Here is a 72,089-nt window from a genome sequence, read left to right as displayed (position 1 = left end):
AATCACAACTGAGGGACATCTCCTTTTCCCACCAAATTAAGAATATGAATCCAAACATCCCTTATAGCTTTTAGTAGGAGACTTTTTAACGTTTTTAATCCTAAATCATACAATTTAGGTCTTTTGACATTATAAGTAAATATCTCCACTAGATATTCTAGGATTTCATCATTTTTATGGTTCATCTGAGAGACTTCATTTCGAAGGTCATTGTGTATGCAATAATCTTTATATTTTTTCAAAAACACTTTTCCCATATCACCCCATGTACTTATAGAATTTGTTCATAAATTCTGGAAACAAATTAAATTTTTGTGTGTGTAATGAGTAGCCATAAGATCTACAAAGTATTTCAAATTCAAAAAGAAAGTTTTTTGGGTCTTTTGATCTCATACCTTTGAAGTTACAAAGTACAGATGGAGGGATGTTCTTCATATGAACGTTGATATTAGTTTCTTGAATGGAAAATGCAAAAGGATCTTCCTCATTGTCATAATCTCCATACATTTCTTTAGCCTCTTCTTTTCACCTCCTCTTCTAGCTGCAAAAATATCAATTCATGATGTCGAAGATGATGTGGCTCTCACCGCACCAGGTGATTTATTGGGTGTGGTAGGTGATTTAAGTCCTTTTGAATTTTTATTTATTTATTTTTTAATAAACATACCTCTAGGATGTACTAAAACGTAGTTAATCTTATGAAAATAAATGGATGCAACTACGAATGAGATGCAATTGAAATCTAATTCCTATGTATACTTTCATGAAAACAACACCAAAATGTTGGGAAATTTAATTGACCCTTAAATTACTTTCATTAATTGTCAAACCCAAGGTTCATGAACTTGCAAGGTATATGTGAATTATATGTGGTAGTATATCTACTTTCAATTCAAAGAAACTAATCTAATTTCACATGGGTATTTAAACCTATTTATGACTAACTTTTGATAAGCATACACACATGTTCTATCTTAAAAGGCCAATGAATTCAAACTAAAAACTTCGAAATTTAAATGAAATTTTAAATAAAACTATACTATGAAAACTTCAAGATCTATTTTAATTGGACAATAAATTGAAATCTATTATACTGAACAAAAACTAAAATATATTCTATTAAACAATGAAAGGAAATCTAACTAGATGACTTGAAAAAGAAAAATTATTCTATGAACTATAAAACAATTTTACTCTAATTTTAATATATGGGACTTGAAATAAATCTAATCTGAAATACTGAAAGGAAGTTTAAATATCAAATTGAAAGCATAAGTATTCTACAAAAGTTAGAATTGGAAATTATTCTAGAAAGTAGTAAAAAACAATGGTTTGTTAACAAAATTTCAAGTGAAAGACTCTCCAAAGATTACTAATGTATTTATTCTATCAAAAACCAACCATAGTTATCAAAAGGATGGCTAGAAAATACATAAAAATTAAAGAAATTATTCAAAAACGTTTCAAGGAAAGTGTTTCTCGATTTTCAAGTTTATATTTAGCACTTAACCTATAACAGACAACAAGAAAGTAAGCAAACTATATTGAGAATAGAGAATTCAAACATATAAAGGGATTGAAAATTAAATCGAAGAAAATACTGAAGGAATGAAAATAAAATGACAACTATACTATTTCAAAACTCGACAGGGGTCCCTCCTAGTGAGTGTGAGGAATTATAAACTCATATCACTTGATTCAAATCACCAATTTTATTCAGAGTTTGCATATCAGTGATTACATTTGCTGGAAACAAAAACAAAGTATTTTCTTCTTGAAACAATAGAAACAATTACAATTTAAGATTTAGCATTGAGATATGATCCCCCCTCTCATTAAACTGAATACAATTTATAGAGTTTTGAGGCAACAAGAAATTCAAAATGTCATTGCATGACATTGGGACATGAGATCTAAGTAAATCAATTTGAAAATACCAAATATATTTTGAAGGATTTTAGGATCAAGAATAAATCTAGATATGATTACACTTATATCCTTGCCATGAATTTACGAAATAACTGTTTGTTCCAATATTTTTTGTGGTTTGGCATTGTGAGTGAAATTACCAAATTGTTTCCTCGCGCAATCTCAAAAATATGGCTCCATAGAACCCCAAAAATCTCTCAAATGGTTGAATTTGTGGAAACTACTCCTTCAGAACTTAACTGGGCCCGTGCTGGAAAAAGCTCATGTTTTGGTTTTCTAAAATCCATTTTCATTTTCTTAGAAAATGTGTTTGAAGTTGAATGGTCAATAATTTTTCATTTTTCTTTTGATTTCTTGTTGGCGGTTCAGGCGTGTGAGATGGATATCCTTTGACCAACATAAATCCATCATAGAGCTTCTCAGAACCAAATCCATGTGCCAAATTTCCTTCTACAGTAGTGCTACTACCTTAACTATGGAGATAGCTGCTAAAATTGACTTGAGCCGTAGAATCCTAAACTGCGCAAACCGTCATTAGTAAAACCATGTAAAATTCTTCTTAATTCATTAAAAATAAAGGAAATAATAATAATGAACTATGTAAACATTCATAAGGGATTTTGTGCGTTTATGAAGATATATGGTCAATAAGAATGACAATTGTTCACTGGAATGATAAGAAAATTGATGGTTTCATCAATAAAATCATGACAAGTTGGAGGCCCAACAATATTCTTCGATAGTCCGGTATGGTTAATAATATCCATTAGCATATTGACAGAAAGCCATGATATAATATCAACATTTGAAACAAGATATAAGAGTATATGTTCAAATATTCACAAAAGAATTTAGAAAACAATCTTTAACAATTGACATTCCTTTAGATTCACTTGATACCCTGATGAAGTGCAATATCCCTCTGTTTTTGTGTTATGTAATGTCTTACTATATGTAGACTGAATTATTAGGGTGGATGGAAAGAAAACCATGTTGGTTAAAATACAATGTGAACAGTAATGTATTATGATGTAATAAATAAATTGTTTATTAATAAATAGAGATATTGGGACTGCTTGGGAAAGAGACACAAGAGTTAAGATATTGTTGTGAAAAATTTTGCAAATCTCTTTTATAGATGACATTGAGATAAAATCCTCCATAATAATACTTCCTAAAAATCCCTAGGATGAAATAAATAATATTTAATTAGATATGATAGAGATATCCATTATGAACAAAGCGTTGTGGGATAGAAAAGCGCGTTTTAAAGAAAAAGAATAGAAAGGAAGCCTTCCCATGTATGGGTTGGCAGAGCCACTAAAGCGAAACATCGCTAAGGAAAAATATGCAATGGAAGAAATATATAAAAAATACATTATCAAGGGATGGAGTTGTTGAATCCCTAGAAAGCCCATCTTTTTTAGGGGGGAACTTGAGGATTTGGTTGAAGGACATGACGAAAGTCACTCCTTGCAGTACAATCCCAGTTTATAAATACAGTTAGAATTATTGATACATATTAAAATTATGGCTATAGGAAAATTTTGAATGTGTTGTTTATGTGGGTAGTCCTATGTTATTTTCCTCTCTAGGCATGCAAGTTTTATTTATGGTACTCGTTAGTTGTAGGTTTATATATGTATATTGTATTGATTATCAAAATTACTGCACCTATATGGGTGAGGTGGCCAAGTACTTGTGAGTATGCACATGAATCACAAAATAACAATTACAATATGAATAGATGGATATTTAACTGTTCATGAATGTGTTATATGAAGACACTTGATCTAGGAAAATAACATATGTGTAATAATGTATGAAGTAAATTCTACTGGTGCTTGGAACAAATATAGTGCTTTTGTGTTATATTACAACATGTTACCTCAAATATCTATTGAGTACATGGTTACTTGTGTGTGCATGGGTAATATTATTTTATAGTTAAGAGTACATAAAATTTCCCTTTGAGCTCATAAGGTACATTGGGTAAATGAAGGAATCGTTAATTATATGTTAGGACAAGAAATCAATAGGAAATACAAATTGATCAAAAATTTGTGAACCATGGTAAATGAAATAGGTATGCTGGTTGATGCTTAGAGTATTTAGTGGTGTACTATCCATAATCGACTAATATATTCAAAGTCTAGGGTCCCTCCCCAAGCTTACCAAAGGAGAATATTAGCTACAGTGGAATCAAAATTTCAAGGAATGATACAGACGTAATTTTGATTTCAGAGTCGGAGTAACAAAGAAATATTAAGTTCTGTCATTTTTGGAATCATTAAACAAAGTATTACAATTTTTGAAACCTATTTTTAGTAGCTCCTCTAGGATGCACGTGAGGAAAAGAAAATAATATATCTACCAATAATGCTACACAAGAATCAACAGAATTAATACTGCACCAGAACATGGATTTAGAGAAAGGAAATTACCACAAGCATGATTAACCCGTAGAATAGAACTCGCTGGGAAGGGAAAATTCAATAGTTGTTATAGAGACATCTCCCCTAAGGTCTTTACAAGTTGACTAGAACATATCATTCCCACTTAATTATTCAACTTGAATTAATGCATTTGTAAAATCAATTGTAGAAGAGTGTATATACATAAAAGAGAGCAAAGGAAAAATAAACATGTTACAAACCACATCCTATGTGAAGCTATAATGAATAAGAGGAAAGAAAATAAAACCATTCTCCAACCAAATCTGGAATATATACATACAAAAACCATACTTAATCATCATATACAAATATTAGACAAAATTAGAACATAGGATAACTAGCAAACATAACGAAATGCCTGAAATAGAGACTAAATTTATATAACTCATGGAAAAGGAAGTATATACTCACTATGAGGAAAATTTGAAATACATTTTGTCTGAAGAAAATAAATAACAGAAGAATTTCCTAGAGGGAAATATTTAGCCGAGCTCATTAGATAGTTGGAGGTCTATACCCTCTCTTACATATATGTCTACATTCAACTTCTGACAACAAAAATGTGATAACAATAGTGTATTCGATCTCCTAAGTCTGTGGCTAGAGAGGAAAATCTAGCAATGACCATTAAGAAGAGAAATATAAATTGAGAAAGAAGAGAAAAAAGTATCCCTTTTATTCTTCAATGACACCTCTGAGAAGAAGAATTTATGCAGCGTAACTGACCTGGGTTTGAATATAAGAAGTTAGCAGGTGGGAGACTGAACTTGTTGGGCAGCGGATCCCCCGCATAACGGTTTTGGGGCTTAAAGCCCACATTTTTGGGATATTGGTATGGTAAAAACTCTGCGAAGTGCGTATAGTGTGAAATTTAAAAGGTGAAGTCTAAGGGTAGTCTGCCCTAAAATTTCGTAAATTAATCTAGAATGTGTCAGCCTACCCATGGTCTATGGACCATGGGAATGTATAAATAGAGCAAGACTCTAAGTGTAGAAGGTAGCTTTCATATGTCAAGTTGAGAGGTGTATGTGTTTATGAAAGTAAGATTGGATCGAAGTCTATAAGTCCAAGTCGTGGGTCGTAGTAGTAGAAGAGGCTTTGCAGCTACGTGTGTAGAGGCCTAGGAGAGTCTGTAGCTATGTGTGCAGACCCCTGAAGCTAACTGCGCAGGGTAGGAAGTGGATTGTAACTAGAAAAAAAAATTAATAAAGATAAGTTGGGTTTTGGAATATCACATCTCAGTTCCTATAGTATGTTTTATGCATTCGTTATGATTTATGATTGCGCATGCTTCTGTTTATGTTAATTGATACTTGAAAATATTGAACCTATTCAAGATCTATAATAATACTAAGCACAGAACATGGTGAAGAGAATTCTCACTCGTCCCTTAGATCACGCGAAGGTGGTTGCTTTGAACAAATGACTGAGCGGCAGTAGCGCGGCGCAAGGGATCAATCAGCGAACCTTCCAAACCTCATCAACAGATCCCTAGGGTGTGGAAACCTTGTCCCAGCACCCTCCCCTACTACCTCGGGTGAGACCTCAGTCTGTGCTCCGTGAACTATTGCTGGAAGGACCAATAGTTCGAGTTTTGTTTGGCTAAACATTTTTGAACCTGGGTCAGGCCCTATCAAGCCAAAAAATGGTTCCATTACTGGGACCGAGATCTGCCTAAGGGATGTCTGATGTCAGAATGCTAGAACCCTATGAAGAAGGAAATTGAATATTGGTCAGATCAGAAGCTTCACGAGTTCGTGGTATAGGAGAATAAAACCCCGTATATATCTAAAAAGAGGTGGCTAGATTGCTACGTATATATGAAAATCCACGAGACCTTCTTTGACTCTTTCTCCTCATAACTGTATGAGTGGATCGCAAGGCTAGCAGACATCTAGGGAAGGTGCAAGCTTGATCAACCCATAGTGTTCACTCCAAAGTTGGTGCATAGGCCAGAAGCATTTGAAGGTAACATATCACAGCCTGTAGACCACTGGCTGGATGGGATCATAGGAGCGTTTATCACTAAATTTGCGGTAGACACGACTGTCAGCTATAACGAAGTAGAGAGATGTTTTCTCAAGGGACTGCAAGGTAAATACACTGTCTTTGAATACCTAGATTAAGATGTCATTATGTGAAAAACAGGTGATGCGAATACATTAATGAATGGAACGATGTGGAGTGGAAAGGCCTGCAAAGGTATCGAAGGGTTAGGGAATAGTCCTTTAATTTCACCTCCACGAGCGGGCGAGGAAGAGCGTGCTTGAGCTTCTCCAAGGAGTGCGGTCAGTTTGATAAAGCAACGCATAACACAGTTACCATCCCCACGTACACTGCCACCCACATTACTTCATTTTCCTCCATCCTCACCCACACCACATCCGCCTAACGAACAGTTTTGCATGGCGAATGAGATCAAGTTACCTGTATTCAGAGGAGTAGGAAACGAAGATCTAGATTAGTTTTGGTTTGTAGTAAAAGCGGTATGGGAAGCACATGGGGTTATCGATGATACAATTAAGAAGGCAACTTTGGTAAGCGCACTGTAGGATCACACGCTAACATGGTATATGAAGCACTCAAATGACCATTCGAATGCTGGAATAGTGGAAATCCAGATTGCATTAAACAAAGAATTTAGTTGGCTAAAGTTGGAGACGCAGTTGATCATCGAATTCAGCGATATCGTGATGCTTCCAGGTGAGACCCCCTGGGATTTGGATCACAGGCTGAAAATTACAATCCGCGAGGCTAATATGACTCTGACAGTTGCGCAGCACCATGCGTGGTTTGTGGCATCTTTGACGCCATACCTAAAGATGGCACTGTCGCAACAGAAGCTCTTAACCCACGCGGAGGCATTGGAAACAATGATGAGGTTGCATGAAACACTGATACAGCATTCAAGGTTGGATGTACAACAAATCCACGTGCAACTACAAACCCTATTCTTGAAGATACAAAGTTTGAAACAGGATAGGTTGCCTCGACCAAAGGCACGCGAAGAAGTGTGTTGTATAAAATGCAAAGGCCAGGGTCATGACAAGGATCATTGTTGTGTATTCACGAACTATTTGGTGGGAGGGAGACCGACACCATTGAGACCAGAGGCACAAGCAGGGCCAAGAGCGGCATCCGCACTTTGGTGAGCGATTTGTTAGGTGGGTGGAAATCACATGACGAACAACTGTAACCTATTGCAGAAGTATGCCTGGAATCGACAGCAACTGTATTGTAACTTTATTAGATCAGTAGGTCACAATGAGTGAATATTTCGAAGCTATGAGCTAATGATGGATAGGACCCTAGCCTATCAAATGTAGATTGAAACGTGAGGTTTCGATCTAGCCGTAGCAATGGGACGGGATGGATTCCAAGGACACGGACAAGGGCGTGGAGGAATGGGACCTAGATGAGGGTGCGAACAACTGCTTTGTTATAATTTCAGAGGATTGGGGCAGTACATTTGCAATTGTACCAACCTGATAAGAATATCTTGTCTGTACTGTGAGCAGTTTGATCATGAAATGGTAGATTATCCGACGTTGATAGCACAAATGTGCGAGAAATGGGTGCTACAGCCAACTCCAACTCAAAATATCCAAATGATGAGGTTTGAACCACGTGAAGAAGACCCCAACGTGAATATGGTGCTTAGAAGTGGCACAACTACAGGGGAAGATAAGGGGAAGCAACCTGAGGAAGATACATGGGTATGCAAGGAACCTGGGTTTGACTTGGAGCACACAAGAGAAACATTTATGGAAGCTAACAAGAGCTTCGTGGAGGTATCTACGTTACGTAGTAAGGATCAACCAGAAACAAGAATGGATCGTTCTATGCTTAGTACGTTTTTAAAGACATGCATGAAGTTGTTGAGCGACAATAAGGTGGTTAAGGGACTACAAGCGCTGATCGCTAGGTCCGCAGGATCGGGTGAACAGTGCATAGTTTGAAAATTGGGAAGGCATGCACTATGCACCGAATGGGAAATGAGATTGACGATGCAAATCGGTGAATATGAGATGGATTAGGTCATTTTATACTTGTTTCAGACATCAATGTGTTACAAAAATAGACGTGGCAATGCATGGGCAGTCCCATCTTACAATGATCTCCTATTCAGTTACGGATGGCGAACCAACAAAAGATCTTGCCCATGGGGAGATTGCAAGGGGTAATGGTGGATATCGAAGGTGCGAGCACGCAGATGGACTTCGAGGTAATAGAGATTGTAGATGACAGTAACCCATACCCCGCGTTGCTAGGAATAGATTGGGCTACGGATCTGAATGGAGTCGTCAACCTAAAAACCCGGAAGATGATATTTGAGAAAAGGTCCTTACTTGTGATAGTTCTATTAGATCCCCCTGAAGGAGAACGCTACATCGAACCTGTGTGAGACGATGGAGGTGATGAGAAGCTAGATTGTATCTACAAAATAACTGCACAAAACCAATATTGGCTAAATCTGACTGCAATTGGAAGGGTCTCGTGGAAATGCATAGAATCCTGCATTGTGGATTCAGACAAAGAAGATGAACGATGGCACAAGTAACCGCCCATTACCAAATTATGATGGATTGACAATGGTGGAAGAATTCTTAGACAATTTTGAGAGTGTAGTACCAGAGCATCAGAGGTTCGATGCATTAAAATGGTTACTGCGCGCAACACCTGCGCATTGCTGGGGAACACATGAAGGAAATGTTGAAAACTGGCACGACTGTAGAAGGATGATGTGGCTAAGATTTGGGAAGCCGGAACTGCAAATAACCGAGAGGTATGATGGACGCGATGACCCACACATGCACCTCAAAAAATGGACCAAGGCCTATGGTGAAGAGCCCTAGCCTGAATGGGTACACTTATTCCATCATACCCTGGATGTCATCCCAAGAAACTGGTATATTGAGACGGAGCTCTGACATGGTATGGGAGAATGGGATATCTTGCGTGAGGGATTTTGGTTAACGTTATTATTTCAAGACCAATGGGCAGATATTGTTGATGATGCGCTGCAAGTTGTGAAATCCACAATTTTCCAAATACCACAAGAACGATAGGAAATCATTCAACTCGCCTGGTCACATCAGTTAAGCCGGGCCCTAGAATGTTACAATGTACAAGTAGAGGATGAGGACGAGGACCCTTGAAATATTAATATTCCAAAAGCTAAACAAAGTCGTGAAGTTCGAGGACCACTAATCGAGGACCCCGACATCACTGCGCCACTGAAAATGAAACAGGTAAACATTGGTACAGATGAGGAGCCGAAGTATGCAACGCTGGGGGACTATTGGGATGATGCCATGGTGGATAAGTTCATCGAGTTACTTCATGAATATCAAGACTTATTCCTGACAAAAATCACGGAGTTAAAAGGGATCCTCGATCACCTAGGAATGATGTAGATAACTTTGAAACCAGACGCGAAACCAGTTAAGCAGCGTCCTTACCATTTGAATCCGAAGTATAAGGAAAAGGTCCGAGAAGAATTGGACAAAATGCTTGCATCAGGAATTATTGAACCAATGAAAGAGTCTGACTGGGTAAGACCTGTGATAGTGCATGAGAAAAAATAGAAGGGTAGAATTCAAATCTTTGTGGACCTTCGAAAACTGAATGATGATTGTGTTCACGATCCATTCCTGACACCATTTACAGATGAAGTCCTGGATAATGTTGGCGGATAGGAAGTGTACTCATTCACAGATGGGTTCTTAGGGTATCACCAGATCAAGATCGCGCTAGAAGATAGAAGCAAGACAACCTTTACGACCAAATGGGGATGTTTTTAGTACAATGTTATGCCCTGTGCGTTGAACAATGCGCTAGCGATATTTTCCCGTGTAGTAGTGGCTGCATTGAAGGAATTCATCCACAAGTTTTTGTAGGTTTATTTTAATGATTGGACTATATTTGGGCTAGTAAAGAAACATGTAGCAAGCTTACGGTTGATGCTAGATACTTGTCGAAGACACCAGACTACACTGAATCTAAAGAAGTGCAACTTCCTCATCCCTTTTGGAAATTTTCTCGGCCATGTTTTCTACAAAGAAGGCCTGATAGTGGACCCTGCGAAGATTGTTGTCATAATCAATCTGCAAGCACCGCGAAGTGTCAAACAACTCCACACCATGTTGGGGCACACTGGCTACTATTGAAAGTTTATTAAGTGCTATTCACGAATCATTGCACCAATGGAACAGTTGTTAAAAAAGGATGCTACATATTGTTGGAATGAGGAATGTAAGAAAAGTGTGGAGGTTCTGAAGGAAAAAATGGCATATGCTCCCATTCTGGTCTTTTGAAAATGGGACATTGAATTTCATGTACATGTTGATGCATCATGTATTGCACTGGGCATTGTACTTACGCAGGAAGGTGCAAAAGGCATCTATCACCCAATCGCATTCGTAAGCCGACGACTATCTATAGCTGAAAAGAACTATTTTACTACCGAGCGCTAAAGATTGGCGATGGTATACACACTTCAAAAAATACCACCACTATCTGCTGGGTGGGCACTTTAAGATGTATACTAATCATTTTGCATTGAAATAATTAGTGAACAAGCCTCCGTTGGGAGGGCGCATATGCCGATGGTTTCTCCTATTTCAAGAGTATGACTTCGAGGTCATCGTAAAATCGAGATGCTTAAATGTTAGACCACATCACCTGTCATGAATTGAGACTGACGAGGAGACAAAAAATTTGGAGGAAAGACTACCTGATGCACAATTCTATGCATTGTAGGTTGTGGACCACTTCAAAGGTATCATCCATTTCTTAACCTTAGGGACTGCGCCACACGGATATTCAACCTAGCAGAAGAAAGAATTGGTGATATGAGTGGAGGATTTTTCTGTCATCGTCGGGCACCTCTATAAAATGGGAAATGACAAGATATTATGAAGATATGTACTAGAATTTGAACGAGGATAGATCCTCACAGAAGCACATGGGGGGGGGGGGGGGGGGGGGGGGTTGCAAGAGGACACTATGCGTGATGGGTGATCGCACAAAATATTCTTCATGCTGGACTATGGTGGCCAACCCTACATCAAGACTCAAAAGCATATTGTCGCGCCTATGATGTATGTCAACAGACTGGGAAACCATCGCGAAGGGATGAGATGCCATGCAATCCACAGATGACGCTGCAGCCATTCGAAAAATGGTCGATCGACTTTGTGGGGCCTATCACACCTCAAGGGAAGATGGGTGCATGCTACATCATCATTTCCATAGAGTATTTGACTAGATGGACAGAAGAAGAGTGGGTTAAGGACTACACGGCTACTACAGCTACAAAATTTTTATTCAACAAAATCTTCACATAGCTTGGATGTTGGAAACTTTTAATGAGTGATCGCAAAACACACTTCCTAAATGAAACTATCAACGCACTTACTGAGGAATTCTAGTTGTACCATCATCAAAGCACACTGTACCATCCATAAGCGAACAGGACCATAGAATCATTCAACAATATTCTGGAAACTACATTGACCAAAGTATGTAACGCATAGTAAACCGATTGGGATTTACATATACCTGTCGTTCTATGGGCATACAAAATGACATGCAAGAAACTGACAGGGCAGACACTGTTCAAATTAGTCTATCGCACAGAGGTTGTCATGCGAATGGAATACATTGTACCTAGTTTGTGGATAGTAGTGACCACTGGCATGGTAGACCATGCAGCCTTGGAAGAGAGGCTCGCGCAACTGGAGGAAATAAAGGAAGAATGGTTTCTGACAAGATTCCATCAACAGGTACAAAAATAGCGCAAGAAAGCTTGGCACAATCGCCATATCAAGTTGCGCACATTCAAAGTACATGATTTAGTATTGTTGTATGACAGTAAGTTCAATAAATTCCTTGGAAAACTTCGAATGCATTGGTTGGGACCATATGTAGTCAAAGGCATCACAGATGGAGGCGCAGTCCAGCTCGACAAGCTTAATGGAGAGCCCTACCCAGGAAGAGTAAATGGCAGTCGCCTAAATCTCTACACAAGTGAGCTGGCTGACAGACTAACCAACCGAAGAATAGTCTGAGCACTCCAAGTAGTTGAAAGAAGGCATGGTTCCAAGTACGACATGGTTAGTGTAGGGATCACAGTCGCTTATAAAGGGCTGAGCGGATACGTAGAAAGGTGGGACAGTGACCATTGTGGTCACTTTTCATGACAAGATGGTCAATATGAGAGAACGAGGAGCGGATGGTGGGCATTTAAGGCAGGAAGTTATAAGTAGACTTGGAACGATCTCCCGTCAGTATCGCATTAATGCACCAGAAAAGAAGGGAACGGTCGAATTTGAATACCAGCCAGCCTATAAATCATAACTGGTTGTCTACTGAACAACCCCTCACACTAAGAGACCCGAGTTATTGAGCTATCTAATAGATATGGACTCGTCCAAATTCGATGCTTTACGAATACTCCCAGTGATTGCAACATTGCCAAAAGAGATGTTGAAACCTTAGGACAATATAATACTGATAGTTGAGGTCGTGGTGCTGAGCCCAATGCTAATGGTGGGTGATATAAAGCAAGTTCCTAGACTGATAACAAGACTGGTTCAGATGTCACCACAAAACCTATTATCTCATAAGCGATATATGAAAGATAAGGGTGAGATGGTGAATCTTGGGATAAAAGACTGAATTCCTTTGAAAGATGCATCCCTGACGAAACTTGAAGATTGGGACCTCACAGACAGTAACATCTCTCTTGCAAAAATGCAACACAAGCCTCACCAGACATCGAATATACGGGACCAGAGATTGTAGGCTTGTTTCTCTTGCACAAAGAATTCATGGCTTTGGCAGCCCAGCTAGAGCTAAAATCCTATGAGAAGCCGCTATGTGTTAACCGAGTAGAGCAGAATGAGTATCATCAGTTATGCGAATTAGTAGGGGCAATGGAGCAGGAGCTTGAAGAAATATTGCAGGAGGTAAGGATGCTGCAACGAAGAGTTGGGCGTCACTCACAGGGATGGTGGATTACGAAGCCTTGGCAACGCGTCTCACCACATCGACGAGCGACTTGGGACGAGTCACAGTGATTGTGTTGGGGGCTTGTTGGGTAGCAGATCCCCCCTGTAATGGTTTTGGGGCTTCAAGCCCACATTTTTGGGATATTGGTATTGTAAAAACTCCTTGAAGTGCACAGAGCACGAAATTTAAAAGGTCTAGTCTAGGGGTAGTCTGCCCTAAAATATTGTAAACTAATCTAGAATCTATCATCCTACCCATGGTCCACGGACCATGGGAATGTATAAATAGAGAAATTCTCTAAGTGTATAAGGTAGCTTTTGTATATAGAGTTGAGAGGTGTACCAGTTTCCGAAAGTAAGATTGGATTGAAGTGTCTATGTCTGAGTCGTGGTTCGTAGTAGTAGAAGAGGCTCTGCAACTGCGTGCATAGAAGCCTAGGAGAGTTTGTAGATGTGTGCGTGGACCCCTGCAGCTGAGTACGCAGGGTAGAAAGTGGATTATAACTGGAAAAAAAGAATTAATAAAGATAATTTTGGTTTCGGAATATCGCATCTATGTTCCTATATTCAGGTTTATGCATCTATTATGATTTATGATTACACGTGCTTCTATTTATGTTAATTGATAACTGAAAATACCGAACCTATTCAGGATCTATAATAATACTAAGAAAAGAATGTGGTAAGGAGCATTCTTGCTCGTCCTTTAGACTGTGCGAAGGTAGTTACCTTGATAAGAAGGCTGAGTGGTAGTAGCGTGCCACAAGGGATCGATCAACGAACCTTCCTGACCTCCTCAAGACATCCCTAGGGTGTGGAAACTTGGTTCCAGCACCCTCCCCTACTACCACGGGTGAGATGTCAGTGTGCACTCCACAGACTGTTGCTGAAAGGGCTAGTAGTTTGGTTTTTGTTTGGTCTAACATTTCTAAACCTGGGTCAGGCCCCATCAAGCCAACAGAGCTCTAACCATGACTTGGTCCTTAAAATAAACCCTAATCCTACAAGTACCAAAATTACCTGCAATAGTGTACTTAGTCAGTTAGAACGCTAGTTGACAATGGGAAGCATAATGGAATATATAACAAATATAATCCATGAGAAATTGGGCTGCAAGTCTTTTAAGGATGGTGTTTCATTGGAAAACCCAGTTTTCCTAGGAAGTGCATGAGATATCACAAATTGGGGCAATCTACCTACCATGCCTTGATTTACCAATAAAATACGTACAAGAATGTATCAATAACAAAAAATAGGTAAGCCTACTAGTACCCATGTAGAGAAACCAAAACTAGGCAACTCATAAATAAATGACCCATTATGCACATCGACCCATGATTTTAAATTTCGCAACATGAAGGGACAAAAACTTAAATTTTTATACCGAAAACCATAATAAACTAACATTGAATTATTTTTAAGTAGAGTGATGAGGAATAATGTCTTTACCTATAAGGAGAAATGAGAAAAAGTTCTTGATAGTTCCCGACCAAAATTCAAACTAATAGTATCAACATAGGCAGGGTAAAACATTAGTGAACAATACAACTCAATTAAAGAAAATGTATTCTTATTAGTGGCAAGTGGAAGTGAGAAAGAACAGTGGTTGAGGCCATAATGACCTAGAATGAAAACCCATCTGCTAACATCCTGATCCTTCTCATGGTGGAGTACTGGAGCTCGAGATCGTAGGAACAATATTAGAAGTTACAAAATGTCGCAAGTTGTAGCCTCCATGCTAGGTTAACGGAGGAGGATCCACTTATGTCGTTGGATGCAATACAACTCCAATCCGACCGTAAATGGGTGGCTGGTGTAGTAGGCCATGTGAAGGTCACATGGGTTTTCTATATGTGGCCTATTACCATTCACCCATATGAAACAAAGCCTACCATATGGACCCTCCTCATTAAATATTAAGGTGAATGGAACAAATCTCAAGTGTTGATGTATGGTAGAGAGTTAGAGAAAAAAGATTACTTATACATATTGAAGACTATAGATAAAGAGGTTAATAGCACCAATGTGAACTATGACCCACAATTATATTCGACATCATCCAAACACCAAGGTAAGAGAAACATTGTATGTGTCAACATGTATAAACAAGTAAAGGATCTTATAATAATTACATATACCCATGACTCTAGCATGAATCCAAAGATTTGACATTATGGAGGTTAATATTTCCATCCAACATCTTCATGGGAAGAGACAATGGCTAATAAAATAGAACTACCAAATAATCCAATGCCTAGTTAGTTGAATAGTAAGTAACATGACAGAAGATAATAGAACCACAATATATGTATCAAGAAACATTAATAACAATAGATATGATAGTATCTAATATAGTCATATGATGGGTATCAACTAAGATACAAAAGGTAAGATTTGATTACCAATTATAAGGGGATGTAGAAACCGTTTTCTTTATACAAGTTAAAAACATACAATTTTTTTTTTATGTAGATGGAGGTATGTTACATGAAGTATATTGGGCTTTTAAATGATTGTGTCTGACATTCTTTGTTGTTATTTGAACAAACTACTCTTGACTCAGCTATTGTGAAGGCCATTCACCTTGAAAGCAGGGGACATTATGAACAAGGAAACTATGCAAATAAGGCATCGACATCAAGTGAAAAGGAAGTAAAGCCCTCTTATACTCATTGTGAGAAACGAAGGCATGATGAGAATAATTTCTAGAAAAAGCATCCAAAATTAAAGCCAAAGAGGAATGGTATAAAAGAGAAGCAAAATACACTAGCCACCATGCAACAGGACCATGAATCTGATTCAGGAAATGAGGACATGGTCACAACTACCATATTTGTAGGTGTTGCACCAATTTGCCTGGGACATGAATCAGGTGGTGAGATGATTATTGTGGTTGGGTTTACAAGTGATGGACCTATTGACTTTCGTTCTGATTTAGGCAATGAGACAAATATTGCGTCAGATGTTGTGCCAAAGATGAGAAGAGCATTGAACACTACATGGCTCCAAGAACTTGAGGATCTCAACCAAAGAATTTAACCAAAGAATGTTGAACTAAGGAGACTTCTAGAAGAAATAGACGAGGGGAAACAAAATTTGCAACATCAATTACAATTTAAGAAAAAGGCCTGAGATAAAAAGTGAGTTTTTAATTTTATGTTCTATTTATGGTTATGATTTAACCACTTTTGAGAAACACACTATAAGAATAGCTTCAAAGTTCATGAATAAAACGGGGAATCAAGGAAGAGGACTTGACATTAATGGGAAGGGAATTGTGAATACCATCAAAGTGGAGGAATTTCCTTGTTATGAAAGACTTAGTTATGTCAAAAATGAGGTTAGAGAATGCTCCAAGACAACCAGTGACAGATGTTGAGATCACATCACAACATTCAAATGACGGTGAGAATTCCAAAGGAAGAGCTAAGTCAAGATCTCCTCATTAAAGTTACACCAAATACAGTCATTAAAAGAAAGTTATGAAAGTCTACAGGAGAAAGAATTTTTGCAGCCAATGAAAAATGACAAACATCAGAGGCCCACATGTGGGGATCTCCATCCAAATTTGTGACTTCAGAGGGAACATAAACAACGTCCCAATGAATCAATTCAACTAGAAATCTAGATATAGGAAGAAAACTCATTAACCTAGTTAGGTAAGCGATGGGTAGCATTTTTATATAGTTGAGCATGGCCAAATTTTCTAAATCACACATTGCAAAATGTTTGTAAAAGTTATAAAGTGTTTGCCATCACTAATGAATGCAACATGGTGATACTTTTGGTCCTTTTAGTTGATACCCTAGAATTCATTCCTATCATGATTATCATGTACACTTGACCATGAGTGTCTTATAAACTCTTGGAAATTATGTGGTTTTCGTGGGTCGTGATTGGTCTTATAAAAGGACATGTATTTTGCAAGTTGTACTACACGTTTTCGTAGAATAGAGGTGTCGGTTATTGCATATGGCTCTGAAGTACAAAGGTGAATGAGAAGGAACTATGGCTTCTTAGTGAACTTGTTGTGTAGATGAGGGAGTATATCATATTACAAGCCATGTTTGTTATTTTGGAGGACAAAAATATCCTTAGTGGGGAAGAATTATCCAAGAGGATCCTAAAACGCTATTTTTTTAAGTCCAAAAAAACTGAGTGAAACATATCTCAAATTGAATAGATCATCATTATGAATAAAATGGCATAAACGACACCTCAATCCGACACTGTATATGAAAGTTATGGCTTGTTGAACTTTTAAACAAATAACTAAGATAATTTGTAGTGATGACGCACAAGCTACCACATGGAAATTGACATCAGCAGTACTGACGTTGTTGTCATTCGTACATGCATCGAAGTAGAAAAATATGAGGAATATTTTGGACCGATCGGAACTTGACACGTGGCAAGCCTGAATTGGCCAGATAAAGCCCAATCCAAGGGTGACATTTGGCCCAATCATAGGACACCATGTGGCACCTCATCATTAGATGGTTCGGCTTAGACCATGACACATTTAGCATGAAAATTGGGAATGATTTATTTGGTAGTTTTGCTAAATTTGGGGGCATAATTAGCAGACAGGTGGCATCAGTAGATAAGCTTCGAGAAATGGCTAGGTTGATCACCATATTGATGGACCAATGGAACCCCAAAGTTAATTTGGTAGAACAAATAACCGTTTAGTGGAATGGAAAAATGATAAGGAGTTATATTATATTCAATATATATATATATATATATATATATATATATATATATATATATATATAGAGAGAGAGAGAGAGAGAGAGAGAGAGAGAGAGAGAGAGAGAGCCTGTAGGGGGTTGAAAAAAGGACCTCTAGATGGCCAGCACACCCACAAGATTTCCATTGCGAATGCATCAACAATGCCACATTTATATTAATTCTCCCTCACATTTATTAAAACACACCATTTGTACACTACCAAGGGTTACAACACTGCATTGAAACTCTACGTGCATATAAACAAATATGGAAGAATATTACCTTGCACATTCATGGAATATTCTCAAAATATTCTTGAAGGGAAATATTTTAAGGAATATTTTAAGATTCCCTAGAGCCCAGAAGTCATAGTGAACAAAATTGGTTAACTTTGTAGTCAAATTTTAAGAATTTTTTACAGGAATATAATTGTACAGTTTCTTTCTTCATCTGAGCAGTGCATTTTTAGGTCATCCCTAGAATTGGAGATATAAGGTGTAATTTTTGCTATGTATGCATTTTGATTTTTTTGAGATTAACCTAAAATGCCTCCCTGCTTTCAGCAAGGCTAGGAGACACAGTGCACCTTGGACTAACTCCGTGATCAAGTTTTGGTGTTCTCTCTCTTCATGGTTTCCTTTACCTTTTATCTTGTTTAAATTGTATGTGAATATGGCTTTTCATACTCTTTCACACACAATTTCTCTAAAATCACAAAAGTAAAATATTTTAGAAGATGAGAGGTGCTTTAGTGTCCCGAATCATTCAGTTATACAAAAGTATGGTAAGCATTTTCTCAATTTTTCACTTTCTATATAGACTATAGTTCTTTATATGTTTATGTCTAAGATTGACCTTCCCTGAGCACATAAATATTACCTCTATTTCAACAAAACATTTGTCACTTTTCACAGAGGGTCATGAACGGGTCATTACCAAAAGGAGAATAAACATTTATACACTTAGTTTTCTACATTAACATAATTATTAAATCGTATACACCTCTTCTTGGTATTCCACACTTAACATTCCTGGCCATTTATAATAATATTCTTTATCCCCATACACCCATGACTATAAAAATAGAGACGCTTTAAGTTAATTGTGTGAAACTAAAGTGGAAGATAAGAGGACTCATTCCAAGAAGCACATCTCACTAAAAGTCCACTTCAAAAAGTATGGATGTCATCAAGACTATATAACACTCAAAGATATTTCTTGATACAGGAGCATTGCTCAACTTTCTTTTCTTTTTTATGAAAATCTTCTATGTAAATATTTGTACAATTTTTCTTATGTGTTCCTTGAGGAAAAAGTATAAAAAATGTGTTTTTTCTATTAGTAGACATGTGATTTTTGTGGGACAAATGTTTTGTCTATTACCAAGGGGCTTCTAAAAATAGTCCCAGTTGTTGATTTACAAGAAGTTGTTGTTAGTAGCCTACCTAGGTTTTCTAATGGATATCTTATCTTATGAGATTGCATATATATGTATGATCGAAGGGCCTCGTAGGTGCGATGGATGGAGAAAAAAACATGAACTACTTTCATTGTGTTATGAACAGTTTATCTCATGCTCTACCATTCTCTAATCTCCAAATCTCAAGCTAATTCATGCAACTCATTATTGGCTAAAAAGCTTTGTGTCAAATCCCTCTTTAGTGAAGAGAAAAGGATGAAAACATAGTTCTTACTAGTAGGCAAGCCATGGAAATTTATATGATAGAATACCATTGTGTTTTGTTAGAAAATGTGAGTTGAAGATCTATTGAAGAGAGTTCTAAAATTTTATTTTTAAGAATAAATCATTGTGCAGGAGTCAAGTTTCATTGATATATAGTTCTCTATTTTATTCATCATAAGTTGAAGTGATAGAGTAGTATTTAGAGGTCAATCCTCCAACTCTTCTTCCATTCTCTCAGTTTAACAAAGAAATCCTATGCCTAATCTTGTGCGTAATCATTTCATATAGTTAGTAGTCAGGGTTATTGGCGTAAAACTTTGTGAGTTGCTGAGTGAGAAACCGCGAACTTAATTTGGGTCTTACCTATATTATGGAGCAACATTGCATTAGTTTTGAAAATAGCAACAAGAAATGATAAAAATAAAATCCAGAAATTCCAATTTTAATTTGTCCTTGAATTAAAATTGTAAATTAAAATCGAATTTAGTCTTAACAACTACTTGAAAATAATTAATTAAGTTATTTTGTCTTAATTAGTTGGAGAAATTAAGGTTAGAAATCTTTCTGAAGTCATGCAAGAGTTATCCCTTAAATTAAGTAGATTATCCCTTAAATTAAGGAGATTATCCCTTAATTAAAGAGATAAGATTGAGTTATATTTGAGTTGTAATTAGTTAACTCAGTTTACTGAGTCGAGTTAAATTAGTTCCAAACTGTTTGAGGAACTAAAAGAGAGTTAGCAGTCAGTTGGTGCATGGATGCACTCAACAAGTGGACTCCATATAATTGAATATTCCCTCATCAGTAACTCATGCATGTCTCTTCTGAGAAAGACCCAGTTGAGTTAAATGTCAAGGACAATGTACTATTAGTTGCATGTGTTTTCCTATAAAGGAAACTCAAGCATGTAGTGAAGGAAAGGTTCCTTGGAGGATTGTGTAGTTCTGATAGTGTGTTACAGCAGTGTTACACTTGGTGAGGTGAGAGTCATCCACTAGGAACAACGCAAGGAAATAGGAGCTTCGAGGGCAGAGGAGAAGGCTTGTGAGAAGCTAGGATTACCTGTGAGCATCTGTGAGGATTGTACTAAGAGATGGCTAGCTGTGAGAGCTAAGGCTTTGTACAATGTCTATGTATTTCCACCTTGTATGATAATATAGATAGTGGGGTTTTTAGCTGAGGCTTTCCCCAAAGTATTTTCATGTGTATTGTGCATTGGTTCTTCTTCTTCTGGTTATATGAGTTTAGCTCAATCTTACTCAATATTTACGCTTCTGAAAACTTTGATAGTCGAAGTAGGCTATAATATTTTGCTTTGGCTATATTGCACTATCAAGTTAACCTATAGTCAGATTTTCTACATAGGTCTCAGAGCGAGATTTGTAGAGAATTTGCAGAATTTCTACATGGTGTTAGAGCCAAGTTTATCGGAGCTGTGAATAGTATACGGAGAAGAGAATTCTAATTTTTATCTTCCGGGTTGTAGGTGCAAATCGAATTCATATCATACATCAATTAAGATGGGACATTATGCGACTAAATTCCCATCGAAGAAATCCAAGAAGGGATCCTTGGAGGGATCGAAAGGTGAGGCATTGGCCTCTCAGTTCGAAATGGAATTTACCCTCATCGCATGCATAGTGTCATCGATGATGGGTTGTGTTTGGTATTTTGACAATGGAGCCTCATTCCACATGACCGGTGATAAAAGTTTATTCAGTACCTTCGAGGAGAAAGACCTCAAGATGCACATAGAGATGGGTGACGATGGAAGGTATAGTTTTTTAGCAATGGGCATGGTTGCTTTTCAGAGGGAGAATGGAGCTCCTATCACCTTAACAAATGTGAAGTATGTGCATAGATTGAAGAAGAACTTGGTATCAGTCGCAATGTTGGAGGACAAAGGCTACGATGTTGTCTTCAGTAAAGGAAAGGTGTTCCTTAGACACATGACCACGAGACAGGTGAAACAGATTAGTTCACGAGTTAAGAACTTCTAAGCTCTTGAGGTTCAAGATGCATGCAAAGCTTTAAGGAGTAAGGAAAATGTTAGAGACTTGGTGGTTGAGAGGGAGAGTAAATTACCTCTCAACATGCAACCCTAGAATAAGTCTCAGACAATCGTGGAGGACCCACAATTGGGGATGCAGAGAGAGGATCGAGTGAAGAGATCCACTCATGCAAATACCTCCATTAGGGGTGAATTTTGATCCAAGTGGGCAAAGGGATCACATGGAGCCATACCTCCAGGTTTGAGGTGGGGTGATGTGAAGTGATAGTCCCATGAAGGCTGAAATCAGGGAGGGTCCATTGAGAGGTTTTATCTCATGGATCACACCTTGCTACAGGAGCCCAAAGTACATAATAGCGGGAGGAATCAGTGGGATTGATATAGTCAGAGATCAAAGTCACAAAGGCTAGAGTAGTCACATACTGAAGATGGCAGAGAAGGATTGACAATAGTGCAGAAAGGTAGAGTCAGCAGAAATGCAAAGTTTTCAGTTTATAGAGGAAATAGGAGTCAGAGACTTTGATGATAGATGCATCATACCGATTCAGGTTGGATGTTTGTTTGTTTTTGGAGTTGCTGGAGCAACAACACTAGAGAGAAGTGTTGCATGCATAAAATTCCAAAGTTTCACGATCGAGATCGAGTTGGATTCCTTTCTTGTTGAGAGGCAGTGTAGAAAATAGTAACAAGAAATGATAAAATAGAATGCAGAAATTCCAATTGTAATTTGTCCTTGAATTACAATTGTGAATTAAAATTGAATTTAATATTAACAGCTACTTGAAAATAATTAATTAAGTTATTTTGACTCAATTAGTTGGAGAAATTCAAGTTAGAAGTCTTTCTGAAGTCACACAAGAGTTATCCCTTAAATTAAGGAGATTATCCATTGATTAAGGAGATAAGATTGAGTTATATTTGAGTTGTAATTAGTTAACTCAGTTTACTGAGTTAAGTCCAATTAAACTAGTTCCAAACTATTTGAGGAAGTAATAGAGAGTTGACAGCCACTTGGTGCATGCATGCACTCAACAAGTGGACTCCAAATAACTAAAGATTCCATCATCAGTAACTCATGCATGTCTATTCTGAGAAAGACCCAGTAGAGCTAAGTGTTAAGGACAATGTACTATCAGTTGCATGTTTTTTCCTATAAAGGAAACTCATGCATGAAGTCAAGGAAAGGTTCCTTGGAGGATTACGCAATTTTGATAGTGTGTTAGAGTAGTGTTCCACTTAGTGAGGTGAGAATCATCCACTAGGAACAACTCAAGGAAATAGGATCTTGGAGGGTAGAGGAGAAGGATTGCGAGAAGCTAGGATTTCCTGTGAGCATCTTTGAGGATCATACTGAGAGTTGGCTAGCTGTGAGAGGTAAGGCTTCGTATAATATCTATGTATTTCCACCTTGTATGATAATACAGATAGTGGGGTTTCTAGCTGAAGCTTTTCCCGAAGTATTTGCATGTGTATTGTGCATTGATTCTTCTTCTTCTGCTTATATGTGCTCAACTTGATCTTAGTCAATCTTTAAGCTTCCACAAACTTTGATAGTAGAAGTAGGTTATAATGTTTTTCTTTAGTTATATTGCATTATCAGGTTAACCTACAGTCAAATTTTCTACATAAGTTTGAGCGCGAGATTTGTAGAGAATTTGCAGAATTTCTACAATTAGAAAATAATTAAAGGGTTCGAAAAAAGTCTTGGCTTGTCTTGGAAACCATGTGGACTTTCAAAATTGTGCATAGGGTGCTCCCTTCGAGGTGTTGTCAAAATTTTCTAAACAAAATAAAAAGGAGCTTGAAGGGGTTTTCCCTCATGGAATTTGTAGGGCCAAGAGCACTTGAAGGTATTTTGATTTTTTTTTTTTGTTTGCTAGGGAAACAACGCAAATTACTCATATGATCATTGATTTAATTGTGGTGTTAGAGCATTCCTTTGAGCTCTAAAAAATATTGTAATAGCAAGAAAAATTTAGAAGTTGACAAGAATCTTGTTGTTTGTATGCCACCAAGAAGAGGAGGCTGAGGAAGGACTGAAATGGACAATGGCTAGATATTGGAGTTCAGGTGTATCCAAGCAAGAATGTTTTCCATGGAAATCATCAACATAATTTAAGGCAACCCTTCACCTCATGTATACATGTGGTTGTAATTCATAAAAGGAAAAAAAAGTGTTTGCAACTTTTTATAATTCAATGCATGTAACATGATTTTTTATTTAAATTCTAAATAGATAAAAGAAATTCAAACAAAAAAACATGATCCAAATGGCTAAACTTGCTAATGAATTAGAGATTCTCTATTACATCTATGATATCCTCTATTACATCCACGATAGATAAGGTTTCCATCATTCTTCTCAAACTCCCTTATAATACCACAAGCCTAGATCCATCTAACTCTAGATCTATCATGTGCCAAGAGGGATCGAATCAGTTGAGGTGCAAACCTTCTTTTTGGATTTTAGAATTGGAGGAAAGCTTTTCACCTCGAGAGATTCTATCCCTCTCGGTGAATGATAGATTTACAGTTAGATGGATCTAGGCTAGTTCCAGCTCAGGGCAATAATGTCATATTTTTATATTATCATATTTTGTATATATTTGAGATAAAATTTATCCTTTGAAATTTACATTATGTTTTCTTTGCCTTAAATGACCATATAAATATATTCTATAATTTTGTCTATGTTTCTTTCCTTGAATCGTTTGTACATGTTTCGATTTTTTTAGTGGCTTGTCTATCTTTGTGCTTGGATGCTTTGAGTGGTTTCTATTTTTATGTGTTTGGATTTGGATGATAATGTTTGTGAATGTTAAAATTTTTGTGTTGTATTTCTATATGTGTATGTAATTGTATATTAGTAATTAGTTGGTAATGAAGAAGGAAGACAATCTCGTCGATAGCTTGCAGGAGGATTGATATTGCACTATCACCTCTTTTGACAACTAATTAATTCTTAATAGTGTCCCTCCACGTATTACTAAATATATCTTGAAGAGTAGTTTTAATTTTAAATTTTCTCAGTTACCTTAATTTATTGGGATGATAGATATTGTCAATAAATTTAATTATGAAAAATGAGGAAATAAAATTTTTGAATGCAATGTGACTATGTAATAATGTTGAATGTAAAAAATATGAATAATAAGAATGTATCCAATTACAAATAGTCTTCATTGTGATCAATCTCAACTATTTTCTTTTACTATTCTTATTTTCACCTCTATTAGTTTTGTCATATTTTCATATTGATTATAGGAAAAGTGTAGTTGAAATTAAAAACCTTTCAAATCCTTAAGTAGAGCTATTGTATTAAATATCTTTCCTCTTCTTTCATTCCCTCCAATATTAATAGGCTGAATTATTATAACACAAAAATAAATGCACATTGTAAATAATTTTTTTGTGCTTACTCTAAAATCAATCAGATTTTTAATCCAATCACTTTAAAATTAATGTACCATGATACATCTAGTGACATCAAATTAGAAATCAACATCTACACTTAAATCAATGCATCTAATGCAAACAATCAAATAGAATTAGAAAACGTGTACACTAAAATCAATGCAACTAGTGCATGCAATCAAATAGTATTAGAAATCACATTTACAGTGAAATCAATGTGTCTAGTGCAAGCAATCAAGTATCATTAGAAATCAAAATCTACATTGAAATAAACTCTTCTAGTGGAAGCAATCAAATAGGATTATAAATCACCATCTACAATGAAATCAATGCATCTAGTGCAAAAAATCAAATAGGATTATAAATAATCATCTACACTAAAATTAATGCATCTAGTGCAAGCAATCAAATAGAATTAGAAAACATCTATACTGAAATCAATGCATCTAGTGCAAGAAACCAAATAGGATTAGAAATCAACATTTACATGGAAACCAATGCATCTAGTGCAATCAATAAAATATTATTAAAAATAAACATCTACACTAAAACCAATGCATCTAGTGTAAGCAATAAAATAGTATTATAAATCACCATGTATGTTAAAATCAATACATATAGTGCAATAAATATTCTTCCCTCCCCGCCCCGCCCCATCTATATATATCTCTCCCCCCATCTCTCCTTCTTTGCCTTTATATCTGACCCTCAAACATACACACAATCTCCACATCACTCCCTTCTCTCTCTCTCTCTCTCTCTCTCTCTCTCTCTCTCTCTCTCTGTATTTCTTCTTCATTCCCTATATCCCCTTCATATTCCATCTCTTTTTCCCTCACCTTGTCACCTTCCAACTCCATATCTTTGTCCCTCCCTCTCTCCTCCTCTCTATTGTCCTTCCTCTCTATCCCTTTCTCTCCCCCCATCTCTCTCTCTCTCTCTCTCTCTCTATCTCTCTCTCTCTCTCTCTCATTGCACTAACCCTATCACTTTATCCCTCCCTCTCAACTTCTCTCTCTCCTTCTCTCTCTACCTCTTTTTGTCTCCCTCTTTCTCTGAGCCTTCTCTCCCTCTCTCACTCGTCCCCTTTTCTCTCTCTTCATTCCTCCTCTCCCCTATAATTTAGTTTATCTCCTTCAGTGCAAGCAATCAAATAGGATTATAAATCACCATGTACACTGAACTCAATGCATCTAGTGAAACAAATATTCTTCCCTCTCTCCCACCTCCATCGATACCTATATATCCCTCCATATCTCCTTCTTTGTCTCTCTATCTCACCCCCCCAAACACACATTCTTTCTCTCTCCATATTGATATATCTCTCAAACTCTCTCTTCTTTCCTCTCTTCACCTTCTATCCATATGTATATCTCCCTCTATCTCTTTTTTCTTTCTATATCACCCCTAAAACATACACACTATTTCTCCATATCTATCTATCTCTCCCTCACTCTCTCTCTCTCTTCTCTTCTCTCCCTCTCTCCCCCCTTCTCTCTCTCTTCCTTCCCACTCTCCTTTCTCCCTCTTCGTTATCACTCCCTCTTATACTCTCCACCTTTCTCTCTTTCTATCTTTCATCTTACCTTCCTCTCTCCTTCTCTCTCTCACGTGCTTGCTCTCTTCCTTCGTCTCTCTCCCTTTCTCTCCCATCTCCCTCTATCTCTCCCCCTCAACTCTTGTTCTCTCTCTCTCTCTCTCTCTCTCTCTCTCTCTCTCTCTCTCTCTTTGCCCTCCAACTCTATCACTATCTCCCTCCCTTTCTCCTTCTTTCATCTTCTCTTCCCCCCCTTCTCTTCATCTCTTCTTCTTTGTCTCTCTATCTCATCCCCAAGCATAAACATTCTCTCTCCATCTCTTCCTTGTCACTCCCTCTCTCTCTCCATTTTTCTCTCTCTATGTCTTTCTTCTTCCCTCCCTTTCTCTCCGTTCAACTCCATCTCTCTATCTCTCTACCTTTATCACTCTATTTCTTTGTTCTTCCTCCCATATATATCTAGAGTTTATCTATATATATATATATTATTTTTTATACATGGTATGATAACAAAAATTAGAATAAAACTATATCAAATGAATATTTTCAAATACTACATCTTTAACATGGAAATATTTATGTGTATAGAGAATTTTATATATTCATAGGGTATAGTTTTCTTTTTAAAAATTCATTTTACAAATAATTAATTAAAATAAATATTAAAAGATTTTATAGTAAGATTTTGGATTCTTTGTGTTGGATTAATCTTTTTACTAAGATATAAGAAATGGTAGTGGCTTTAGTAAAGAGTAAAGATATTTAAAATTTAAACTAATTTGGAATTTTATCATGGTATTTTTTTTTGTTGAAGGTAATTTTTTTATCTAAATGCGTAATATGATTGTATTGTAGTTTTTTTTATCTATACGGTTATTTTCATTTTTATTTCAGGCTAACATTAATTTATTCTATTTTCATGATTATTATTCATTGGAAAGACAAACATTAACATTATTTAGATTTCCAATTTTTTATTTTTATGTTGATAGATATTAGCTAAAATTTAACTTTGAACATAGACATATTTACAAATGGGATCATACTTTGAACGCATGCATACTCATACATCCCGACATACTTTAAGTACCAAAAAATAATAAAAATAAGTATACAAACACCATCCAAATTAGTAAAGTAACAACTGAATCAGAAATCTTCTATTACATCTATATTATCCTCTAATACATCTACAATAAATAAGGTTCCCATCATTCTTCACAAGCCTCGCTTATAATACCATAAAAAGTAATTACATATGCAATCTTCTGAACCTCCCTTATAATACCATAAAAAATAATTACATATGGAATTATATGCTTATGTTTTTATTGAAGTACTGGAAAATAATAGAAATAGGTGTACAGTCAGATATTAACAAAATTATAGGTAGGTTAGATGTAATATTTTTGTCCAAAACTGTCACTGACATAGTTGGAACAGCTGAAAATATTTGTAAACCAAATTATTTTATAATAAAAGCAAGTTGTTTTTTCTTTCTTAGAAACAACTACTTAATGATAAAGCAAGTTTTTTTTTCTCTTAACAACAAAATAATTCAATCATTCTTCTCCTCATGCATTACAATACCATAAACCACATTTATATCGCATCTCTCGAGAGCCGGAAAATGTGCAAACTGACGGTATTTATTGGATATTACGAACTAGATTGGCTTATCGAATGACACGACATCTCTCTGTTTTACGTACCCAGAACGTGATTCATGTCCGACAGCACCCAGCAACGTAGAACCATGACATCATTTCCTCCATTCTATAATGTCCCCATTGTCGCAGTAAACTCCAATGTTAAAATTATTTGAGATTTGAACTCGAATATTGAAAACGTTGAATCTTCTGTTAACAAACAATTTCTTCTGACCACAAGGGCGCAATGATTCTTTCAGAATCCAAATTTAAATTCCACAATTTTACTGTATATTTTTTTATATTTTAATAAATGTATAGGTTTAGTTATACTAATTTTTTTATAAAATTTATAAATTTATTTTAATTCTGAATTTATCATATATATATATATATTGAGAAACTGCTTACATTTTTGGAAATTTGACTGGTCTCCATGTTTAGTAAATTACTAATCCCTTTCTTTAATATATATGATTGAAATAATTTATTTATAACTCATATTTTTCTTCTTAAAATATAAATAGACACCCTTTTCATTTGGAAATGCAATGTCTCTATCTTTTTATATATTAAATTACTCTGGTTATTAATATTATATATATAATTAATTTATTTTTGTTATTAATATTATATAACAAAAAATCACCATATATCTAGATGGTGGGAAGGAGCACAAAAGGAACACTACACTGTCATCAAAGAGGAATACTCTCGAGAAAACTCTGAATCACAAGAATTTGGGCAAAAAAGAAACAACTCTCAAGACAAACAGGGGAAAGCTCTGCCCAACAAAAAAAGAGTTCCTCTCGAGAAAAATCTGAATCACAAGAATTTGGGCAAAAAAGAAACAACTCTCAAGACATCCAACAGAGTGAACTGGAGAATCAACAGTTATGAGGACTCGAATACCGCACAAAATAAATTTCATTTAATAGCAAAACAGATCTCCTAGAGCAAACTTCTTCTCCGACTATCTTCAAAAGGACGAACACATTAGATCGCGAAGCTAAGACACCAATGTCCCAAGAACTAGAAGAGATGAAGGAGATGCAAGATAAAGAAAGTTGGAAGACCGTAGAGAAAAAAAAAGAATGGTACAGCACCAATCTCGCCAAAAAAGATGAGGAACCACACAATTAGAAACTAAGAAATTTATAAGTCCGATAGACCAATTTGGTCTCAATGGACGTTAACCACCACCATCATCATCATCATCACATATTTTTAGTTTCTCTTAAAAATGAAATGATATTATATATTCCTAATGAATTAAATTACACTTTTGTTTCACAGTGAAAATAAAAAAAAAAATTAAATTCTAATTTAAATTACTTTATTTTTCTCTATAAAATTAGTATGAAATTATCTTATTTAATATAGACATTGAAATATTTTATCACACTAAATATTTATGTTGCTAATATATGTTTGTTTCAAATATTTCGTTTGAAGTTAACATAGAAATCATATAATATCAATAATATGATATATGCATGTTATGTGACATCTCCATGTTAATTAATATTATCTTTAAAATTCTTATACTAAAAAGTAAATTAATTTTTTTTATTCTCAATCACCTTTTCTCTTAATATAAAAATGTAAAACCAAAATGAAAATTGAAGAATTTTATTTATGATTAATATTCTTTTTTTGTTACTACTTTTCTTTTATTTTGTTAATATAAGTATTACTTTATTATTTTTAAAAATAACATTACTTCATAACATCCACTTCATATTAAGTTATAAAGTCCCTTTACTTTAATAGTAACAATAATAATAATAAAAATTTAAAATAAAATTTATGTGCATTATTTTTTTAAATTTTTAGAGTGGTTTATTGTTTTTTTAGGTGGTTTACTGACACTAAGTGGCCACTACATCCACAGAAAATTTAGGTAGATCAATATGAAATCAAACTAACAAAACCTAACAAAAATTCAACTAATTAAACCATCTCTAAAACTAATTTACACTTCCTCTATTAAAATGTCCCACTTCATTTCTACTAATTTTGTACCGGACATATTTCGATATGATCACTTTCCATCGATATGGCTATTATCCTTTTGCGTTGGGTTGATTTCATTAGATTTTGGTGCGGATCAACTTCAAATATGCTCGTCCGCTAGTGAACATTTCCCAAAAATGCATGTGTCGTACAATTTGTAGTAATGCGTTCATATTGCAGGTACATGAGCTGCAGGATTCAAAACGACTTTAGAAATACTCTGGATATTACATTTATTAGGGATTTCGGGAAAACCATGGAGGATTACGCCGAAACGTTGGAAGTATGTAAGATATATACTGGGTTCCTCGATGCAAACGAAAAAGCAAACCGACGCAGTTGGCCGCTAATGGATCTAAGAACAGCGGTCACCGCAAGATGATCCCTAAATTTTCAAGTGGAATCAATAACTTCTGTAAAGAAATTGGTGTCGTCCTATTAAATGCAGCAGACAGAGAGAGCAGCTGTCAGAACAGGACAGCAAGATGAGGATATCTTTCGTTGAAGAAAACTGTCGACAAGATAGAGCGCCGAAAGAATCACTCTCCTAGCGTTGCACTGGGGGCAGGTTTTAAAATTGATGTAATCAAAATGAAAATGAAAAATTAATGTAAAATTAAATAAATAATTATTTTTTAAATTGAATATGAATATTAAATTAAATCACAAGCTTTTTTTTATTGTTTTGTGTATTAACATTTTGAAGCGACCATAATTTTATTAACAGATTTATTAAAACTGCATTTTAATAGATGGTATTGAAAAATATATGGTTTTGCTTATGGTAAATACTCTTGCTATTTCTAATTTAAAACAATCTTCTATTTAATTTACTAACCATACTTATTGATTTTTTCTAATTTCACGTTTAAAGTTTATTTTCGCCTATTTTGAGCTTTTACTACATATTCGCATGCTCTAGTATTTATTAATGGTTCCATTTATTTGGCATGATGAATAATACATATATAACAATAACATATTTATTAAGAAGATTTTCAGCCTAAATCATATGTTTTCTACATGTGATTTAGGTAGAAATTTTTTTTAATAAATATTATGGAACACAAAAGTTTCATTTCAATAATCACATATTTATCTACCTATTTTATATAAAAATACACATAAAAATCCCTTATGTATCTATTCAATGTATGTATCTATTCAATGTAAAGATAGACATGTATGTCTTTTAAATGTGTATTTAAATATGAAAATACAACCCAAACTAACTTAATATAGATATAAATTCAATTCTATTAGTAATTCTAATTGAACAAATATTAGTTATTTTCAATTAAGTTTTACTGATAATAAATAGTGTTATTTTTGTGATTTTTGGAAAAGCATTTTCATAGATGATCGTGCTTATAAGTATTATGGAAAATATTTAGTATTTTGTTATATATAAAAAATAAATATTATTTACTTTCAAATTAAGTTTTAGTAATAATAAATAAAGTTATTCTTGAAGTACATTTTCACATATAACAATATTATGGAAAAGATTCTATATAAATTATAGATATAACAATGTTATGAAAAGATTCTATATAAATTATAAATATTAAATTATTTTGTTAAAATTTTAAATTGTTATTTTTATAATTTTTTTTGTTAAAATTATAATAACATTTATAAAAAAATACTCTACTTTAATTGTTTTAAGAAACAGATTTCACTTTTTAAACAATTCAATAAACTATGCTATTACGAAGTAAATTAGATTCATTATATTTGAAGATAATGATTAATCCTCTATATGTGATACTCCAGATATAACTCATGTAAATTGTAATATTTCTAATTCAAATTAAAAGAGATTCATTACGGTAATACTACTAATTCAAAGTAAAATTGATTCAAAATATATTCAGAAAATAAAAAGTAAACATTTATATTTAATTTTTTATATGTATGATTTTTATGTAAATTTTAATACTACTAAATTAATTATTGCTTATATATATTAGTTTAAATATGGTTGCAATTCTGATTTATTTTCATATTAAAAGTATACTATTGGGAGATCAATGAGAATGATGCTTTGCAAAACATAAATAACATTAAAGATATTGTTACTTCTAAGTTCAAAGAAAAATTGTGGTGTGAGAAAGATTTAGCATCTAAAAGAAAATTAAGTTATTATAAGAAGGTTATCAACCCCACCCTTGAAGATCAAAAGTATCTCTCTATTCTAACTAGCTCAAAGAAGAAATTTAATATAGCAAAGATTAGAACGAATTCTCATGAGCTCCATAGTGAAACTGGCCGCTGGGCAGTTCCTAAAATGCCATGGATGGAAAGGATCTGCGATATTTGTGAGAATAGGAGCATCGAGGATGAAAACCACTTCCTCTTAGAGTGCCCTGCATAATCCACATTAGATCTCAATTTCACAACCTTTGTTACAATACTGACCTTCCTAGCCTTTTACAATGCCAAAATTATAGTGAACTCGGGAGGCTTCTCTCCAAGCTTTTTGAGCATAGGAATAAAATCTTAAATCAAAATAAATAAGTTGTCTTTTTAGGTCCGATTAAACATTATTTGGTCTCAGCGGACGTTAACCATCATCATCATCATCATCATCATCATCATAATTTATCTCTTAATTCAAGTTTTTGTGGTTTATAATGTTTTAGAAAAATAGTTATCTTTGACCAATCAAATTCATAATCTGAGTCCTAAGTGTTTCGAACCAATTAATGTAGTTCATCATCAAGACAAAATCATGAAGAGAATGTCATCCAACATGGTTTATAAATAGGGAAAATTATTAAAAACTAAATTATAAGGTGAAACATCAAAGACGTAACCTTTAGAAGAAAAATAAAAAGATAACAAACAAAATAAATAATATAATAAGGTAAAAAATTCAAAAAAATATTATATAATAATATTAAATGTTAAGATCATGCAAGTAATAATTTTAAGGGGTCTGGGCTTGAAAAAAGGGTTTTTCCGGTCGCGTCTGAGACCTAGCCGCCACACTGCCTGGCTTGGCCCTTGGCCTGCTGCCGCTGGTCCCCTCCGGGCCTTCCCTCTATGAGTCGCTCCCCTTCACGATGCCCTGCGCGCTATGCCTCTGTTGGAGCTCCCCTGCTTGTATGCGATGGCTTGCGGGGTTTGATTTGTTGCTGCTGCTCCAATGGATCCACCCCCTCCACCTCCCTCTTCCGATGCAGAAGCCTTTCTTAAGCTCCTGGAATCCCTGCCAAAGAAGAAATCCTCTGAGGCCACGAAATTCGTTAAACGTTTGGATGACATTCCAGAGATTTCTCTGCCCCAGGAGGGTCCGATCAAGGTCGCCCTTTCGCTGGCTAAGAGAGCCTTGATAGGCCAGTTTACGGGCCTCTGGCCCTCCCCCAAATCCATGGAGAATTGGATAGCTAGAAATTGGGCTCCTTTGGTTAAGAATGGAGTCACCTGGTATTTTCTGGGGAAGGGTTTCTTCATGTTTGAATTCACTGATAAACAGGACAAGGATCTGATATTCCGCAATAGGCCTTACTTCATGGGTCCTCAAGGGTTGTATCTTAACAAGTGGACGTCTGATTTTGACCCCTCTGTGGACGTTCCCACAGCCGTTCCTGTGTGGGTTAGGCTGCCCAATCTGCCTGTGCATTCCTGGAATTGGGAATCTCTAAAGCACATTGGCAACACCTTGGGTAAATTCATCGATTGTGCAAATAACAAAGACCAATTCTACTGCGCAAGAATCTGCGTCGAAGTAGACCTCGAAGTCGGCTTACCCGAGGAAATAAAGATAAGGGTTGGAAGCTGGTCCCATGTTCAAAAGCTGGACTATGAGCAGCTCCCGTTCAAGTGCAGGAAGTGTCAGGTCTATGGCCACTTCGCTTGAAATTTCCCAAAGAACACTGAAATGGAGAAAGGTAAGGATGAAGGCTGGACTCAGGTTAAAAAATCCAAAAATACCCACAGAGCCAACCGTCCAGGAAATATGAAAGGCAATGCTTCACAGGCTGGCCCTAGCAATCAAACCCCTGTCATGGAAGAACAAGGAAACAAATATACTCCATTAAGCATAGCTACGGAAGGTTCCCTAGAACCAGATCTCCAGAAAGAAGGACCGACCTCCAAAGAACCCCCCATGGGACCGATCCAGGAGGAAAGTAATGAAGACAGATCAAAAGAGACCCCCGTTGTAGAGACAGAGGAGGTGCAAAGTTTGGAGGAATCAGAAGAAGAAGGCGAAATAGAAACCTTGCAAACCTCGACCAGAAGATCACTGAAGGGCCGGAAATCAGCGCAGGAAAAAAGAGAACAAGAGACCTGCAAAGACAAGCTTCAGGGTAGTCAACCAACCCTTGAGAATCTCCTGGAGAATACCCCGAAGAAGAACAGAAACTAGCCCCCGAGCTCTAAAGGAGCTTACTCTTCAAAATGGAAGTGATGAAGATCGTCTCCTGGAACTGCAAGGGTTTTGGGGGCAGAAAAAAAGAGGAAGCTATAAGAAGTCTGATAAGAACTGAACAGCCTGACCTACTCCTCATCGAGGAGACCAAAATGGAGGATTATGCCTTCCTCCAGATCGGCAAGAAGCTGTAGAAACAAAGCGAAGGTCTAGCAACCTCAGCTCGTGGTGCTTCCGGTGGACTGTGCTCCATCTGCAATGTAAACAAGATCACAAAGCTCAGAGAAGATAAAAATACTCACTGGTTATTCATAAAAATCCATCATATAGACTCGGATACGACATACTCCCTCATCAATGTGTATGCTCCCGTCAGCTCAGCAGAGAAAAACAAATGTTGGGATTCCATCAGGAATCTGGCAGCTACTGAAGACTTAGATAACATCATCATCGCAGGACATATCAACTTAACATTATCAGTGGCTGAAAAACGCAGAGGAAACATCGTCAGAGATCTGGCGCGGGAATGGGTTGAGGACTTGCTGATCGATTGGGATATGATCGATATCAAGCCTTCGGCTGGGAAGTATACATGGACCAAAAAAAGATTCGGGCCTAGCCACATCGCTGCAAGGTTAGATCGCTTTATTGTCCAAAGCTCTTTTCTCCTTCTAGGTTTAGAATCTAGAATGAACATCCTCCCTTGCAGTGTTCCCGATCAGTGTCCCATCAAACTTGAGCTTTTGGCTCATCTAGATCAAGGTCCCATACCTTTCAAGTTCAATACCCACTAGACCAAGGAGTCGTCCTTCCTGCCGTTAATAAATGAAACCTGGAAGCTCCCAGTCAAAGGCTCTGCATTCTTTGTCTGGGAAGAGAAACTTAGGAGAGTTAAATCTGCTCTAAAGTCATGGGTAGAATCTTTACCAAACCCTGCTGTGGAAAGGAAAACGATCCATGAGCGCCTTAAATCTCATCAACTAGCTTCAGAAAACGCTGAGATCACTAAAGAGTTACTTGATAGGGAGGCAATTCTTCAGCGCATGTTCCTCAAGGCTAGCTTGGCAGAAGAAGAATTTTGGAGACAAAAATCTTGCAGCCTTTGGCTCAAGGCGGGAGATAGAAACTCATCGTTCTTCCACAAGCAAGCTAAGGCCCAAAAATTCTTCAACTCCATCTCAGAAATCAAAGTTGAGACCATCATTCACAGAGACATTAGAAGCATAAAAAATGCGGCTTTCATCCACTTCAAAAATCTCTACAGTGATGATGAAGCCATTGATCACCCTCCTTCTATCGTGAATGAGGTGCCCGCCTTGGTTTCTAAGAGAAATAATCTTTTCCTGGATGCTGAGATCACTAACCATGAAATGAAGGCCTCTCACTTCGCTATGGAACCAGACAAGGCCCCGGCCCTGACGGTTTCACTGCCAACTTCATTCAAACCTGTTGGCAGATAGTGGAGAAAGATCTATGTAGAATGATAAGGAAATCCAAAGAGTGCCAGAAGATTGGGGGAAGCACTAACTCGACCTTCCTGGCCCTCATCCCCAAGGAGAAAGGAGCCAACTCCTTCAGCCGGTTTCATCCTATATCTCTATGCAATATAGGCTATAAGCTAATCACGAAAGTTATTGCCAACAGACTAAAACCCATTCTTCCGAATACCATTCCTGCGAATCAGGGAGGATTTATCAAAGGAAGACAGATTGTGGAAAACTTTGTCCTGGTCCAAGAGGCAATCCACTCTAGTATGGCCCGTAAAGAGAAAGGGATGGCTATCAAGCTAGATCTAGAAAGTGCCTTTGACAGAGTGAGACACAATTTTCTTTTTTAGGTTCTGCACAAATTCGGATTCGATCCCAAATTCGTCAATTGGGTTAAGGCGTGTATGAGCGAGCCCTGGATAGCCCCTTTGGTGAATGGGAGAGCCTCAGATTTCTTCAAAGCCTCTCGAGGATTGAGGCAAGGATGTCCATTATCCCCCTGCTCTTTGTCCTCCATGCTTCCGTCCTCAGCTTTCTTCTGATCAAAAAGCAACATGATCAAGATCATTTGGGCCTCAACATTGCGAGAGGCGTTAACAACATAAACCACGCATTATTCGTAGATGACTCCCTCTTGCTACGTGCTGCTACTGTGTCCTCTACTAAAAGCTTCAAAGAAGTAGTTGCTCTTTACTGTGAAGAATCAGGAAGTCAGCTAAACAAAGGTAAATGCCATATATACTGTTGGAATACCCCTGCCTCCTCATTGTAGGCCATTTCCAGTTGTTTTGGTTTCGCATTTTCCTTGTCTTGGTCCTCCTTCAAGTATCTTGGTCTTCCTATATTTCTACATCGTGCTGTTAACACAGATTGGCTGCCCTTGCTTGAAAATTTCAAGGCTAAGATACATTCCTGGGGCTTTAACTGGCTTAATCTAGCTGGAAATTTAGTTCTTATCAAAGCTGTCCTTAACAACCTCCCCATTTACCAATCTGCAGTCATGCTGGCCCTCGCAGGTATTATGAAGAAAATGGAGGATCATATCAGGAAATTCTTTTGGAAAGGCGGGAAATCCAATGAAAAGAAAATCCCTCCATTAAGCTGGAATAAAATTTCCATGCCCAGATTGGAAGGTGCTCTGAACTTCAAGAACATCACCATGCAAAACTTGGCTTTGGGTGCAAAATTGATCTGGAGGATTATAGCCCCAAAGCCGGGGTGGGCTCAGATCGCTTTGTGGAAAAAATTCTTCCGCGGGCAGAGGAAAAGATGCCTTGATCACCCCAGAACAAATATTGGCTTGCCTATTCAAAAGCTCTGTGCAAAATCCTTCTCCCTCATCAAGGATCACGTGCATTGGATTCCTGGAAATGGTAAGCAAATCAAAATCTGGGAGGATCGTATTATGGGCTGCAATCCTCTGTCTGATGATAGATCTCTGACAGCGTTGAAGGATTGGATGCAGAATTTGGGTTACAATACTCTGTGGGACATTTCTAAATGGGAGAATGGTTTCTGGTGCAGCTAGATAGATTTTGTGACTCCCCAGTCCCTATCCAAAGATCTGTCTATATTCTTCGAATTCCTCAGTGGTAAGGCCCCTAGGAGAAGCAGAAAGCAAGACAGTCGTGGCTGGGGCTCGTCGACTGGGCGATACTCTGTGGTGTAGGGATATAGACAGATGTTAGCGCACCTACATGTTCCCTCTGACCCGAAACCTTGGAAAGGAGTGTGGCATCAAAGCTCATTACCAAAAATAGACTATTTTTGTTGGCTTCTTTGCCACCAGCGCATATTGACGGATGAAAGACTTCTCAAAAGAGGTTATTATGGTCCTTCTCGCTACTCTTTGTGTGGTAATCAGTCAGAATCCATTGCGCATTTGATGTTGCATTGTAATTTTGTGGGCAATCTCTGGAACGCAGCTCTTGGCTCTTGGCATACAGACGTCATTCTTCCCAGCAATATTCCTCAGCTATTTTCGAACTAGAGGGTGTTGTACCCTGGAGGCTTGCTCCAAAATGCTCACATCAAAACTGTCTGGTGCATCCAACCCAAGTTAATCTGTTGGTTTACCTTGTTGGAGACAAACTAGAGGATCTTCAGGGATAGAAAGAGAGATTATAATTCTGTCTAGATTGAAATTAAAACGTAGCTAAAGGAATGCGTTGGAGATCAGTTGGATGGGGCAGGTCTGTGCGACCACGACTCAGCCTGGTGCGATTCCTTGGACCTCCGCTTCATCAAAATTGTCAGGCCCCTCGTCCTCCCTAAAGCTTGGCAAATTCGCCTCAACGCCTCTGATTTTTTGGCTTTCTATTCAAAGCAGGTTCACTCTTTTCTCTTCTTTGACAGGGCTGCCAAAGGCAACCCAGGCAGATCCGGTGTAGGTGGTGTTGTCAAGAGAGCGGATGGAAAAATTGTTCTCAGATTTTCCTGGGGTGTAGGCCTAAACACCAGTATGCAAGCCGAAGCTTTGGCCCTTTTCCAAGGTCTGAAGCAGCTCATATCCCTTGGAATCAAGGATGCAATAGTGATAGGAGACTCGCAGACCATCATAAAAATCTTCATTGACAGCTCTTCCCCATCTGATCTTAGATTGTCCAGATTGATCACCAGAGCAAGAATCCTTTCAAATTCCTTCCAGAGTTTGAATTTATATCATGTTCTGAGAGAAAACAACAAAGAGGCAGATGTGGAAGCTAATAAAGTAGCCCTTCTTCCCCTCGGAGTCATCCTCAGAAAAGGTGAAGAAAGCTGGGACCCCATTCCTTAATCTCCTGGTGATTATGTTTTATTGTCTCTTGCTGAAGCAGTTTGTTTGCACCTTTATTTCTGGTAAAATTGAGGCGGTTGCCCGTAAGTCATTTTGTAAAAATTCCTGGCGTATCATAGGGAAAGAGATCCCGGACTTGAGAAAAGAGCTCACTGAATATTTCTCTGCACATTGTAATCAGAATTATGGCACTATGGCCAGAAAGTAATATATCTCTCTAACCATTTCTGTTAAAAAAAATATTAAATGTTAATAACTAATAATAAAAAATTAAAATCATAAAAATTAATATTAATATATTAATAATTTATTAAGAAATAATAATAATATTAGTAACGCTATGTCAATATTAATACAATAATATTAATAAATTAATATTTAAATTAGTATATTAATATCCACCAAGATTAATATATTAATATTTATGCCCATCGGGTCTTGGATAGAGCATGACCTCGTGCTGAACCCGTTCAATTCCCAACCCCTAGGTGATATATTAAACATGATGACGATTTAGGTGATATGTTAATATTAATAACATAAATATATAAATATTATTGAATTGAGTCTTCTGTGATCCATATCCAATTTTTGAGACAGGATTTCGGCCATAATCACATCGAAATATATTAATATTTGTATTATAATATCAAAATTATAACTAAACCATCCTAGATCTATCTTAACTCTGGACCTATCAGGCCCTGAGAGGGATCAAATCTCTCAAGGTGCAAACCTCTTTCTTGAGTACAAAATTTGAGGATAGGTTTGAACCTCGAGAAATTTCATCCCTCTAGGAGCCCGATAGATCTTGATCTAGGATGATTTAATTATTAATTTTATTTTTAGTTTAATTTTTACTTTTATGTAACCTCAATGAGTCAAAAATGTTTTAATTAATAAAAATAAAAAAATCCATTTTTTTTAGTTTGTTAAGTCAAAACTTTTAGATAACGTAATATAACAACACATTACAACTTCTCTTCCATAATAGGATGGAGAGTGTCTCTTGAAAAAAATTGTAATAATTTTTTTTTATAAAATTATAAAATAAATTGATTGTGAAATGAGAGATGCTTTTTGGGCATATGGTATTGATGAGCCATGGTTTTGGGCCATGGTATGGTATGGTTGATAATATTGATATTTTAAAATCTTGTTATATTATAAGTATTATTTCGATTGGGAAATGAGAGATGGTTTTTGGACATATGGTATTGATGAGCCATTGTTTTTAGGAATATGTTATTGAGGAGCCATTGTATTTGTCGGGTAATTTAGTTGACCTTTCATCAAACCCGGTTCGTGAACTTCCGAAGTATGTGTGCACTATATGTGTTCGGATATCTATTTTCAATTCAAAGAAACTAGTCTAATTGCACATGAGGATTTAAACCTATTTATTACTAAATTTTGATAAGCTTATTCACATGTTCTGTCTTAAAAAGCCAATTAATTCAAACTCAAAACTTCAAAATTTAAATGAACTTCAAGAAAACTAAACTATAAAAACTTCAATATCCTTTCTGATTTGAAAAGAAATTGAAATCTATAATACTGAACAAAAATTGGAATCTATTCTATTAGAAAATGAAATGAAAACTAACTAGATGAATTGAAAAAGGAGAGTTATTCTATGAACTGTAAAACCATTCTACTCTAATTTTAATCTATGAGACTTGAGATAAAACTAATCTAAAATACTGAAAGGGAATCTAACTATCAAGTTGAAAACTCAACTATTCTACACAACTTGGAATTATAATCTATTCTAGAATGTAAAAAACAATGATTTGTTGACAAAATTTCAAGTGCAAGTCCCTCGAAAGATCACTAATGTGTGTATTCTTTTGAAAGCCAACCATGGCTATCAAAATGATGACATGAAAAATCACGAAAATGAAATAAATTATTGGAAAACACTTAAGGGAAGTGTTTTAGATTTTTATGTTTATATTGAGCACTCAACCTATAATGGACATAAAGGTAGTAAGAAAACTATATTGAAAATAAAGAACTCAAACTTATAGAGAGATTGAAAATTAAATCTAAGAAAATACTAAAATAATGAAATTAAATGAACAACTATAATATTTCACAACTCCACAAGGAGCCCTCCTTGTGAGTCTGAGAAATTATAAACTCATATCACTTGATTTAAACCATAGATTTCATTCAGAGTTGTGCCACATGACATATTACATTTCCTGGAAAAAAAGAGTTTTCTCTTATTCAAACAATAACAACAATTACAATATAAGATTCATCATTGACATCTGATCCCCCCTCTCATCAAAGGTGTTGCAATTTATAGATTTTTTAGGAAACAAGAAACTCAGGATTTCATTGCATGAATTCTGGCCATGAGATCTAATTAAATCAATTTCGAAATAAAACCGAATATGTTTTGAAGGATTATAAGACCAAATATGAGTCTAGAACTAATCACACTTTACTCCTCATGGATTTTCTAAATAGCAACTCCTTCCAATCTTTTTTGTGACTAGGGATTGGCTGTGAAATTACTAAACCATTTGCTCACAAAATCTTGAAAATATGGTTCCAAAGAACGTAGAAAATATCTCAAATGATAATGAATTTGAGGAACTTTATTAATTGGAACCTAATTAGGCTCGTTCTGAGAAAAACCCATGTTTTGGTTTTCCAAAATTCATTTCCATTTTTTGAGAAAACGCATGTTAAGTTGACTGGTCAAAATTGTTGCGCTTTTCTTCTGATTTCGTGTTGGAGGTTCACATGTTTGAGCTGGGTAGACTTTGACCAACACAAATCCATATTGGAGCTTCTAGGAACCAATTCCATCTGTCATATTTCCTTCTAGAGTTTTTCTACAACCTTAACCATGGAGATAGCTACAGAAATTGACTAGAGTTGCAAAATCTTGAACTCGCCAAACCATCATTAGTAAAACCATGCAAAATTCTTTGTAATTCATTAAATATAAAGGCTATAATAAAAAACTATGTAAACATGCATAATGGATTTGGTTGCATTTATGAGGAAATATGGTTAAGAATGATGACAATGAGTGAGTGGAATGATGCGAAAATGGATGGTTTCATCAATAAAGTCATGACAAGTTGGAGGCCAAGCATTCCCCCACACCAGAGATTTTACATTTCCTCATGCAAATAAAGATTTTTCATAATCCAACTGGTTGTTGGTGTTCCTTTATTTTGGCATTTCAACTGAATTCTTAACCAAATCTCCAAGAGGTCAATACTGATCATCTACATCAACAAGATGCCCTATTATCTCTTTGATTTTCAAAATTACACATCTGGTAGCATAACTCTTTGTTTCATCATTTTCTTGTTGTGTCATTAGAGTAAGAAAAAAGAGTTACCCATCCTCCTTTGAAAGTAAAACAACTTGAATTCTTCACATACTACGATTCGCATGGATGTTGTAAAGGTAGAAGTGATGCCTACTCATTTGTTATTTTATTAATAACCTACTTCAACAATGTTGTTAAATAGTTTCTTGAAGAACTCACGAACTAATAAATGATATTTATGTGAAACATGAGTTTTTTCTTGTTAATGCAAGCATGCTTCCCATTGTGAATGTTTGACAATAAGAGTTGCACATAACACAAAATAAAAGTTGTAGATGAGGGTTGTACATTTTATCAAGAGAAAATATACTTCCAAGTTATTTCAAGAGTGTGTGAAAATTCCTTGTTGCAACCTTCTTCTTCCTCTGGCTCTGTACTCATGATTTCTTGGCTTCCATTAAAAATATGAAGATGAACAATATGACACATAATTTAAGTGCTCCATGTACTTTTTGTTCATCTTCTACAAACATGTAGTATGATGGTTCATTAACAAAAGCATCTCCATATTGTGAATTAGTCTCATATGAAGGCAAAGAAAGGTCAAATTGTTCATTGAAGGAAGTATGAATCAATTTGTATTATAGCAAGAGGAGAAATTTAAATGAGAGAATGGTTGGAGACAACATTATTAGCAGGACAAAGATAAGAACTTATGAAGGAAAAGATTATGCAATCATAGTATGGGGTTCAACCATAAAAAGGTTTGTAGAGTATCCAATAAGGGATGAGAGATAGAAACAATTATTTCAGATTTGATATGCATGCAAACTAGAATAAGAATCAAGGATTGATAAAATGGTTTGAACAATGTGGATATGATAGGGTGAAATATATAGATCACATGTTTTGCAATAGTTTTCTTATTACAATTTCTAGAAACTTTGAAAAATTAAAAAGTTTCAAGCTAGTTTTACCTCAATTTTACCTTTTGGAATTGATGAAGAGAACACAATATTATGGTTGATTTGGTGTTGATTTGGCTCAGGTACTCTGCTCCATGATACATTTACCATCACTATGAAATTGCTCCGTAGAATGTGTCTTTTTCATGTGGCAGAATTGTTTTTCAAATTTCTCTCCAAATGGTAAATTATATTCTTCTAAATTTTTTTGAGACTGTTACCATTAATATTATGCATCTTCCCACGAAAAATCTTGACCAATGGATGCACATAGCTTGAGGAAGAGGATAAATGGTTGTATATGATCGTGGGCCATTTCTTGAAAAATACACATTGGAATTTCTTGAAATCTTATGTATTTATTTACCCTACCATGATTCATTTACCTTAAAAATGTCAAGACCAACCGATGCACGATTTGCAGGTTATGATCAAATTACTTTTTGTCATGTTTCACACATCACACTATCCAATGTTGCAACAAAAACATATGTGACAAACTCATTTTTTAACGTCAAATTGAGTGCTTCAAAAGGGAAATAGTGTAGTTTTACGTTTTTACTGCCACATCCCTTCAAACTCCCATTCTGATGAAGAAAATACATTGTTGGGAAAAAAATACTAAATTTTGTCTTGATGTGTGCACAACGGTCAAAAAATAAAATCTACCTTAAAACCCCCACCGAAATGTCCTCGAAAGTTGCTCCTTTTTTAGTTTTTCCTATTTCTTACTCAATTTACCATACTTTGAGAAAACCTAATATCTCAAAAAATATGCTCCAATCTCTTACAATATTTGTGCCAAAGTTGCCCTAGAACAAGCTTCTATAGTCAAAAAATAGGTTGCTACAATAATAGCTATAGATAATATGCAATTTTTCGTAGTTGTTGCAGAAAATGCCAATCTCTCTCGCAAGTTGTTTTCTCTCAGTATAACATGCTACTTTGGATTGTGTGATGTATTCTGAAGTAGAAACCATGAAACATAATCCATATTGACTGAAATAGACCCAATTTTATTGATTTGTTTCAAAAGGAAATGAATGAAGAATAATTCAGTAGTGTCATCATGCTTCTACAAAAATCAAAAAAATGAATTGTTCCAAACTATTGTTGATTCCATTGAACCATATTGTCTTCATTAAAACCAAAATCCATGGTACAATTTTTTCCATGCGAATGAATATGTTGAAGTCAATCATGGAAATAAATCATTAGATTATCAATCAATAAAGAAAATTATTAACCAATGCGAAACAACTCACTGATAATGTAAATGAGTGGCAAGGTATTTGAGTGCATCTTCACAAGGATGAATGAATGTGTTGAAGTCGAGTCACCTACAAGGTGTGATAAATAAGGGACATTGTTTTATTCCCTTTTTTTTCAGCGAGGAGGTTTTCCATTGATGTATGAAAGTTCCAAGCCACTCCAAATAATATTTGATCTTGGTCCCAGATAAGGTGTTGAAGTTCATGGGACAAGATTCGTTGGAAGGGGGGCCTTGAGGAATCCCACATAAGGCAACTCAAGCATAGAACAAACATATTTGAAGAACCTTAATAAAATATTGAAACCATCATGACATTGTAGAACTTATTGTTAAATTCGCTCGCTAGTTTCCAGGTTTTCAAGCAAAGCTCATGTCCAATTGTGCTAGTAAACTAGTTTTCACAATAGGACTTATTTTTCTATTTACTTTTTTTTTTAATATCCTATTATACTTGAAAAATAAATCTTGTTAAAGTATATGAATACTTTCAATGGAACCGTGTGCATCACTAGATAATAGATAAAATCAGATGCATTTTAAAATATATGCTTTGATATATACCAATTTATGAGAGACCAATTTCCTTAATTGACATGATGTTGAAAAATATTGAAGAATTCATCAGTGCGATCCAATTATTATCTTCAACCAAGATTCAATGTAATCTTGTGTTCCTTAGGTTCCTGCTATTATGCCATGCAAGTGTTTAGAGATATGATCCCCATTCATATAATATGGTAATAGGCATGCAAGAAACTCTTCAATCTCAGGTTCCAACAACTGCTCTTCATGAAGACGAATCCATGATTCTTGGACCTCATCTAAATCTTCTTATTTTTTGTGTTGTTCCTCAATTATAGCAGGAGAATCATTTTGCAATACCTCAACATTGTAAGTGGATTGAGGTATTTTATTGTTTGGAATCGAAAATGGTTGTGCATGTAGTGGAGTGAGAATGGATATTTGGGGTGATTTTGTGGGTAGTAATGGGAAAGGTTGAATTGAGGTCAGCTAATGGTGAAACTAATGTTGTGGTGGAGGTGAATGTTATGGATAACATTGATATTGGTATTGAGGATAGCGAGGAAAAGATTAAGGATATGGTGAATTTCCTATATAAGTCTCTTTCCAATGTTGTCACGAAGATTAATTTTAAGGTTCTGGTTGAGATAGACAAGGTTTCCATGGGAAGGGTGTTTGCCAATTACTTTGAGACCATGGTGCATAACCCTAAAATTATGAATTAAGATCTTGCATCATACCAAGTTGATGCGTTTGTCATGCTCTTCTTGGAGCTACATAACATGATTGTTCTAGTGTTTGGTTTGCTCCATCGTAAGCTACCTTTAACCCTTGTAATGATGGGAGATATTTATTAGTATGTGATCCTACAAAAAATTCACAAGTTTTAATGTTATCAAGTGGACATTCATGCAAAGCATGTTTCTTTCTACATTTATGGAAAAATATAAATGAAGCAACATTCTCAACTTTTTTCTTGTTTTTCATTCTTAGAATACCAATTTGTTTATTTAAATTACTAGGAACATCTAGAAAATTGTTAATCTCAGTTGGAGTTACCAATCCCGATGTTGATTTACTTACTCTCACCATAATTAGATCTGGAGGGGATCTTCCATAGTTTTATTTTTCTCTTGATATATTCTTGCACAGTTCACAAATATCTTGAAATGACTATTGAGAGAGATGTCCTTTTCCCAGCAGATTAATAAGATCAATCCATTCATCCCTTATAGATTTTAGTAGGAGAGTTTTTAATGTGTCTAATCCTAAATCAAACAATTTATATCTTTTGACATTATAGGTAAATGTCTATACTAAATATTCTAGGCTTTCATCCTCTTTTTAGTTCATCTTAGAGACTTCATTTAGAAGATTATTTTGTATTCAATAATCTTTATATTTTTCTAAAAATACTCTTTTTATATCATCCCATGTACTTATAGAATTTGTTCGTAAATTCATGAATGATCTAAGTGCTTCATCCTTCAATGTTTTCATAAATGAATTCAATTTTTGAGTGTGTAATGAGTACCCATAAGATCTACAAAGTATTTCAAATTCAAAAAGAAAGGTTTCTTGGTCTTCTGATCTCATACCTTTGAGTTCATGAAGTAGAGATGGAGGGATGTTCTTCATATGAATGTTGATATTAGTTTCTTGAATGGGAGATCCAAAAGGATCTTCCACATTGTCATCATCTCCATCCATTTCTTTAACCTCTTTTTTTCACCTCTTCTTCTACATGCAAAAATATGAATTGATGACGTCGAAGATGATGTGGCTCTTACTGCACCACATGATTTAGTTGGGGTGGTAGGTGATTTAAGTCTTTTAAAAATTTATTTATTTATTTTTTAATAAATTTACCTCTAGGATGTCCTAAAATGAAATTAATCTTATGCAACTAAATGGATGCAACTATGAATGAGATGCAATTGAATGCCAATGCCTACTTATACATCACTGGAAACAACGTCAAAATGTTGGGTAATTTAATTGACTCTTAAAATTACATTTCATTATTTGACAAACCAAAGGTTCTTGAACTTCCAAAGTATACGCGCAGTATATCTTCTAGGATATCTACTTTCAATTCAAAGAAACTAGCCTAATTGCACATGGGGATTTAAACCTATTTATGACTAAGTTTTGATAAGCATATGCACATGTCCTATCTTAAAAGTCCAATGAATTCAAACTCAAAACTTCGAAATTTAAATGAACTTTAAAAAAAAATTGTACTATGAAAACTTAAAGATCTATTATAATTGGACAAGAAACTGAAATCTATTCTATTGAACAGAAATCGAAATATATTCTATTAAACAATGAAAGGAAATCTTAGTTGACTTGAAAAATATAATTTACTCTAATTTTAATCTATGAGACAAGAAATAAAGATAATATAAAATACTGAAAGGAAATCTAACTATCAAATTGAAAGCACATGTATTCTACAAAACCTGGAATTGGAAACTATCCTAGAAAGCAGTAGAAAACAATGGTTTCTAGAAAAACAACCATATATATCAAAAGGATGAGTAGAAAAAGCATGAAAATGAAATAAATTCTTCGAAAATACTTCAAGGAAAGTGTTTTTGGATTTTGATGTTTATATTTAACACTCAACCTGTAGAAGATAGAAATCAAGTAATAAAACTATATTGAAAACAGAGAATTCAAACATCTAAAGAGATTGAAAATTAAATCGAAGAAAATATTGAAAGAATGAAATTAAAATTACAACTATAGTATCTCACAACTTCACAGGGGGGCCTCCTAGTGAGTGCAAGGAATTATAAAATCATGTCACTTAATTTAAATCACCAATTTTATGCAGTGGTGTGCCATATCAGAGATTACATTTGTTGGAGAATGAAAATGAAGTTTTTTCTTCTTCAAAAAATAGCAACAATTACAATTTAAGATTCATCATTCACATCTAATCCCCCCTCTTATCAAAGAGACTACAATTTATAGAGTTTTGAGGCAACAACAAATTTAGAATTTTATTGCATGAATTCACGCCATGAGATCTAAGTAAATCAATTTGAAAATAAAAAAAATAAATTTTGAAGGATTTTAGGATCAAGGATGGGTGATATAATGATACTTATATCCTTGCCATGAATTTGCTAAAGAAAAACTTGTTCCAATTTTCTAGTGATTCGACATTGACAGCGAAATTAGCAAATTATTTTCTCACACAATATGAAAAATACGGCTCCAAAGAACCTCGAAAATATCTCAAATGGTAATGAATTTGAGGAAACTACTCATTGGGAACATAATTGGGCCCACGATGAAAAAAATGTGTTTTCTTTTTCCAAAATTCATTTTCAATTTTTCAAAAAATGTGTTTGAAGTTGAATGCTCAAAAAGGTTGTGTTTTTCTTTTGATTTCTTGTTGGAGGTTCACTCGTTCGAGATGGGTAGGCTTTGACCAACACAAATCCATGTTGGAGCTTCTAAGAACCAAATCCATGTGCCTAATTTCCTTCTAGAGTGGTGCTACTACCTTTACCATGGATATAGCTATGAAATTTGACTTGAGCTGCAGAATCCTGAACTAGCCAAACCATCATTAGTAAAACCATGCAAACTTCTTCTTAATTCATTAAAAATAAAAAAAATAATAACAATAAACTATGTAAACATGCATAAGTGATTTTGGTGCGTTTATGAAGAAATATGGCTAAGAATTATGACAATGCGTGAGTGGAATGATACGAAAATGGATGGTTTCATCAATAAAATCATGACAAGTTCGAGGCCCAACAATATTGTCCCATAGTATGGTATGGTTAGTAATATTGATTATCATATATACAAAAATTTGTGATAGAATGTGAACATTTGAAACACGATATAGGACAAGATGTTCAAACCTTCAGAGAAGAATTTAGAAACAAGATTTAACACTAGCCATTCCTTTAGATTCATTTGATACCTTGATGAAGTGTAATATCCCTCTGTTTTTTTTTTATCTAATGTCTTACTATATGTAGACTCAATTATTAGAGTGGATGGTAGGAAAACCATGTTGGTTGAAATAAAATGCGAACAGTAAAGTATTATGATATAATGATTAAATTTTTTACTAATAAATAAAGATATTGGAACTCTTTGGGAATGAGACACTAGAGTAAAGAGTTTCTTGTGAAAAACTTGGCAAATATCATTTATAGATGAGATCAACATAAAATATTCCATAATAAGGCCTCCTCAAAATCCCTACGATATAATAAATAATATTTAATCGAATATGATAGAGATATCCATTAGATCACTTAGATGGAGAAAGACACTAATTATGGTCGAAGTAAAGTGCCACGAGAGGAAAAAATGATCTTTAAAGAGAAAAAACAGAAAGGAAGCCTTGGCATGTATGGGTTGGTAGAGCCACAAAAGTGGGACACCGCAAAGGAAAATTATGCTATGGAAGAAATGTATAAAAAAAATATTCTCAAGGGATGAAGTTGTTGAAGCCCTAGAAATAACATCTTTGCTTAGGGGGAACTAGACGATTCGGTTCAAGGTTGGGAGGAAATTGACTCATTCTAGTGACATCCGAGTTTGTAAATATAGTTAGAATTTGGATACATATTAAAATTATGGCTATAGAAAAATTTTGAATGTGTTGTTTGTGTGGGTACTACTGTGTTATATTATTCTCTAAGCATGCAAGTTCTATTGATGGTACTCATTAATTGTAGATTTATATTTGTATACTGTATTGATTATCAGAATTACTACGCCTATGTGGGTGGGGTGACTGAGTATTTATGAGTATGAAAATGACTCGCAAGATAACAATTACAATATGAATATATGGATATTTAACCTTTCACTGATGTGTTATATGAAGACGCTTGATCTAGGAAAATAATATATGCATAATAGTGTATGAGGGAAATTCTATTGGTGCTTGAAACAAATATGGTGCTTTTGTGTTATATTAGAGCGTGTTACCTCAAATATCTATTGAGTACATGGGTCAATTTATTTTATAGTCAAGAGCACATAAAACATCCCTTTGATATGATAATACACATCAGGTAAATGAAGCAATTGTTAAATTACATTTTATGATGGGAAATCAATAGGAAATAAAATTTGACCAGAAATTTGTGAACCATGGTAAATGAGATAGGTATATTAATTGATTCTTAGAGTATTTAGTGGTGTACTGTACATATTCGAGTAATACAATCAAAGTCTAGATTCCCTCCCCAAGCTTACCAAAGGAGGAGATTAGGTACAATGGAATCAAAATTTCAAGTAATGATACAGAGGGAATTTCGATTTCAGAGTCGGAGTGACAAAGAAATATTAATTCCTATCATTTTTGGAATCATCAAGTGAGGTATTACAATTTGTGAAACCCATTTCTGGTAGTTCCTCTAGGATGCATGCGATGCAGAGAAAATCATTTTAACTACTAGTAATGCTACAAAAGACTTAAGAGAATTAAGTTTCCACGAGAACATGGATTCAGAAAAAAAAAAATTAAATAAAAAAAATAAATAAATAAATAACTAAATAAATAAAATTACGAGAACCATGATTAACCCATAGAATAGAATTTGTGGAGAAGGGAAAATTCAATAGTGGTATTAACAAATTTAGTAGAGTAAGAATTTCCCACTTAATTATTTGACATAAATTAATGAGTTTATAAAATCAATTGTAAAATAGTGTATATACATAAAAGAGAGCAAAGGGAAAACAAACATGTTACAAACCACATCCTATGTGAACCTACAATGAATAAGAGGAAATAAAAGAAAACCATTCTCCAACAAAATTTGGAATATATACGTACAAAAACCATACTTAATCATCATATATGAATATTAGACAGAATTAAAAGATAGGAGAACTAGAAAACAAAACGAAATGCCTGGCATAGAGGCTAAATTTATATAACTCACGGAACAAGGAAGTATATAATCACAATGAGGAAAATTTGAAATATATTTGTCCAAAGAAAATAATTAAAAGAAAAATTTCCCAAAGGGAAGTCTTTAGTTGAGCACATTAAATAGTTGGAGGTCTATACCCTCTCCTACGTATCAATCTACATTGAACTGCTGACAAATTTTTTTATAACAATAGAATATTCGAGTTCCTAAGTATGTGGTTAGACTCGAAAATCTAGTAGTTGCCATTAACAAGAGAAATATAAACTGAGAAAGAAGACAAATAATTATTGCTTGTATTCTCAAATCACGACTCTGAGAAGAAGAAGTTATGCATCAGAACTGAGTCTGGTTTTAATAGAAGAAGTTAGCAAGTGCGAGACTGAACTGTAACCCTCACTTGGTCACTAAAAAAAAATCCTAAGCCTACAGGTACCTAAATTACCTGCAATAGTGGAACGAGTCAATTAGAACCTTGCTTGCCACAATGAGAACCATAATGGAATATATAAAAAATATAATCCATAAGAAATTGCATTGTGTTCCAGTTGAGGATGGGGATTTTCTGGAACACCCAGTTTTCCTAGGAAGTGCACGAAATATCTGAAATTGGGGCAGCCGACCTACCATGCCTGGGGTTACCAAGAAAATAGGTAGAAGAATATGTGAATAGGAAAATATAGGTAAGAATACTTGTACCAATGTTGAGAAAAAAAAACTAAACATGTACTAAATATATCACTCATTTTATGCATCAACCCATGATTCAAAATTTTAAGACATGAAGGGACCAAAATTAAAATTATCTGTATATCGGAAACCATAATAAACTAATGTTGAAGTATTTTTAAGTAGAGTAATAAGGAATAGGGTCTTTACCTATAAGGATAAATAAGAAAATTTCTTGATAGGTGCCGACCAAAATTCAAACTAGTAGTATCAAGATGCCTTGTTCCAAATCTAGACATAAGCAGGGTAAAACATCACCAAACACTACAACTCAATTAGAGGAAATTTATTCTTACCAGGGAGGTGGAAGCGAAAATGCAAACTGATTGAGGCCACACTGACTTGGAAGAAAAGCCATCTGCTAACATCCCCATCCCTCTCATGGTTGTGTATCAGAGCTCAACACCATGAAAACAAGATTAGAAGCTACCAAATGTGGCAAGTTGTAGTCTCCATGATAGGGTAACGGAGGAGGATTCACTTCTGAGGTTGGATGGAATACAACTCCAATCCCACTGTAAATGGGTGGTTGATGTAGTACACCATGTGAAAGTCACATGGTTTTATTATATGTGGCCTATTAGCATTCACCCACAGGAAACGAAGCCTCCCATATATACCCTTCTCAGTAAATATTAAGGTGAATGTAACAAATCTCCAACGTTGATATATGGGAGAGAGTAGAGAAAAATCTCACTTATACATTTTGAACACTATAGATGAACAGGGTAATAACACTAATGCGGAATATGACCCACATTTATGTTTGACTTAGTCCAAACATCAAGGTATGAGAAACGTTGTATGTGTTACCATGTATAAATAAGTCGCAAGGATCTTACAATAACTATGTATACCCATGACTCTAGCACGAACCCAAATATTTGACATTATGGTGGTTAATATTTCCATCCAACATCTTCACGGAAGGAGACAATGGCAAATAAAATAGAGCTACCAAATGAGCCAATGCCTACTTAATTGAATAGTAAGTAACACACAAAAAAATTACTAGAACCACAATATATATGTATCCAGCAAAATTAATGATAATAGATATGAGAGTATCTAATATATTCATGTGGTGGGTATCAACTAAGAAATAAATGGTAAGATTTGATTACTAATTATAAGGGTATGTAGAAACCTTTTCCTTTATATATATATATATATATATATATATATATATATATATATATATATATAGATATATATGGAGGTATGTTACATGGAGTATATTGGGTTTCTACATGATTATCCATGACATTATTTTATTTTATTTGAACTCATTAATGTTGACTCGGCTAGTGTGAAATCTATTCACCTTGAAAGCAGGGGAAATTATGAATAGGGAAACTATGCAAAGAAGGAAGCGACGATAAGGGAAAAGGAAGAAAAGCCCTCTTATACTCATTGTGAGAAATAAGGGCACAATGAGGACAATTGTTAGAAACTGCATCCAAAATTAAAGCCAAAGAGTAATGACATAAAAGAGAAGCAGAATAAAATAACCATCATATAATAGGACGATGAATCTTATTCAGGAAATGAGGACATGGTCACAACTACCAGATTTCTAGGTGTTTCACCAATTGGCTGGGACCTGAATCAAGTGATGAGATGATGATTGAAACTCTTGGGATCATAAGTGATGGACCTATTGGCCTTGGTTCGAATTTAGGTGATGAGACAAATATTGTAGCAAATGTTGTGCCAAAGATGAGAAGAGCATCGAACACTACATGGCTCCAAGAACTTGAGGAGATCAACCAAAAAATTTAAGCAGAGAATGTTGAATTGAGGACACTCCTACAAGAAGGAAATGAGGAGAAAAAATATTTGACACATAAAATACAAGCCAAGTAAGAGGCCTTGGAAAGGTCGCTATGTGACAAGCCATCATCACCGACACGTAAGGTAAAAAGTGAGTTTTAAATTTCATGTTCTCTTTATGATGATGATTTAACTACGTTTAAGAAACACTCTATAGGAATAGGTTCAATGTTGATGAAGAAAATTAGGAATCAAGGGTAAGGACTCAACAATAATGGGAAGGGAATTGTGATTCCCATCAAAGTGGAGGAATTTCCTTTTTATGCAAGACTTACTTATGTCAGAGAGGCGGTTAGAGAATGTTCCAAGACAACCATTGACTGATAAGTGAGAGATGTTGACAGAACATGACAATATTAAAATGATAGTGAGAATTACAAAGGAAGAGATAAGACGAGCTTGCATCATCAAAGTCACACCAAGGTAAGAGAAACATTGTATGTGTCACCATGTAACAAGTAAAGGATCTTATAATAATTGCATATACCCATGACTCTAGCATGAACCTGAAGATTTCAAATTATGGAGGTTAGCATTTCCATCCAACATCTTCAGGGGAGGAGACAATGGAAAATAAACTAGAACTACTAAACGATCCAATGCCTAGTTAATTGAATAATAAGTAACATGACAAAAAATACTAGAACCACAATATATGTATCAAGCAACATTAATAACAATAGATATGAGAGTATCTAATATAGTAGTGTGATGGGTATCAACTAATAAAGAAATGGTAATATTTTATTACCAATGATGAGGACATGAAGAACCTTTGTCTTAATACAAGTTAAAAAAAATAAAATAAATAAATAAGACAAACAAAAATAAATAAATAAAAAATATGTACATGGAAGTATGTTACTTGAAGTATTGTGGGTTTTAACATGATTATCTATGAAATTATTTGCTGTTATTTGAACCTATTACTCTTGACTCGATTAGTGTGAAAGCCATTCACCTTGAAAGCAGGGGAAATTATGAACTAGAAAAATATGCAAAGAAGGTAGTGACAACAAGGGAAAACGAAGAAAATACCTCTTATACTCATTGTGAGAAAGAAGGACACGATGAGGAGAATTTCTAGAAACTTCATCCAAAATTAATGGCAAAGAAGAATGGTAGAAAAGAGAAGCCAGGACCATTAATCTGATTCAGGAAATGAGGGCACTGTCAAAACTACCAGATTTGTAGGTGTTACAAAAATTGGCCTGGAACCTGAATTAGGTGATGAGATGATGATTGTAGCTCTTGGGAATATAAATTATGAACCCATTGAATTTGGTTCTGATTTAGGTGATGATACAAATATTGCAGCAGATGTTGTGCCAAAGATGAGAAGAGCATCAAACACTACATGGGTCCAAGAACTTAAGTCAATCAACCAAAGCATTTAAGTAGAGAATATGGAACTAAGGAGACTCCTCCAAGAAGAGAAGGAGGAGAAAATAAATAAATTGAAACATCAATTACAAGCCAAGTAAGAGGCCATGAAAGATAGCTATGTTAAAATCCATCATCACTGACACCTAAGGTAAAAGTGAGTTTTAAATTTCATTTTCTCTTCATGATGATGATTTAACTGCTTTTCAGAAACAAACTATAGGAATAGGCTCAAATTTGATGGAGAAAATGGGGAATCAAGGAAAAGGACTCGAAATTAATGGGAAGCGCATTGTAAATCCCATCAAAGTGGAGGAATTTCCTTGTTATGCAAGACTTATTTATGTCAGAGAAGAGGTTAGAGAATGTTCCAAGACAACCAGTGACTAATCAGTGATAGATGTTGAGAGCACATCACAACATTCCAATGATAGTGAGAATTATAAAGGAAGAGCTTAGGTGTGCTCTCATAATCAAAGTCACACCAAATAAAATCATTCAAAGAAAGTCAAGACATTCTGGAGGAGAAAGAACTTTTTCGGCCAATACAAAAATGACGAACATCAGAGGGCCACATGTGGGGAGCTCCATCTAGAGTTATGACTTCAAAGGGAATAGAAAGAACCTATCAGTGAAGCAATTCAATGAAAAATCCAGTTATAGGAAGAGAACCCATTAACCTAGTCAGGTAAGAGATGGGTAGCATTTTCAAGTAGTTGAGCATGGCCACATTTTGTAATTCACATGTTGTGACATGTTTGTAAAAGTGATGAAGTGTTTTACATCACTAATGGATGCAACATGGTGATACTTTTGACCCTTTAATTGATATCCTGGAATTGATTGCTATTATGATTATGATGTAAACATGACCATGAGTGTGTTATAAACCCCTGGAAAGTATGTGGTTTGGTTGGGTCATGATTGGTCTTACAAAAGGACATGTATTTTTCAAGTTGTACTACATGTTTGCATCGAATACAAGTGTGGGTTCATCACATATGGCTATGAAGTACAAACATGAATGAGAAGGAAGTGTGGCTTATTAGGCCACTTCTTTTGTAGATGAGGCAGTATATGTGACATACCGCCAGAGCCTAATTTTACAATTACCAACCAGGTTCCCATTCATTATATTTGATTCAGTTAAAAGTTAGATTCAACTAGTCATCACAAGTATTACATGAAAAAATATTTATCATGTACTAAATCAAAGTAAGGAGCCATACACCTTGGGCATAATACTACAACACCTTCTATTCTTTACTGGGTTCATGATGTAGACTCTTAGTTTCAATAAATAGAACCTTAATATAGGCTTCCAAATCAACCATTGTGCATGTATAATAACTCAGAGGAACAATCAAGCATGGGCATTCAACTGGAGAAAATTATGCACAAAGACTTACTTCATTTGTTACCTCAATATCAAGATAGATCAAAATATCAAAATAAATGAAGTAAAGCTAGTATTGCCCATAACGCAATCATAGTCCTACTGCCATAGTCATGTGTAATGTTAACATGTGTATGTTATGTACTATGCACAATTAGTTAAAAGAGCAGCATTGGATGCATAATGCATATCATCGATGACCTGAACCATAGTTTACACAATTTTAAGCCTTAACAATAGTTACCTAATTTTCATAGTTGTCTCAAACATGATTATTCACTATCCTAAACTAAAGACAAGATAGTACGAATACTGCATAAGATCCACATATTATGTTTCTTTACTAATCTTAACTGGGGTTGAATTTATATGCAATGGTTGTCACATGCACTCATATATAATCATAAGATACTCACAACTAACATAGGCAATTCTACTCATGCATATTGGTCACATGTACATTATTCAATCACATTATATGAAAGAAAAACCTAAGAAATTTCTCTTATATGCTTCATAAATGACAATATGGAGAGTAAGAGTCAACACACAAACATCTCATGCAAACCATATTACTTCAAAGGATGTCACTTGGAAAACTGAACACCACCACCCAACCTAGAATTGTCTACATCCAGTTCACCCCTGAGCCGAGAGTTCTTCCCATGGATCAATTGCCTCGGTTATTCTCTTCAATGGATATTCAATACCCTCTTTCATGATATGGTGTCCATTAGCAGCTTCCCACTTTTATGGATCTTTTTTATCCATTTGCCTAGGCTTTTCCCAAAAAATCTCGCCTTTATCTCCCATGAGGCTTTTCCTCATAAAATATTTCCTTTATCTACCACAAGGCTTTTATGTTTTTATTACCTTAGCATCTTTCTCCAACTAAGTAGCTTAATAGATATTTATATCCAATCATTGGGATTATCTACAATTTCATCTAGAAGTCTTATCATGAAAGAATTATCCCTTCCAATTCACCAATGGGATTGGAAAGAAATCTCATCTCTTGGTGTCTCACATTTCCAATTGATTATTTATTTATTTATTTCATAAAGTATTTACTTTTATTACTATACATTAGACCTAACTTTTCCTAGTTTAGGTTAGCATAATTTTAGATACAATGGAGGGGTGTTACATACTCCCCAACCTAAATTTACACCTTCTTTGATGTATTACCACATATTACAATGTTATTTCCTCATCCATAGGTAGTTGTTTCTAAATTCACAGGCTCCTATGGCCTTTACATCTAATGCAAACATTCCAATATATATCAGCTACAAGGAGCACATCTCCTTCCGTCGCTAGTTGTAACATTAGTTTCAATCAATTTTGTGAGAGATTTTAGATGCAGTAACTCAATTTTGTTTATCACTCACAATTTCATATACAGTACTACTATTTGAGTAGCTACGACTTATATTTCCCACCATTTATTGTATTTCAAGAAATGCATGTTATTCTCTTGCGTTCTTCCAAGCCTTTGTGTTCTTGCCGAACACTTTCTACCTATAGTCTCCCTCCATAACAACAAGTCAACTAGCACATTTTCCAAATCAATATGCACAAAACATATCACGTTATCTCACACATAACCATCGTAATAATATGTACCCATGAATTATAGATCACCTGTAATCCTCATAGGTCAGAATCATAATCGCCTGCATACAACACTAACACAAACGATCGATACTTATCAATACTTGCCACCTTTGTCCTGCCTTTGTACGCACTCTGGATCGGTTTCCTTATCAGGAAATCACCCAGTGTCTTTATGCGTAAGTGCACATAGTATGTATTACACACACATACACACACATCTATACATGTCATATATTATAATGCAATATATGTATCCATACCGGTACCATATGCATCACTTGTACATTGTAACATATGTACAACTTGTACACCATACCATTGTCCATAGCATCACTTCCATGACATATACCTCATCCACATATTTCCAACCATGTTAATATTATGCCAAAAATTCCTTCATTTATCTATATTAGCTTTAGGTAAGTTGATCAAACCATGCTCTGCTTATTGATTGGAGAATAAGGAATTTCATGGACCTATTCAATTTCTACAACCATTGAAATTTTTTATGTCAAAGTATTCAATTTCTTTTATTCAGAAAATCATCTTCCCATGTCCTGTGGTTGCAGTACAATATCAGCAAAAATAGTATCATAAAAGTAATCATGCATACTACAACTTTATCATAACCATAACTTCGAGTTTTGAGATTAAATCTATCATTTGAACAAGGTTTTAACAACAACCGAATTTTACTTGTACTTAATCATAAAGCAGACTATTGACTATGATACTCAACTTTATCTGTAACAAATAAAATAATCATTTTGTACTTAAAAGTACTCCATACTTAACTAGTCATGTCATAGGTTCTTTTTACACCTCTTCCAATAGCTTGTTGACCCTGAATAATTCAGTGTAATTATAAGCTCCTTTCCCCTTCATGGGTTATAAATGAAAGTTGTAATGCTTTCAATTTCACACCCTTTAATTTTTTAGGCACTATGTGTACCAGGGTTTGATCCTAGGATATTTACATGTTAACACCTACTTTTAACATTAATTCACCCGTGGAACAAAGAGATCAGTTATCAAATTTATTAACATGAATTCCCACATGGATTACGCAACAATTCTTGTGTTGTCCTATTCAACCTAGAAAGCATTGTCATCGAAATCTATCAAGTAAGCTTCCCAACATTGCTTGGTAGGGAATAGTGGTACAACATATATATTGTAGTTGCTATGCTTGTGACTTAAGTGACTAGATTTCTAGATCCCCATATCCTTGCACAACAACCTCGATTACCAATACCACATAGCCATCCCTATGGTTGAATTATTCTAATGTTTTTGGTTGCATGATTTTTTATCTTAGAACCCTTTGGATGCATGCATTATGTTATTACTAGCATAATATCCTTAGATCATTATAAGTTGTATTAATGCGAATCTTTTGTATTTATCAAGAATTTGTTTATTAATTTGGACCATCATGTTCTGAATCTAGCGTACATTTTTTTTTATTCATTAGGCTTCTCTAAATTGTTGTAATACATCAAGCACCATCATTCTAATATGTAAGTATCCTTTACGCAGCTAAGTAGAAACCCACTATTTATTATTCCCTTATCACTTTCCTTAAAATGTATAATTGTAAGATCTTCAATCATCCTACTGTAAGAAGTTTTAATAATAGAACCCCATCTACATCTAGATGGATATGTTCATTAAGGTTGTGGATTTTGAGGTTCCACATTATTATTCATATTATAAATTTGAGAGAACTTTTCAGAATGTGCTCATAAGCTTAATACTGTCTTTCTACTATTTACCAAGAACCATCAGGAGTTGCTTTTATACTCCCATTATGTATTTACACTAGAGGTACCTTTTCTGTTAGTCCCATTCACTTTCTTATGAAGGTCATACAATTATTAATGTATGAAGTCTTCCCTCATATAGTAAGTTGTATTTCGTGTGTGCGTACTCTTCATACTTTGACCATACAATTTGTTCTTCTTATTAGTTACAATGGTTTAGGTACGGTTTCACTCAAGAATCCATAGGTCCAAACTATGGATATGTTACTTGTTAAGGTTAAGTTCCCTTCAATAGCATTTTCCCTAATGGAAAAATTACATTCAAAAATGGATTGCATCCTTACATATAGATGCACTAATCAAAATATTAAATTGAAAGACAATTTGTACAATTACAGTCTTATACTATGACATGTCCTTTATGATCTTATTCAATGTTTCTTGGGAACTTCACGAATAAATTCAATTAATCTATTTTAAGTTGGAAGTCAATTAATTAACCATTGATTTCAAGTACTTCTCATAGAATGTCACAAATTTATCTTCTATGACTTATATAGATTCTATCTATATAATTTTATTTTAATCTTTGTTCACCATGATCTATTGAAATGGCGCTTGTCATTTTATCTTTCTTGTTTGTCATTTACCTCATAAGAGTTCAATATTTCTTCCTTTAATAACTTTTATAAGTATCATCTTCATTCTATTAAACTATTTCCTTGCATATCAATCTTGCAACTCATAATTAAACATAGAATTCAACTTTATTTATTTCCCATTACCCTTTTCAACACTTATATGTATATTTGCAACCCATTATGACCACACCGCTAGAATTCCTTATCGAAACTTTTAGTACCATAATCATGCCTATTAAACTCAACTATGAACATTTACAACAACATCTATCATAAATATTTTAAACCACTTTTTACATCATGGTATAGAGTCTTTGTGCAGTCTTAAGAGCATTTAATGATAACTTATGGTTCGGGGAACATGTAATGAAAATTAAAAAAAAATACCTTCTACATAATTTACAACACTTAATAATTAGGAAAAATAGAATAGTGACCAATTTTCCATTTCTACTTATGGAAATTAATTAACATGTGAATTGTTGTTATTTCGTGTATTACTCTTAATTCTACCACAAAATGTAGCCACACCGGATAGTGTATAAAGTCAACAACTGTCACAAAATTTACTGGATGCATCCTATCTCCTAGCTCATTGAAGGAGATCATTCCATAGATGCACATCATCAAACATTATGAACATTCCATTGTGAATGGAGAAAATTTCATGTCTCCAGATACACTAGATTGTATTGCTAATCTGACCAAAACATTTTGCTATTTTTTTTCATTGGGTGTTCAGATGATTAAGTTAATTTTTAATTTACTTCGATTAACATCCTTCCTCAATTCATTATTTAAATTGGGTGGCAATGTCTTCGGGAATTCAACAAATTAATAAAAATCCTCAACAGAACAAATTTCCCAATCGCCCAAACCTAGTACGATAATTTTAACCTAATTACAAATGGATTTCGGTCAAACTCCTTCCTCAATTCATTATTTAAATTTAAATAGGGTAGGAAACATCTTCAACAATTAACATTAGAAAACCCTCAATCCTCTTCACCCAAACCTAGTACAATAATTTTGAAGCAGAGTTTAAAAGAGGGATGGAAGGCTAGCATATGTGGTGATTATGTAATTGAAGATGCTTTTCATATCTCCATTATGATGTAGGATCTACTTGCACTTAAGGACTTTGACTTAACCAATATATCCTAAAGGGTACAGTGGATGATTATGGTGAATCTCCCCTAACAACAAGTCTTCTCGAGAAAATGTGAGGTCTGAATCCTTCGCCTTCATCTTCTCTTATATGTCTCATTCTTATATACGTTACTTACTTCCATCTGGTGTACATGGGGTGCATGCTTATCATCTTCTGATAGAGCCTTAACAAAAGCTTATCGGACGTCAGGTGACTGTTGAGTGATAAAATGTGTCTTTTTAACTCCTAATTATCTTCACCTTAATTATCAATCCATGTAAGATTTTTTATTTCAAGCGTGTGCTCAGTCTGAGGTAGTCATTTACTCAAGAGTAATGTTTTGCAGTACAATGTTTCAAATACAAGAGTAAACAGATGCTTGAAATAAAATCTAATTGCAATGCCAAGAAACTTAATATTCTGAAACTAGATCATTCGCTCAAGAAACTACAACAATCATCAGTCAAAGCTATAATAGTAATAACTCTTTCCTCTATCAACTGATGCAAATGAAATAAAACAATATCCTCAATCTGACAACTTAGACACTGATAGTTCATGTCCTCTACAGTTGTTGATCTTACACTCGAAACCAAAAAAATTAACTGGAAATGACAATTCAATCAATAATGTTGCTAGTAGAAATGGAACAAACACACTTGCTGCAATAACATTTAAATGGTGAAACCAAATCCTTGCATGAAAGAGATAACATGAAAGCCTATTTCAACAACAAAGCTAATTTAATGGAAATGAACAACAACACTAAATTAATGGAAATGAACAACAAAGCTAAATTAATGGAGTTGAATAGCAAAACTAAATGAACAACAATCTGTAATGAACGACAGAGTCTGAAGTCAACAACGAAGCTTTGTAACTAGAATGAAGAGCATAACAATTTAAGTTGCAAAGGATAATAATCTTGTTATGATGGAAGAAAATGGCAATGTGATTCAATTACAATTTTATGCCATAAAACGATTTCAGGGAAATGTAAAGAAACAAGGAATTGTAAATCAATGCAATACAAAGAAATGAAAAGTAAATCAAACCATCACACGACTGGAATTGTAAAGTAATGGTACAAATAGAGAGTGGATCCACTAGGACCGGGCCCTTACCCGTCGGTGAATACTGCCAGATTACTTCAAAAGATGTGAAGGAACTGCAATCGTTTTTATATATTCATCATTGCATAATCGTTACAACAAGTTCGTGCTTTGCTTCAACAGTGAGAGTTGATGATCAAAGTTACAATTTCAATATTAATTCTCTCGTTCCTCCTATCCTATCCTATCTATCTCTAATCTAATGATCCATATAATTCTCTCTCTAATCATCCATCATGAATCCCCTTCTTTGATCTCTGTTCTCATTTAAATACACAGAGAGAAAAAAGAAGTTACAATCGTGATGATTACAAAATGATTTCTATTACAAAATTCGATTGTTAACAATAAATTGATAAACAAGATCATATTTGAAATATATTATCTTGAATCACTCAAGAGGAACCAGTCGAATTTGGCATTGTAACTGAGGTAATTTAGAAAATGGAAACAACAACGAATATGAGAAAAACATCTTTAGAGAACCTTCAGTTTCTCTTAGTACGAACTGAATTTGGTAAAAATGTTCAACATAAAACTAATTTGGTCTGTTTTGAACAAAACCCATGTTTCAGATTTTCCAGATTCCTCTCCATTTGCCCGAACCATTTAATACAACATTGTCACTTTCTATTCCAGAGAACTTTTGAGTTGGCACATTTAATGATGAGCTAGAGATCAAATGGAAAATATCTTGGAGGCTAAAATGGTGAGTGATGTTACAACCAATTTATTAATAAACCATCATTGGTAAAAACATGCATAATAATCAATTTATTAAAGATAAAGGAGAATAAATAAAATTTATCCATAAGAGTATAAATAATTATAAAATGGAATTATATGATAAATCATGATAAATGACATGGTAAAGAAGAGTAGAAATAGATGAAATAGGTGTTAAAAAGTGATAATAATAATGACATATTAACGATCCAACATACCCCAAAAATGAATATATTGCATGTCCTCATGCAACCCAAAAACTTTGTGTTAACCAAGCAATAATACAAAAATTGTTCATCCTAGCTCATCAAATGGACAAAACAAATGAATTCTTCCTCAATTAATGAATATTCAATTTTAGCAATCTTGATGAAGGCGTAACAATTTTTACATTGACGTTCAACTTATGTGTATATGAAGTTGCAGCAAAATATGATATAAATAATACCAAACTTCATTAACCATTTTCTCAAAAACTACAAACCAGATTTTGTTGAAATGTTCCAACTAGATGTATAATATATTAATGCTTCTATGATCCAAAAATCAGATCATTTTGATGCACAGATCATGAGATATAAACAAAATGGTTGTAGTTGATAGTGCATGATTTCCAAAATTTTATGAACTAATTTAACTTGAAATTATCTAGGTTTGTGTATTTTAATGATACATCTATGTTTTCCAGAAATCACAAGAATTGAGTTCATTGTTTTTGAAAACATATGGAAATCAATTTGTGCACTGTATAAAAATGAAATTGTATTCCTTAAATGAGAAAGAAAGTAAAAAAACATCCATTATGTGTAGCAATTCCTCCTCCAAACAGAAGAATTAGCATGCCCTCATGCAATGCTAGAAAACAAATCGAGGCAGTCACTACCATCTGTTGAATTCTATGCTTGGTGTAAAACAACATGGAATAAGGGAGGTTGAGAATGAATAAGAATAGCAATGAATGACAAATAATATTAATGACATGGTCATAAAAAACAAATAAATGAAAGCAACACTCCCCAAACTGAAAGATGATATGCCACTGAAAAATAGTAAAGATGTGGAATGAATGATGATAAATAATGCTCAATGGATTTTCATTGAATTATCCTAAATTCATAATAAATCAGAAAATTATGTTATTTTATCTCAAGTTTTACCCCCCAAAAAGAAAAATGTGGAATGACATATACAGACTAACATTTGTTGAAGCTGATGTAAGCTGAGCGGATACGGAAAGTGATGGAAAAGGTGGGAGCCATGCAAGCATATCATGTCTGAAGAATTGTTTGCGTTTGCGAGTTGTTTGACCCTTGTCTGTTAGTTGCAATAGTGTGGTCATGCTACGAATAGAGTTCCCCCCCCACAATACTTGTTGTTCTCCTGTAAGCAAATCACTATTTTGCATTTAATGTTATTGAATCCACAGTGTTAGTTTTGAATACCAAGAGATAAGATGCATGAAAAATTTTTATTCAGGAAAACGTATATTTTGTCAAATCAACAAGTTATGGCAGAGTGCAGTAATTATATCGCATGCTATGCCATAATGCATACATTCCCCCCTCCAATTGGAAAAGGGCATTCATGACCATAAACCATAGGAAAAGTGTTGTGCTAATGGCAAGGTAAGGGAATGAACAATATGACAGTAAATGAAGTAGTAGACACATATCAATGATAGGACGACAAGATGTATGGTTATAATGAGAGCAGAGTGTGTAAAGATAGTTATGAATATGAGATAGGATGCTTTGGATTGATGATAAGTTATGCGAAAAAGAAAAATGACAACAATATGCCAAAAAGATATTTTGCTGACGGTATTCTAGCTGAAAAATTATGTGATTAATTAGAAAACAATTTCTCATGCATAAAGGTTCAAAACAGGGAAAATTAAGGAAATAAATTCTCTAATAAAAATAAAGAATAAGAAAAGGGTATTATAATAATAATTGGTGATAAGATATAACTTCAATGCCATAAGCACAGCCTCTGCTGCCAGCAGGCGTCCATAGCCGTGGCAGGGTTGTTTTTTAACCCATATGAGTCAGGATCCTCAATTTATAAATGGAAAGTTCTAGAGTTGTTCTACAGAAGAGATCAGTGTGTTGGCGTGGTATCATATAACCACACTGCAATTCACTGGGATGTAGCAAAAGTGAGTAGGCCGGCTCGTGATGATACCTCTTGTTCCAAGGATATTTTGGCTATCCAATGGATCATAACCCTAGTGTGGTGGCCATAATGGGAATGTCACTTTGTTACAACCTGATGAACATGGTAGGCTGGCTCTTAATGAGACCCCCTATCCTCCATCTGCGAACAAAATTTTACTGTTATTACATATTTTTATGATAAAAAGAGGGAGGCTCAGTACTCCTTAAGAGCAGGGATGGTGGAAGAATTTGAAGATGTCAATAGAAAAAAATATACCCATAATCTCATTTATTACAGACAGAGAAGATTGTAACCAAGAAGGGTGGAACTAGCATGGTATTAAGATGATCAATCAGTATCATGTACAAAAGAAAACAATGTAGTAAAAAAGTATATAAATAACTATGTCCATTTTCTTAAAAGGAATCTCTCACCTAGAAGTTGTCTTGTTAAAGATCATAACATTAAGGGTATTCACCTGCCTCAATACACTCCATAGTTCTTGTCCTCATAAAAGTAGTGTACTTTATGCCATGAAAGGGAATCAGTAAAATGGGGTTGAGATGGGCTAGGAATAATCCCATAAGAGGAAGGAAGGGTGGTTCTTGAAAATACTCCCAAAGTGTTGTTCCCTTGAAGGAATAACAAAAACACCCGAAAAAGTGTTGTTCCTTATAGGGAACAGCAAAGAAAATGCACGCCAAAAAGTGTTGTTCACTATAGGGAGCAACAAAAATACACAGGAAAAAGTGTTGTTCCCTGTAGGGACAACAAAAAAAATGCAGGTGAAAAAGTGTTGTTCCCAGTAGGGAACAACAAAAAATACAAGCAAAAAAGTGTTATTCCTTAAGAGGAACAACAGAAAAATGCATGTGAAAAAGTGTTGGTCCTTAAAAGGAACAACAAAAAAATACACCAAAAAAAGTGTTGTTTTTTAAGAGGAACAACAAAAAAATGGATGCGAAAAAGTGTTTGTTCCTTAAAAAGGAACAGCAAAAAATACACCCAAAGAAGTGTTGTTCCTTAAAAGAAACAAGAAAAAAATGCATGCGAAAAAGTGTTCTTCCTTAAAACGGAATAGCAAAAAATACACCCAAAAGAGTGATGTTCCTTAAAAGGAACAACAGTTATTCCTTTGAAAGCAACAGCAAAAATAAGCACACAAAAATGAACACGCAAAAGTGTTGTTTCTTTAAAAGGAACAATAACTATTCCTTTAAAAGGAACAACAAAAATAGACACACAAAAATGCTATTCCTTTAAAAGAAATAGCAAAAGTGAACACGCAGAAGTGTTTTTCCTTTAAAAGGAACAACAATAACAAGCACACAAAAATATTGTTCCTTTAAAAGGAACAACGGATGTTCCTTTAAAATGAACAACAAAATGAACACGCAGAAGTGATGTTCTTTTAAAAGGAACAACAAAAATAAAGACGAAAAAAGTGTTGTTCTTTAAAAGGAACAACTATTGTTCCTTTAAAAGGAACAACAGTTGTTCCTTTAAGAGGAACAACAGTTGTTCCTTTAAGAGGAACAACAGTTGTTCCTTTAATAGGAACAACAAAAATAAGCACGCAAACGTGATGTTCCTTTGGAGGAATGGCTGCTCTTCCTTAAAAGGAGCAACAATTGTTCCTTTAAGAGGAACAGTGAAAATGAAAAATACGCGGAAGTGTTGTTCCTTAAGAGGAAAGGCTATTGTTCCTTATGAGGAATAGTAGATGTTCCTTAAGAGGAACAGAAAAATGCAAACACTTTATTTACAAACAGTATGTGAATAAATTAAGTTGCAATAGCTATGATGTTATTTCCTAAGGAAAGGAAAAAAATGATCTCTTTGAAAAATGTTTTGGCAGCAGAGACAGAACATGAATCTTCAAATGGAAATCAATTCTTCATTTCTTCTATTATGAATCCATTGGGTAATGCATTGGATGAAATTCCCTTGTTTCATTAAAATTTCTTTCAAGAATCGCTTGTCCATAAATTGACCTTCTTTATTCTCATAGTACCTGGAAAACATGAGTGTCTACCTGCAATAAAACATTAAATCATGGAGAAATAGAGGTGACCGAGCTCCCTTAATTCAAGAATTATGCAAAAAAAACCACAAGTAGTTACTCTGTGTAACAAATACACTGAGAAAATGAAAAGTAAAATTTATTTGTCACCTACGAAAGAGCAGTGGTCGACCATACTAACCAGGAGTGTTTTAATCACAACTTCTTTGTTTTTCGTCCAAATTGAGTGATTCCAAAGCCAGATGAGAGCTAATTCAATGTTATATCTCCAATAAAAACGATTTTTAAAAATTCAATGATATGATATGTCAATTTTATTTAGAACAACATGTATAACAACGTCATTTTCGATTACACAACTTTAAACAACAGTTGATATTTTAAGCATAGATTATTCGTTTGATGTTAGATTATAATGATTCCTATTTTAAAGAAAGGTATATTAATTTATTTATCTCCAATACAAACATGTTTTGAAGACAAGAAGAATTGATAGGTCGAATACTCTAAGGAGCAACCAGAAAGACAGAGTTTTAAGAATGCTGATTTACGATAGACAAACAGTATTTTGATCGTAACTTCCTCATACGATATCAAAAATCAATGATTCCAATTGCCTTGTAAAAGGCGAATCTACCATAGAAACAAGTTTTAAGAATTCAGTCATTTAGGGCTCAAAAAATGGACTGTCCCAACTCTGTTCCTGAGCTGCCTGCTAGACACCTTGTCAATGTTTTGGTTCTAGCCTTTTCATTTCAAATCCAAATTGAGTGATTCAAATTGGGTTGGAAACTAAAAACAAGGGATACTTAGGATAGAAATAGGTTTTTAAAAATATAGTCATTTAGGCCTCTGAAAATTTACTGTCCCAACTGTGTTTTCAGAAATTTTATCAAGCCCACAAGCAAAAAAATCTGATATTCAAGCATTTTTTTCCAAATTGGTGATAAAAATGAATATGAGTGTTTTTAGAACTATTATTTGTATTATAATTTATCTACATACACAAATGAATTAAAACATTTATCACCGATGTTGATTTCCACAACGTGTTGCAACAAGAAAAACTATTTTTACATTAAAAAAATGTGTTTATTTTATTTCCTTTTTTATTTTATTTTATACACTAACCTATTTTGATTTGAAAAGTGAATATGATTACATATAAGAGTACTTCCAGTGGAACCATTTTTGAAATAAGGCTTCAAATATGTACATGCCCAAATTTGAAAAATGCATATCAATGAATATTAGGGTATGAGAAGCCAACTTCCCTTGAAAAAATGTTGTAAAAAATTGTTGAAGTATGGAGTGATGCTGCAAAAAAATGATGGAGTGAAACCAATCTTCAATATATCATTTAATTTGTCGATTTCCCATATCCATCATATCATGAAGTTATTGAGCTTTTAAAATGGTTTGTTGATGCAAACTACAAGAAACCTCATTTTTTCCATAACTTCTACAATTTTCGAATATGGAACATTCTGAATCTCAATATGAGTTTTCTCCAATGGTGCATATGAGATAGAATGGGTGGGTAAATTTTTCAGTTCAACACTGTAAACATGTTTTACTGGTTTATTATGGTGAGGTTGTGGAATGAGTTGAGCAGGAAATTGTGTATGGAATGGAGCATTTTGATGATGTAGTTGATTGGGTTGAGTGGATGATTTTTATAGGCAAGTAAGATGTTGTGGAAGATCTGGTGGAGAATATGGAGGACGTGTTTGTGCTACAAGATGAGGGAAAGTAGTCATGCAATCGTAAGATGAACCATGCCAAACTTGTAAACAAGTTTGGTGGTGGTTATATTGACATGGCTGCTCTAACACATTAGTATTCCATAATGGATTATGCAAGTAAGAAAGTGGAGAGGGAGTGTTTTGAACCATACTTGTAGGCCATTATTTCCATGTTTTTGACCTTGTTGCAACTTCCTCATCTCTTTGATATGCTACTTCCATCCTAGATAAGGAAGAACAACTATCTATGGGATGCTCCTTTCGGTCAATGAGGACAAAACACTTCATCAAATTCTTGATTTTTCTAAACCTGCAAAACATCCAATTTTGAACTTAGACAGCTAATAAAATCAACTTTAAAATTTTCAAATAAAACATTGATTTTAGCTCTTATGTCTCCTGTTCTTGAAGCAGATTTGGAAAAGAAAAAACAAACATCTATAGAATTCCTACCAACCTTGGAGATTCTTTTTTAATACCTTATGTACAATTCACAAACATCATCATATGACAGCTGAAAAACATCCTCTTTTCCTATCAGATTCAAGAGTTCTAAAAATCATCTTTGATTCCTTTAAGAATGAGTGTTTTTAAGATCTCTTTTTCCAAATACTTATGTTTTGATTTTTAAAGGTTGTAATGAAATCGCTCCACATAATCCTCCAAGCTTTCATCTTCCCCTTGTATCATATCGAAAATATTTTCATTGGATTTGTAGTAGTCTTGGTATTTCTTCAAGAATATGTTCTTCATGTCCTCCCATGTTTGGATGCAGTTCCCACATAGGCTCATGAACCATCAGAGAGTTGCTCCTTTTAGAGTAAGAAGAAACAATTTCAACCTTTGATCATTAGTTCAATAATCATATCCTTTACAAAGTATTTCGAACTCAAATAAGAATGTATTTGGATCTTCATTTTTCAAGCCATGAAATTTTGGTAGAGAAGATAGGGGAGTTATGTGCATCTGTGTCACTCCTCCTAGATCTTTGATAGAGAATTCAAAAGTAGAAATGTGAGCCATTTCTTAACATAATAGAAGATGTTCTTCATGTGTTTCTTCAAGGCTCCTTTTTCAAATGTTCATGTCAATTGGTTGGTGAAATGGGTGGTGCTTACATCACCACTTGAGTGAAATCATGAGATTTGTTTTTCAAAATTTCTATTTTTTTTTAGTCATTCACACAGAAATTCAAACATTTATTTCTACCCTAAGTTATTTAACAATTCCGCTGGAAAGCGGACAGGGGAGCAGGGCTTTTACATGCTCTGTACGCAGGTTTTTACCTTCTGTTTTTAATACCCAATTCTCTCCTAACAAGCACTCATCAGATGCACACTACTCCTTAGAAATGGCTACACTCTCCCCGGCAACGGCGCCAAAATGTTGAGTGATAAAAGGTGTCTTTTTAACTCCTAACTATATTCACATTAATTATCAATCCAGCTACGATTTTTTATTTCAAGAGTGTACTCAGTCTGAGGTGGTTATTTACTCAAGAGTAATGTTTTGTAGTACAGTTTTTCAAATACAGGATTAAATGGATGCTTGAAATAAAATTTATTTGCAATGGTAAGAAACTTAATATTCTGAAACTGGATCATTCACTCAAGAAACTACATCAATCATCAATCAAGGATGCAATACTAATAACTCTTTTCTCTGTCAACTGATGCAAATGAAATAAAATAAGATCCTTAATCTGAGAACTTAGACAGTGATAGTCCATGTCCTTTACAGTTGTTGATCTTACACTCCACACCAAAACAATTAACTGGAAATGAAAATTCAACCAATAATGATGCTAGTAGAAATTGATCAAACATACTTGCTGCAATAACATTTAAAATGAAAAACCAAATCCTTGCATGAAAGAGATAACAACAAAGCCTATTTGAACAACAAAGCTAATTTATTGGGAATGAACAACAACACTAAATTAATGGAAATGAACAGAAAAGCTAAATTAATGGAAATGAACAACAATCTGTAATGAAAGGTAGAGTCTGAAGTGAACAACGAAGCTTTATAACTAGAATGAATAGCATCACAATTTAAGTTGCAAAGGATAATAATCTCGTTATGATGGAAGAAAATGGCAACGCAATTCAACTACAATTTTATGCCGTAAAATGATTTTAGGGAAATGTAAAGAAACAAGAAATTGTAAAGTAATGCAATTCAAAGAAATGAGAAGTAAATCAAACCATCACATGATTGGAATTGTAAAGTAATGGTACAAATAGCGAGTGGATCCACCAGGGCCGGGCCCTTAGCCACCGGTGAATACCGCTAGATTACTTCAGGAGATGTGAAGGAACTGCAACTGTTTTTATATATTCATCATTGCATAATCGTTACAGCAAGTTCATGCTCTACTTCAACAGTGAGAGTTGATGATCAAAGTTACAATTTCAATAGTAATTCTCCCATTCCTCCTATCCTATCCTATCTATCTCTAATCTAATGATCCATCTAATTCTCTCTCTAATCATCCATCATGAATCCCCTTCTTTGATCTCTATTCTCATTTAAATACATAGAGAGAAAAATGAAGTTACAACCATGATGATTACAAAATGATTTCTATTATAAAATTGGATTGTTCACAACAAATTGATAAACAAGATCATATTTGAAATATCTTCTCTTCAATCATTCAAGAGGAACAGGTCGAATTTGGCATTGTAACTGGGAAAATTTGGAAAACGGCCACAACACCGAATCTAAGAAAAATGTCTTCAGAG

At 34.7% G+C, this 72,089-nt stretch overlaps 3 protein-coding genes across 3 annotated transcripts; all 3 read left to right on the top strand.

Moving 5' to 3' along the window:
• The first annotated feature begins 33,595 nt into the window (after nucleotides 1-33,595).
• Nucleotides 33,596-34,309, top strand: LOC149165964 (uncharacterized). The gene has a single exon (XM_089430003.1). It carries the CDS (start codon nucleotides 33,596-33,598, stop codon nucleotides 34,307-34,309), a length of 714 nt encoding a protein of 237 aa, XP_089286129.1.
• A 542-nt stretch (nucleotides 34,310-34,851) lies between these two features.
• On the top strand, nucleotides 34,852-36,282 carry LOC149165963 (uncharacterized). Its single transcript, XM_089430002.1, has 3 exons — nucleotides 34,852-35,002; nucleotides 35,153-35,456; nucleotides 35,769-36,282. The coding sequence occupies exons 1-3, from the start codon at nucleotides 34,852-34,854 to the stop codon at nucleotides 36,280-36,282; spliced, it is 969 nt and encodes a 322-aa protein (XP_089286128.1).
• A 511-nt stretch (nucleotides 36,283-36,793) lies between these two features.
• On the top strand, nucleotides 36,794-39,085 carry LOC149165962 (uncharacterized). Its single transcript, XM_089430001.1, has 4 exons — nucleotides 36,794-37,034; nucleotides 37,179-37,827; nucleotides 38,235-38,352; nucleotides 38,465-39,085. The coding sequence occupies exons 1-4, from the start codon at nucleotides 36,794-36,796 to the stop codon at nucleotides 39,083-39,085; spliced, it is 1,629 nt and encodes a 542-aa protein (XP_089286127.1).
• The last annotated feature ends 33,004 nt before the right edge of the window (nucleotides 39,086-72,089 follow it).

The sequence above is a fragment of the Pinus tabuliformis genome, chromosome 5_1, assembly GCF_031772625.1.
Source record: "Pinus tabuliformis cultivar Carrire ecotype Pingquan chromosome 5_1, CPIR1, whole genome shotgun sequence".
Classification (NCBI taxonomy): domain Eukaryota; kingdom Viridiplantae; phylum Streptophyta; class Pinopsida; order Pinales; family Pinaceae; genus Pinus; species Pinus tabuliformis.
This window is presented reverse-complemented; position numbering and strand designations above follow the sequence as displayed.

Excerpts from the sequence above, each read along its gene's own strand:
- LOC149165963 (XM_089430002.1), top strand. The coding sequence starts at position 34,852 with ATGGAAGTGATGAAGATCGTCTCCTGGAACTGCAAGGGTTTTGGGGGC. Across the intron at positions 35,003-35,152 it reads TTATGCCTTCCTCCAGATCG|ACTCGGATACGACATACTCC; the intron begins GCAAGAAGCTGT and ends TCCATCATATAG. Across the intron at positions 35,457-35,768 it reads CCTAGCCACATCGCTGCAAG|GAAAACGATCCATGAGCGCC; the intron begins GTTAGATCGCTT and ends TGCTGTGGAAAG.
- LOC149165964 (XM_089430003.1), top strand. The coding sequence starts at position 33,596 with ATGGATCCACCCCCTCCACCTCCCTCTTCCGATGCAGAAGCCTTTCTT.
- LOC149165962 (XM_089430001.1), top strand. The coding sequence starts at position 36,794 with ATGTCCATTATCCCCCTGCTCTTTGTCCTCCATGCTTCCGTCCTCAGC. Across the intron at positions 37,035-37,178 it reads AGGAAGTCAGCTAAACAAAG|ATTGGCTGCCCTTGCTTGAA; the intron begins GTAAATGCCATA and ends CTGTTAACACAG. Across the intron at positions 38,353-38,464 it reads GCTCACATCAAAACTGTCTG|CTAAAGGAATGCGTTGGAGA; the intron begins GTGCATCCAACC and ends ATTAAAACGTAG.